This window comes from Peromyscus eremicus, chromosome 19 (genome assembly GCF_949786415.1).
Source record: "Peromyscus eremicus chromosome 19, PerEre_H2_v1, whole genome shotgun sequence".
In the NCBI taxonomy this organism is placed as follows: Eukaryota; Metazoa; Chordata; class Mammalia; order Rodentia; family Cricetidae; genus Peromyscus; species Peromyscus eremicus.
The window spans coordinates 69699777-69771865 of NC_081435.1; the positions used below are offsets into that span (position 1 = coordinate 69699777).

General features: G+C 44.5%; 1 protein-coding gene and 1 pseudogene across 1 annotated transcript; one reads left to right on the forward strand and one right to left on the reverse strand.

The window, feature by feature from the left end:
• Positions 1–25991: 25991 nt before the first annotated feature.
• Galr1 (galanin receptor 1) lies at positions 25992–39660 on the reverse strand. Its single transcript, XM_059246621.1, has 3 exons — positions 38998–39660; positions 34706–34771; positions 25992–26344 (listed from the first exon to the last, which is right to left on the reverse strand). The coding sequence occupies exons 1-3, from the start codon at positions 39658–39660 to the stop codon at positions 26027–26029; spliced, it is 1047 nt and encodes a 348-aa protein (XP_059102604.1). The 3' UTR covers positions 25992–26026.
• Positions 39661–45141: 5481 nt separating this feature from the next.
• On the forward strand, positions 45142–57683 carry LOC131895653 (protein SET-like; annotated as a pseudogene).
• The last annotated feature ends 14406 nt before the right edge of the window (positions 57684–72089 follow it).

The following is a 72089-nucleotide window of genomic DNA, read 5'->3' on the forward strand; positions in this document are numbered from 1 at the left end:
CCTTTGAAATGCTTTCCTTCAACATGCAATGAAAGACAATCCTTTCTCTCCATCTAAATGTCTCTGTCTTGATGTCTCTTGTTTGTGTTTATGCCCCTGCTCCAAGTCTGGCCACTTCATGGGGCTGCCAGCTCTGTGAGAGAGACTTATGCTCTGGGTTTGTTTGTTTGACACTCTGCCTACAATGTGAGACTTTTTCTAATGCATAGAGAACTCCCAGAGCTTCTGAATGAACACTGATGGAATAATCTCATGAGTGTGTGATACACGACCACTAATCTATGTGTATTGTCTCATGGGACCCTCCTGAATTCTTATCAGTAGAACACTGAGATGTCACATTTTACAGATGTTCAGTAACTCATTCTAGACCACAGATAGTGGTAAGCCTACTGTAGATCAGTGTGGGTCTTAGTCAATAAAAATACTCTTAGCCAGTATATGTATCATATCTTTACATCTATAAAACATACATAAGAATTAACATCCATACATCTTTCTTTTAAATATTTTCAAAATCTGGCTTTGTTCTGAGTGACTCATGGAGCTGTGTGCTAGAATTAGCTGCATCCACCCTGGCATCTGTCGATCTGTGCACAGGACACAGTGCCTGAAACACAGGAAGTGCTGTGTATCCCTCATGGGCATAACTCATGCCACTTTCTTAAATGAAGTTTCCCAAGGATGACTGTGGAATATTCCTTTACACTGTGTAAATTACTCTGTGATTGGTTTAATAAAGAAGCTGACTGGCTGATAGCTGGACATGATAAGGTTAGGTAGAAGAACCAGACTAAGGACACTGGGAAGAAGAAGGAGTCAGAAGAGTCACCAGCAAGACAGGGAGAGGAAATAGGAGGTGAAAGATGAAAGGGAGGTTATGCCACATGACAGAATGTAGATTAATATAAATGGGTTGATTTAAGTTGTAAGAGCTAGTTAGTAATAAGCCTGAGCTATCAGCTGAGCATTTAAAATTTGTATTAAGTCTCGTGTCAGTTATTTGGGAACTGTGGCAGGAAAGAAATGTCTGCCTACTACAAACTGTGACCTAGAGATTACCATAACCAGGGTATGTCAGGATGTTGGAAAGATGAGACACTGTCTGTAATGCATCCTTCATCCCCTTGGGACATCTGGAGAAACACAGCCTAGTCACACCTCCTCAAGAACATACTAGCTGGGCCGGGCGGTGGTGGCGCACGCCTTTAATCCCAGCACTCGGGAGGCAGAGCCAGGCGGATCTCTGTGAGTTCAAGGCCAGCCTGGTCTCCAAAGCGAGTTCCAGGAAAGGCGCAAAGCTACACAGAGAAACCCTGTCTCGAAAAACCACAACAACAACAACAACAAAAAAAAAAAGAACATACTAGATGTTAGAGAGATCTTGTCTATGGAATTCATTAAGCAGCCTACATTTGGTCTTACATTCTCAACCTCGTGAAGGATTCAGAGTTGAATCCTTAACCTCCAATGTCTATATTTGGAGAGACGGATTTTAGGAAGGTCATTAAGATTCAGTGAGTCAAAAAAGTGAGAATTTCATGGAGTATTATTAGTATCTTTGGGAACTAGTGGATTTTTTCTCTCTATGAATGGAGGAAAAGCTGCCTGATGGCACAAGGTGGCAGTCATCTGCAAAAAGACTTCTCACTAGAAACCAGCCCTGGCACCAACTTGACCATGACCTCTCCAGGCTTCAGAACTATGAGAAGGAAATTTCTACTTTTTAAGCGCCTGTCCTATGAAACTCTGTTATGACAGGCCAAGATGATTAAGACACTTCAGTGGGTAGAGACTGCGGGTGGCCAGCCTGGTGTGCTATAACTTCTGGAATCATGTCCCTATCTGCCATGCAACCATCCAAGTAGAAACAGAAAATTTTCATGACTAAAATAAGCCTAGCTATGTGAGTGATGGTATTCGTGTTTTAATGTATAAACTACGTTACATCTGGGCCACTGCATGATCTATGAATCACACAATCATCTGCACCCCCAAATCACTGAGTAGTAATCCTCAGATTTTCCCAGGGTCTGCCACTTGATGCTTCTAACATGTTCCTTTAGGGTACTGAACCTTGCCTCAGTATGCAAATATAATTCAAAGGTAATTTAAGTAACAGCAGTCAACTTACAGCGGGACTCTAAAACGTGCCAGGCACTGTCCTGGGAATTCTGTACACATCATTCAGGCCTTCCAGAAGCTCTAAGACACCACTGCAGTCTAACTTAGGAAAACAGCACACATCTGGGAAGTGGTGAGGAACTTGATGCAGAATACCTGATCCCAGAGCCAAGCTTCTCAGAGCTGTGTACAAGGGGCAGGAGGGTGGGGTCCACATGGCCCTCCCTGTCTTCCCTACTTCTCTATCTCTCTACAGGCTAGTTGTGCTCTGGAAACTGGTACACCCATCTTTTCTTTTTCAGCCAACCCATCATGTCCATGGCCATCTGCTTAGCAAACCCAAGTCGGCAATGCAGCACTCACCTCTTAGGTTTCCTCACTGCCGTCCCTTCCTCTTGTGCCGTGACGGTCACACTCCTCTTTGCAGTGAACAGGGTACTCGGTGCAGCCTCTTAGGAAAGGTTCTACTGAAATAATCACAGAATTCAGATTCAGTTCTTGGCCAGGCAGTCTTTCCATTGCCTTGACTGAGATTTTTATCCTTGAATCCTAACTGAGAGGAGATGCCCAGTGATGCCACCCAGACCTGGATGCTGTGGACATTACATCGAGACACCTGTACTCTTGGGCACTCTGTTCACCCCAATTTGCCAAGACTTGCCATCAGTATTCCAGATACCTCGTCCTGTCACAAAGGAGAGAAATTTCTTTGAACTGGGAACTATGAAGAGGGAATGACAGGAATGTGGGCAAAGGAAAGACTGTGAAGAGAGAACGGTAAGGGTGTGGGTAAGGCAGAGTGCTCGCTCATGGCGTGCATTCTGTTTCTCATGCTGCTAACATCAGGACTGAGGAACCAGTTTTCAGCAGGCTCATTCACACCTAACCATGACTGCACAGCTTGCTTCGTCTGGTGTATTTTTCATCTACTCCCTACACAACCCTATGATACAGGTGTTAATAACCCTCACTGGCTGCAAGAAAACCCAAGCTCATAGAAGGCACCAGATGTAGGAGGAGAAGCTCACAGATCCTAAAAGTTCTGATCCAGGGTCCAAGCTCTTTTTACCAGAGCTCAAGCTTCCTGAGCTGGTAACCTGGGCCACTAGAGTCCAAAGTCCTCAGGGTTGAGGTAAGCAAGACAACACTTAGGAAGACATGAAGCCCAGAAATTAATGATTGGTGCACATGCACACACACACACACACACACACACACACACACACACACACACACACATCCCACAGTGGCAAATAAAACAGCTTAACCAAGGTGAGCTCCCTCCCAGGAACTTGGAAAAGTAACCTCACCTGTCTGCCCTTTGGCTTTCACATCCACAGTGGGAGGCCCACAGAGAAAAGCTGAGCAAAGGTGAGATCGAATGCAGTTAATGCTGACACTCTAGCCTGCACGCCCAATGAGCCGTGTGGAGCAGCTAGAGCCATTGATTTTTACACTCCTGGAGTGTAGACAGCACCCCAGTTTGTGGTTGCCACACATTAATGAAAACATATGGATTTTTCTATTAAAAGAAAACAAAACAGACACCTGGCATTGAAACTGTCTTCAGACTACAGAGCACAAAATCTGGGAAGAGCAGACAGTAAATGGGTAATGCTCATGGGATGACGAGGGGCGTAGAACTAAAATCTGACACAATACATTGCATGAAAAAAATTATTCTCAAACAATGGGACCTTAACTTTTTAGCCATTAAAAAAAAAAAAACTATGCCTAATGACATCTCAACATCTCATCTTACTCTTTTGTGAATTTAAAAATAAGTGAGTAACTTCATTTGGATTAATCATCAACACTTCTTTATAGGACTTCTTCAATAAGTGCTCAACAGCACTGGGTTTCACCCACACATGCCTGCAGCTATCTGTACATGACATCACTCAGGTACTAAATGAACATTAAGCACCCTCAAGGCGTAATGCATTGTGGTATATTCTAAGGACACGGGTGTGAAGGTGATGTCACAGACCTTGATCTCTTGAGCATGCCATTCGGTAAGCAACGAAAACAGCCGAGAAGACATCAGTGAGTGTGGGCTCAGGGTCACCCCCAAGCACACCAAAGATGCCACTGTTCATCCATGAGTCAGAACAGGCCTCCTGGTGTGGAAACTGAGGCCTGGAAATGATGAGGGAGGTTTAACCCATCAGTAGAAGGGAAGAAGGACCATGGGTGCCTAAGAGGATGCAGAGGACGCACGGCATGAAAAGGGGAGACATGAGCGTGTGCAGAAGGCCTGGACACCTGAGTCATCCTAGAATTGAAGCCACGCCTGGTGACACAGCAGCAAATGTGCAGGCAGAGACAGCAGGAGGGACACTGAGGAACACTGAGGGACACTGAGGAGGCCACGGTGGGAAGGCGGGAGACGGAAAGCCACAATGAGGAAGAACTTAAAGACTACTCCCTGAACACTGAGCGTGGGGGAAAAAACGGCCTCCCCACCCCACCCTTGCCCCCTTTCTCTCTCCCCAGAAATAACTGAGAAGTGAGACGAGAGAAGACTTGTTACTTCCACATGCCTGGTAATCTTCAGTGCTTTAAGTGAGGTGGGAGGATCCACCCACCACGGAGAGTGGCACCGTTTCCTGGCCAGGATCCTGGACTGTAGAAAATGGAGGAACCATGCTGAGGAGCAGAAGCTTGCTTTCATCTCTCTTTGCTTCCTGTGTGTGGATGTCATGTGACCAGCTGCCCTTGACTGTCCCAGCATGATGGACTATGAGCCCTTGATCTCTAAGCCCAAAAAACCTCCTTCTGCCCTGAGTTGCTTTGGTCGGGGTCCTTGATCACAGCAACAGGAACAGAAACTGACGTACAAGGAGTGTGAACCTCTCTCATATGCTAGCGGCGAGAGCGGAGACAGTAGTTTACGTCTGAGTGGTGCTTCACACTCCACCGCACACTTGAACATCCTTGAGTTACCATGACCTTTCCCAAAACCTAAAAGAAGGGACTTACTGGTACACTTTGCACTGTGACATTTTTACCCCCTCACAGCCAGGGCAAACTTCATAGCCATTGTATTCCCGTTGCAGTTTCTAAGTTGAAGGGTGCTGACGGCTCCCCTTGTCACTGGGTCCTCAGTAACTACGCAGATATAGAGCTGACTCTGTGTTAGTTGTAATAAAGCTGCACCTGCCATATTCATACTTAGAAAAATTTAAATTTTCTTACGGCCCAAACACATGCCAGGTTTCTGGAATCATTCTTGGCAAAAACAGCTTTTTAAAAATCCAGACTAGGCAGTCCTGAGCAAAATAAACAAACATAAACTAAACAAAGCAACAAACACCCCTGGTTCTTCCTTGCTGAAGGAAATTGCACATGAGGATCTTTTCAGAGAAGGTCCTTGGCCAAACACAGGCTTTGTGTGGTAGAAAACAATTTGCAAGTGTTCATTCAAGGACAAAGGTCTCCTGTGAAGGAGTTTGGGCTGGGGTAGTCTGCTCATGTCTTACACAAGGCAAAAGTAATCAATCTCCGACACATACCTCTTTCCAAATCAATATCAAAGGGCTGCCTTCTTAGCCAGCCCTCCATGACAAGGGGAGAGAGGCGGAGAATAGAGAGCTCTCTGGGTGGCTGGCCAGTGTTTTGATAAACCATGATAGGGTGCAGACTCAACAGCCAATTCTAACAGCAACCTGGTTTTATCTTGAATCTTTCTCTATAGCTTTTAATCCAATGTGTTTTTGCATCCTTTAAGATGTTAGCCAGAACTAGGGAGATGGCCCAATGGTTAAAGCCTGGGCCTTACAAGTATGAGGACTAGAATTCAGATCCCAAAAACCCACATAAATGTGGAGGGAAATGTGGCAGTCCACCTGTGATTCCAGCCTCAGATGGGGGAAATAACGGGGAAATGGGAAATCCCCAGAGCAAGCTAGTGATCTGAACTCACCAGACTCTGCCCTCCCATGGAAGAGTGATCTAGGATAATTCCCAACCTTAACCTCGGACCTCCACTTGCATGCACACACAGGGTATATGTACACCCACACACCTATGGGCCATATGTTTGAACACACACACACACACACACACACACACACACACACACACACACACCATGAGAAGAAGGAAAAAGAGATACTGCCTGGTCCTTTCAAATCCTACAGGATTTTTCTGCCAATGTCTCCACATCCTCAGACACTTCCCCACAAACCAGCCAACCCCACAGCCCAGTCATGCTCCTCACGTCATGGTATATTGTAGCTTGCAAATCTCAGAGATTTCATTATTTATTTCATTCATTCTGCTCTTCCTGTTTCTTCAACTGGATCGTCCAAACTAACCTTGACTCAGGCTGACTGATCTTTGCTTGGAGGCTCTGACCTGCTGCTTCGCCCACCTAGCAGGGGTTCTGTTTTATATAGTGTGCTTTTCTACTTCAGAATTTCTGTTTGCTTCCTTTATAATATCTGTCGTTTCCCCAACATTCTCTACTTCTTGAGATTTTATCCATGCATTTGGTTCTTTGAAAATCACCTTTTCCAAATCTTTGAATATACTCAAAACGACAAATTTCAAGGCTTAGTCTAGGCTATGGTGATGTGAGCTTATTGTCCTAGCTGCTCAGAACACTGAGTTAGGAGTTTCACTTGAGCTGAGGAGCTTGAGACCAACATAGGCAATACAGAGAAAAAAAAATAGCTTTTCCCAGATAAATAAATATAGCTTTAGATGTGAACTCTCAGCAGCTGCAGCTGCCTGCAAAGGGTCACTCACAAACCAACATTCCAGTGTGGAGGGGGGTTCAAAAGACCCCAACCTTACCTGAGAAGCTACTGACAAGTGATGGATGTGGAGGAGGGAAAGGCTATTTTTTATAACCGTGTGGCCCCAGGAAGGTTGACCATTATCCAGGGGATAGCATCACACCCATGAGTATATGGGCACAGCGGGTTATACAAAAAGGACATGAAGTCCAGAGGAAGATAAGAAGACCAGGGATAGAACTGGGAGGAGTTAGGTAGAGGAGTGGGAGTGGGCATAGTCAAAATACATTGTGTTAGCATTCAGACCCACTTCTTGGAATCCTGGCCGATAAGCAGCTAATACCCTGGCTCGCTCAGCGTCCTGACATCATCCTACGTTCTATGTTCCTGTCCCCTTTAAGACGGGACTCTTTCCCTTTGTTCTCTCTCTCTCTCTCTCTCTCTCTCTCTCTCTCTCTCTCTCTCTCTCTCTCTCTCTCTCTCTCTCTCCCTCTCCCTCCCTCTCCCCCTCCCTCCCTCTGTCTCTCTCTTTCCCTATCTTCCCCTCTCTCTTCCCCCCACCAAATAAACTCCCCACTGAGCACTGTCTGCAGGTGGCCGGGGCGTCTCTGTCTGTCAGTCAAGATGGGGCACCTTGGCTCCGCCCACCAAGGCCTCTCTGGCTGTATTACATTGGTTCCGTGACTCAGATAGGCCCTCGGGGCAGCCCCTCCCATGCCAGGATCCTGGACCCAGTCTACCCACAACAGGCTCCAACTCACCTGATCGCTCACCACCTTATCCACCAGCAGCAACAGTGTAAGTTTCAATTCCCCCTTTGGAGCTGCCCACAGCTCCCTTAGGCCCTTCTGGCTTTTACAACATGATCCTTGACCTTTTCCTGTGTGTGAGATTCCCTCTGGCCACCTCGAACATCCTACTGCTATGTGCTGAGACTTCTCTGGCTTAGGCTAAGTCCTCCCCCGTTGAATGTGGCCACCGCCACATTTGATGGCTTGGTCCTCATTCTGTCCTCCCTCTAGCCCTGGGGACTCACAGCTATAGGCTGTAGTGACTCCTTTTATCCCGCTCTCATCCATGGGAACCGTGATTTTTCAGAACATTTATGACTTCTGTGAGAAATCAGGACCCGCCCCCACTCTGACAGGGCCTTTCACTCTTTTCCTATTTATACCTATTTCTTCTAGAAAATATAAATAAATGTCATATGTTTGATAAATGGACTATCTAATAAACAAGATATATATTCTATGATGGAGTTTCTGGTCCCCCGAGAGGGTCCTTTTCTCAGAGTTGGGCCACACCCCGACTCACAAGCCCCTTTTCTCCTGTTCCCATCTGGCCCTGGGATCTTTCCCCTGTCACTCCACTCCTCTTTGTCTTCTCAGGAGACAGTACGTCCCAGTCTTACGAAAGCTGCTAACACACTGTCTGCTAGGGAACATAAACTGATAGTCAGCCACTCCTACCTAATAGACAGGCAGTCCTCAAATGCTCAGAGATCTGCAGAATATGGCATTTAAAATGTTGATCAAAAAGCTTATTTTATCAGACAGAAACTGTAGCAGGAATCTCAAAGAGTCTTATTAATAAAATCAAACCTGAGGCCAGTTATTGGGGTGAACTCTGGAAGATCAGAGAACCAGAACAAGCCACAGCCACCTCATCTTGCCAATTCCTCAGCTGATCCTGTTTCCTCAGACTGGAAGCCTCTGAGTCCTCATCCAAATGGCTCTCAGCTGAACTGCTGCTCAAAAGCCTGAAAGCTTAACCAGCCAAATGCTTCTAGTTTCTGGTCTTCATGCCTTATATAACTTTCTGCTTTCTACCATCACTCCCTGGGATTAAAGGCTTGCCTTTTGGGATTAAAGGCGTGAGTCACCATGCTTGGCTGTATCCTTGAACAGATGGATTTCTGCCTCTGGAATGTTAGGATTAAAGGCGTGTGCTACCACTGCCTATCCTAAGTATCTAGTGGCTGTTCTGTTCTCTGACCCCAGATAAGTTTATTAGGGTACACAATATTTGGGGGAACGCAATACCACCACAAGAAACTCCCAGATCCTAGCGGTGACCCAATATCTCCAAAGAAGATTATGAGGCACCATGACATCTCCACCTGAATTATGGCAATTATGGGCACCTCTAGGCAAGGTGCCCCAATGTGACACCTGCTGCCAGGACCGGGCCCAGGCTGTGGAAAAACAGCAGGCCATTGGAGAATTGATTGCACCCCTTTTGCCTAAACAAAGTAAGATTAGTCTTCCCTATGTCCCTCTTTCATAGGAAAAACACCCACGTCATGGGCCTAGTGGTCGAAGATTGATGCTGTTCTGGTACTTCTGCCTCCAACAATGTGGAGACATGGGTATGGCTAACTGGGTGTGAACTGGTCCCTGTCATAGATTCAAAAGCTGCTTGGTCTGCACTCAGATATAATCCATCCTTCTCAGATCTCTGATTCCATTTGATGACCAGGCTTTGCTTCAGCTGCCTTCTCAACTCTCTACATAAAATTCACAGGTCACCCTCTCCTAGGGCTACTACTAGGTCTAGACACAACTTACCTTGTTACCAGATCAGATAATCTCACAGAACAGATTTCAGTGTAACTTTTTACTATTGACTGCTCTCAGTATATCCTGGAGAATTAGATAAAAGAAACAGCTTTAAGGTTTGTTTATCTGAGTATAGGAAAGTTGTCTCACTTCTGTTCACTTTCATATCCTTCTCAGATCTGATGGTGTTTAAGGAAGCTTCCCTCCTCCTTCACTCACTCAACCACTTCCATTCAGTAAATTTCTTCTGGTTATAGAATTAAAGATATGTTTCATTGGGCTGAAGCTAGGAAATGTTCATATCTTTTAACCCAAAGCCATAACCTTTGCTATGACACCAAGATGTAAATCTTTTCCAATGTTTTACAGACACTTACAGGTCCCTGCACAGATCCACCCCTCCTGCCAGATTCCTGCCAAGGCCAGTCTACAGGGGATCCTCCAGATACACCAGCCCCTGCACCACCTCTGAGGATGCCAACCAGCAGAATACTGGCAGGTTGATTTCACCCACATCTCCACTTATAAAAAGGCTCCGTATCTCTTAACTCTTATTGACACCTTTACAGGCTGGATGCAATACCACCTCCAGAGAAACAGCAGATGTGATAGCTCATGTACCCCTAAAGAACACATCATCCCTCAATTCACTGCTGGTACCACCTCTCCAGGCTCAAGCAGGCTGGCACCTACCCAGCAACTGGAACCTGGTTTCCCAAGATGTCCCAATGAAAGACATATCTGCTCTCATGCCTTGTTCATTCACTCTTGCCTCTTCTGTACAACCAGGGCACTTCCCTATTCCACTCTTTCTGGCAATTATCACTCTTCCCATGGCTAGCCCTAATGGCCCATGATAACAATCCATGTTTTTCTCCTTAGCAACCTACCTTCTCAGCTCTCTCAAGGAACAGATGCCTCAGGACTTCACAATGACATTCAACTGAAAGCTTCTTCACTCACACCTCCTGCCATGCATGACCCCGACTCCCAACTTCCCCCTCCCACTTGGCCCCTTGTCAGCAGGAAACTGAGAATTCAGTGCCCTTATTCCCTCCACTTGCTATCCATAACTCACCTGTTTATAATACATTGTATGCATTATGAAATTTTCAACCAATTAATAGGTTTATATTAAAAATAGCTTCCTTTCAGGGAGTCATATGCCTGGCCTTCTTCATGGATGGTTTTGGCTGAATATTTTTTCATATATAGCTCTTCATTATTATTGCTTCTCTTATCTCATTTTTATTGAAAAGTAGCCATTTTAATAATATGGCAACTCTAGAGATCAAATCTTTCCTCCAAAAGCTGGTTATGGAAGTTGTTAACTGTTATAACTCTTTTTTCACTGAGTTTTCTAAGTTAATTTTAGAAATAAATTTTATAGAGGCCTTGGACACCCAAGACTAACAAATCTCCCATTTTCTTTGCCAGGGATTTGGTGAATGTCAGGTCATACTTCCAGTATTCAGCCAGGCAGTTTGCAATTCTGCCTCAGCCATCACCTCCTGCTCATTCCAGGCCATGAGGTCAGTTATAAGGGAGAGCTTCTCTGGCTTTCTTTGATTTTTGAGCTCTAAGCTCATACAGAACCTTGTCTCTCTGCACAGCACTACAAATGGTCATGGCCTCTTAAATCCCAGGTATCTGAGCTTTTCAAAACGCATATAAGCGTTTGTAATAGTTAATTTTCCATTGTTAGTACAACAAAATACCCAAGTCTGGATAACTAATAAAGCAAATATATTTATTTAGTTTGTCCGATCAAAGTAGTAGCAGCTCTATATCATAATGTCACAATAGCAGGCAGGCACAGCAAGAGCCATAACATAGTAAGACAGGAAGCCAGAGAACAGGGGATGTCAAGCTCACTCTCATAACAGTTCATAACAATTCCATAATGCTTCACTCCTAGAACTAACCAGGCTCCCACCAGAACTACTGCATCCTTTCTGCAGGCAATGTCCCCATGGATCCATTCACCTCGCACCAGGCTCCACCTCTTAAAAGTTCCATCACTCTTCGAAAACAAACCAAGCAAACCATGACTGCATCTTATTTCTCAGCTTCTCCTGAGTTGCCTTTTGCAGATACAACATGAAAGTATTTCACAGATATTCTCCCAGGGAGCAGCATTTAGGACTGGAGTTCACAGGCATTCCAATAAAAACATTCATAGCTCTTGCATCTTGGTTGTTGATTCAGTGCAAGCAGCTGCTTGAAGTTTCTTGCCCACTGTCTTGCTTACTGTTCTATTGTTGTGAAGAGACACCATGACCATGGCAGCTTATAGAAGAAGTCATTTAATTGGGGGTTTTCTTACAGTTACAGAGGATTAGTCCATGACCATCATGGTGCATGGCAGCAGGCAGGCATGGCACTGGAGTAGTAGTTGAGAGTTCACATCTGATCCATAAGTTGCGGGCAGAAAGCACTAACTGGGTTCAAAGCCCATTCCCAGTGACACTGGTCCTCCAACAAGGCCACGCCTCCTAACCCTTCCTAAACAGTCCACCACCTGGGGACCAAACATTCAGATACATGTGCCTACGGGGCTCATTCTCATTCAAACCGCCACACCCACCATGGTGGGATGTACCTTGAACTGTGAGACAGAATAAATCCTCCTTTCCTCCAGCGGATTTGTCACAACAGGGAAAGAAATGGACAGGCTGTGAGACAACTCCATCCCTGCCCTGTTCCCTCTGGTCCCCAGAACATGAGCTGTCATTTCTCAAATGAGGTGACTAGGTAAGGAAGCAGAGGGACCCAAGTAATAAATTCCACAGTCTCTCTGTTTTGCCTCTTAAAATTCAGGTTTGATTTTTTTATTGTTTTTTTATTGTTTGTTTGTTTGTTTTTGTCTTATTTAACTCTCTCTCTCGATTACTGCAAATCTTTGGTGAATTTTCACAAGTAGAAAACAAAACAGAAAGCTGGATTCCAATCTTTCTTGCCAAGGAGGCAGAAGGTTTTAGAATTCAGGTCTAATGGCTCATTTTATCTTCTACTTTTCTTAACTGATGCCCTTAATCTTGATGGGTACATATCTAAAACCTTCCAGAATCCTCAGAAGCCTCCGAGACCTGGGTCCCTCCTGGAAACAGGCCTCACCTCAGCCAGTCTACATTAACACATCTGAGTCCCCGGCTCAGTTTCTGTTTTCTCAAGTTGTGTGAGCAGAGGTGATAGAACACATTTGAGGAGTTGTGTCTGACACCTTCCCATTCACGGGGCTTTGCCACAATTTTGTGTATTGGATTCGTATACTTTGAAATGAGAGGCCAAACGATGGCCTTCGCCCCTGCTCCTTACCTATGCCTTAGACGAACTGAGTAACAAGTATCCTTTTAGCTGATGTAGAAAGAAGATCCTCTAGCTTTCTAAAAGTCAAACATGCTGAGGATGCCACCAGCTAAATGCATCACAGTCAGCTTCCTTGGAACTACACAGTTGCATTCACTGGGAACAAGAATCATGTATCATATTCAAATTAGCCCTGCTAGTGTTTGGCACGGTGCATGCAAGTAATTTTAAATGTTTCTTAATTGACTAAATGGATCAAGGATTCACTTCCAGAAGCAACTGTCTTTGTACCATAAGTCACCAGGCAAGGTCAGCTTTGCCAAGTTGTATTTACTGAAAATTATCTAATAAAAGAAAAGAAGCTATAGGAAAATATATTGTCCCAAATCCTATATGTTAATGTGCGATCACTCAGATTATCTTAAAATACACAGATATCAATGTACTATATTCCAGCTATACCGTGTAACAAATGTAGGAACATTCAGAAACAAACTCCAAGAATTTCATTCATTCTCTCCTCACTTCTTAGGAGAAATGCGTCACAAATTGCCTCCGGCTAAGAAGCAATACGACGCATCTCCTGGTTAAGTTAGATTTCAAAGGTTAGCAAACCACTTACATGCATATATTAAGGCTTCTATTTTATGCTTTACTAGAATTTTCTCCTCTCAAAGTTAGTCCCATCGGTCAAACATGTTCAAATCACATTTCATATAATAGCATAAAAACCACGCTTACCTTCAAGTATGACCATTTAAGCTTACAAAATGAGAATGTTCCCAAGAAAGAGTAAGTACTCCTCAGAAGAGTTCTATTCATATAAAAATAGTCACAGATATTTTTTACTAAAGATAGCCTCTCTGACCTGAGACCACAGCATATGGTTGCAGCCCTGGTTATACAGGAATACAACCCTTTAAAAACCTGGCGACACCCTCAAGGATGCAGCTGACACAGGCATGTAAGGCAGAGAGCAGCAGGAGCCACTGCAGCAAGAGTGTGTCACCAGGGGTGTGGGACAGAGGAGACATGCCTCCCTGCCCACAGCTTGATGGGTGCCCTACATGTGGAACTTCAACCCTTCTGACCCCATGGTTAAAGGCTTCAAGATGCCATTGTTGTAACCTTCCTGAAAGGAATGAAACTATTCGGCAACACTTGTGCCCCTCCCTTTGGCTATCCAACTACTGAAAAAAAAGATGTCCAGGGAACTGGGATTTCCAGCCAGAGGAGGAACTTGTCTCCCAGGAAGTGGTTTCACACAGTTCTGACATCTTGTCAGACCACCTTTCAGAAGAAACTAGGATCCAGACAAGGATGGGCTGTGATGGGAAGGAGCACACCTTTACCAGGACTGCTTCGCCATCATGCCTCTCGCTCTCTAAGACTGAACCGAAGCCAGGATCCCAAAGATGGACTTGGGAGTCACTGGATCTCCTTGTCCCTCTTCACACTGTGAATGGCACTCCTGTACTATGGTGTAACTATCACTTATCTGTTTAGTTCACCTCCTGGGGATGGGTGGCTCAAGTGGCTGCCGGCTCCAATAATACTAGGGATAGATCTTTTTTTCCTCCAGTACTAAAGGAAGATGATTCTAGAAAAAACCTTTTGGGATTTATTTTTATTGGTGTGTGTGTGTGTGTGTGTGTGTGTGTGTGTGTGTGTGTGTACATATTAATATGTGCATGTGGGTGCAGGTGCTTCTCATCTTCTGGAGTTAGAGGTATAGGTGGTTGTAAGCCACAGGACATGGGTGCCAGGAACCAAACTCAGGTACTCTGGAAGAGCAGCAAATGATCTTAGCCACTGAGCCATCTCTCCAGTCCCCATAGAAAACACATATTTAAATGGCTTGCTGAAGAGACGACTTTTCTTCTAACTTCCAAGTCTATTGAATTTTTAGGCAAGTATTTTTCACTTAAATAACCATAAACTATCCACTAATGCTATTTATTCCAAACATGACAGTATTTAGTGTATTTTTTAATTGTTTTCATAGTAGATAACAACTTCTATGTACCACAAGCTTTTCTTATATAACTAAAGAGAAAATCTCACTAAAGACAATAAACGTGATGGTGAAATGTTTGATAGTGTGCAACCCTGTTTCAGCATCACAGATCTGGGATCAAGGACTTCCTGTGGGGCAGGAAGTGTTAAAGGCATCGTTGTGCTCAAGATAGCTTTCAGGTCAGTAACCTTCAAACAATGATTGTGGTGGAGACAGCAGACATGAGGTCTCTGCTCTGGCAGCTCATGGCCAATCATCCTGCTTCAAGGCTGCAAATGAGTCTCCAATTCGAGGGAAGAGGTCTGATGTTTCCATGCACATTTGAAATAACACCCTAAAATAAAGAATATATCTCAGTGTTTATAAATGCCTGCAGGTTGTGGTTTGATAAAGCACAAACTGTCCAAAGGTAATTGATTCACTGTAGTGGCTTTTGTTTTGTTTTATAGTTTGTGTATATTGCTAAAATCATTTAACCATTTAAGGAGTTTTCTTTGTGGGTTTCAAAGAATTTCTCCACAGGCAATGCTGTCAGTTGCAAATAGAGACACTTCAGTCCTACCCCTTTGATCTATTTTGTGACTTAGTTTTTTCTTTCCTTATTACAATGGCTAAGCCTTTTTTATTATATCCTTGCCTTTTTCCCTGGATGGAGGGGGAAACATCCAATATTTTGTCAATGACTATGATGAGGGCTATAGGGGGTTGGAGTGCTGTTGTTGTTGTTGTTGTTGTTGTTGTTGTTTGTAGGTAGAGTTTTCCTGCCTGGCCCACAGTCAGGGCAAATCTCTTTCACCTGCCAGTCCCACAGCCTCTCAGACCCGACCAAGTAAACACAGAGACTTATGTTGCTTTCAAACTGTATAGCCGTTGCAGGCTTCTTGCTAACTGTTCTTATAGCTTAAATTAATCCATTTCCTTTAATCTATACCTTGCCACATGGCTCGTGGCTTACCGGCATCTTCACAAGCTGTTTCTCATCGTGGCGGCTGGCAGTGTCTCTCTGACTCAGCCTTCCACTTCCCAGCTGTATTCTCCTCCTTGCCCCGCCTATACTTCCTGCCTAGCCAACGGCCAATCAGTGTTTTATTGATTAATCAGCAACACATTTGCCATACATCCCACAGCAGTTGTTGTTGTTTGATGTTGTCAAGTCCAAGCATTTCCTTTACTGTTAATTTGCTGAGTGTGCCAACATGATTGGCTGTTGGAATAGACCCATATATCATCTATATTTATATCATGTTTTAGTAGACTAATGGTACAGTGGATAACTAGAATGGCATTAAATGTTTATCAGTCTTGTATCTTGGAGTGAACCTTACTCAGTCATGAAGCATAAATCTTTTTGTTATAGTATATATTTAAGGGTTGAAAGGTGGTGTCTTGATACACATATACTCGGTAAAATGATAGTAGTTATCATTTTATATCCATCATTTCACAGAGTTGCCTTGTTTAAGTGATTTTTAAAAATGCTTAAAATGTGCATACTCTTGGATATTGTCAAGTAAATATTGCTGGATACAAACCATGATGTTTTATTGATTTTTCAAGAGAGATATTGGTCAACAATCCCATTTTTCACTTTTATCCATCAGTACATATAAAAAGCACAGTTAGTCCTCAATGTGACTGTGGGGTTGTTTATGTGAAAAATATCCTTATTTATTTCCAAAAATTTGGAAATAGCTAGGCTCAATGATCACAAACACCCATTTCACTTTTATGGAACATGAAATATGAAGTTCCTCATAAAAATTTTAAACAGAACTACCATATTATCCAACTATACTATTCCTGGATGAAATTTCTTCTATAGGCTCGTACGTAGGAATACTTAATCCTCAGCATCACTATTTGGGAAGGTTATAGAGCCTTCAGGAGGTGGGTCCTATGTGGAAGAAGTATGTCATTGGGGCCAGGCTTTGAGGGCTGATAGCCTGGCCCCATCCTCATTCCCATTCCTAAGTAGAGATGCAGAGTAATCAGCCACTTCCTGCTTCCACAAAGATACTTTGTCTGCCTGTCCCCGTGCCTTCCCCATCACAAGTAACTCTAGCCCTCTGCAACTGTAAACCAAAATAAACCTTTTCTTCCTTAAGTTGTGTGGTAGTTTGAATGAGAATGGCTCCCTTAGGCTCACATGGTTGAATACCTGGTCCCTAGTTGATGGACTGTTTAGGAATGTGCTGTGGGATGGTCTGTATGTCAAATTGCTCTGATTGGTCAATAAATAAAACACTGATTGGCTAGTGGCCAGGCAGGAAGTATAGGCGGGACTAACAGAGAGGAGAATTGAGAGAATTCTGGGAAGTGGAAGGCTGAGGAGGGAGACACTGCCAGCTTCTGCCATGGCAAGTAGCATGTGAAGATGCCAGTGAGCCACGAGCCACGTGGCAAGGTATAGATTTATAGAAATGGATTAAGATGTAAGAACTAGATAGCTAGAAGCCTGAGCCATTAGGCCAAACAGTTTAAATAATATAAGCATCTGTGTGTTTATTTTATAAGTGGGCTGTTGGACTGCCGGGGCTTGGTGGGACCCGGAGAGAAAATTCTCCAGCTACAGGAATGATTAGAAAATGAGGCCTTTTGGAGGTGTGTCACTAGGGTGTGGCTCACACCATTCCCAGGAGGTGTTCTCTGCCTCATGCTTACGGATCATATGTGAGCTCTCAGCTACTGCTCCAGCATCATGCCTGCCTGCCTGCCACCTAGCTCTCCACCATGATGGCCATGGACTCATCTGCTGAAGTCCCTAATAAAGTCTTTCTTCTACAAGTTGCCTTGGTAATGGTGCTTTGTCACAGAAATTGAAAAGTAACTAAGACAGGTTGTTTTTTTCAGGATATTTTATCACAGAAAAGGTAAATGTGCTTTGTGTCCTGACTGAATCATTACGATGTATTCACTCATGAAAACATCACAGTGAACTTCATAAATGTGTTCAATCATTATCAATAAAAACATCCACATAGGACCAGCACCCTGACACATAAGTCAATCAAAAAGCAGAATTCAACATACAAAAAAAAAAAAAGGCTAAGAGATAATACATCCAATGTAAAAGAAAAAATTCACTGGTAAGCAATCTATCAGTTTGTATCACTGTACATAACTAAGGTTAAAATGAAAAGTAATTTTTCATAAAGTAGAAAAATAATGATCTAAATAAAAAATGAAGGCAGGAGAAGGACATTGGAAAGAGCACTGGTTTTTTGTGTAGTAACTTTTAAATTAAAATATAATAACATTATTTCCCTAGTCTCTTTCTTCCCTACAACTCCTTCCATGTAAACCCCCTTGCACCCTCTTGAGATCATAACCTCTTTTTCTTTAATGTATATTGCTACATGTATATAACCTGCTCAACCCATTTAGTACTACTTGTACGCATATGATTTCAGGGGTGACGGCTGGTTATTTCTGTGGTTATTTCTAATTAGGAAGCTCCATGAACATCTCCATGCACGATCACACACACATAGTAATTAAACACTAAAAGTAATCAAAACAGCTTTTAAAAGAACAAGACCAAAAGTAAACATAAAGAAGATGAAATAATAAAGAAAAAGAGGAAAGTAAGAAAATATTTGCAAATGCAAGTGTCAACCTTCCATCGTCATGACTCAGTCTGTTTCTCATAGAGCATTCAGTTCCAATGAAACATGCACACTTCAACAGCTTCTCATTGTGTTCTCAAACTTTAAAAAATGACACAACTTTGATCCAGCTGCAGTGGGGAAGTACACTCCTGTCAGGACATTTCAAAGAACAAATTTTATTTTCACTTAAGAAAATCAGTTCAAATCACGAAGTGTAGATTCCATGCAGAACATGAGGGTGGGGAGACCTCAGAAGGGCTTATTTGGCTTAAGTGCAGGGATACAGACTCTGAATTTTTGGTGTTTTTGCTTCGTAAGTCTAATGGCATTCATGCTAGAGTTGTCATTATGAGATACATTTGATTGACAGCTCCTTAAGGAACAAGGACAACAGCATCAGGCACCAGACAACTCACACCAGTGTTTAATAGCAGCATTTAAGCAATATCATTAGTAAAAGTCAAATTACAGCATACATAGATTTTTTTTTCTTTACTTTCCCTGTTTAACCAAAAGTTTTAACTACAGAGAACCACGGGCAATATTATGTTTATCTCTTGGAGATAATAATATAGGCAAAGACATGCACATATTTAATTAACAGTGAGTTAAAACACTGACTTCAAAACTTCTTATGTAACAATTGTGAATATTGTTTTAAACTTTTGTGTTAGGATGCGGGGGGGGGGGGGGGCCGGGGGGTGTGAAGGGAGGGGGGAAGGAATTGACATGCCCTTGCCATGAAATCCTTCTTTTGAGAAGAACTGTCACAATCTCTACAGTCCCCAAGGCTCTGGAAACCTGTGTTTCTGCGATTACCTCAATACCAGTAGTAGAACAGTAGAAATTTGAAGCGATTTAAATTCCATGTCAACTTTGTTTTCCCCTAGAGCCATCAAGTTGGGCCTTAGAGGCCCATCAATCATTGTGAGTAGTTTCCTAAACCCTGGACACATGGAAGCCTTATATCAGACACCCAGTGCCCGGGTTCTTTACCCTCTGATCCAGAAGCCGGGTGGCGACTCTTGACCTGTGACTTCGGATCACCAACATGGACACCGCAGCCAACGCTGTAGATGCACTCATCCTGGCTCCCATCAACCCACAGGCTAAGGCTGGAGGGGCACCCACATCCTGAGTCCCTCGTCTCCTCCATTAAACCTCAGGCCCTCTGCTCCCAGGGAAGGGAGAGCAGGGCTCTCTGAACTTCCCACATCATTCCAAGTTTGAGACTCCAAGTCTCAACTCAAGTTTCCAGAACCTTCCACTACAGATGAGGATCTCTAACACGGTATCCCCAAGAATAACTTGCCAAAAGAATTTAGACCCCAAAGGAGTCCTCCCAGCCATGCTCCTCCCTGCAGCGCTCATGGCCCTGGGGCTCAGACAGACAGAACTTGAGAAATGCAGGGATGTTAAGCAACAGACACAGAATGGATGCTTGCTCTCTCTGTCAGCTTCCCAGTCTCCCCATGATGTGAGGACTTAAGAAAGTTCGTCACTAGAAAGTTAAAACACGGAAAATAGCACTTGCAAACCCCCATGTAGAGCTTCTGAATATGTCTGTGTTATAATTAGGCTTCATTTCTGGAGCTGTTGCCTTTAATCTTTTATCCACGCTAGCTCTGTGTAAAAAATGTCTGAAACCTGGACTGTTCACTCCCCTCACACACGTAAAGAACCGGTTCCTCGCTGGCTGAGAAGCTGAGAGACCCAGAACACAGACACCCAAGAAGCTTATATGCTGTTGCCTGCCCTTAAGCTTGCCCATGGAAGCTGGTTTCTTTGCTACATCCATATAACCAGCATCCTTTGGGATCAAAAAAAGAAGATAAAAAAAAAAACCCTGCTTGCCTTGAGTCACACAGACTCTCTCATGGTCAGCGCTGGGTGGCTTTCACAATGTTGTCCAGTCACCATTTGTTCACGGTGACTCCTTCTGGTCCAGTTAGATGAAGCCCCTCCCAGGTCTACCTTCTTCTTTCACCAGTAACACCTGAGGTGGCAAGTTCCGTCACAAGGTCGCCCTGGTTCCTCAAGGTCGCCAGCTATCCCCTGGGTCTGAGGCACCTACAGCTCATCTTGTCTTGCGGCATGCCAGGAAGAATATGACAGCGGCTGTGGAAACTCAGCCACCAGCTAGGGTGTTCTTATAGAGGAGGATCCGGTGAAGGGCAGGGAGTTCAGGGGTCTCCAGAGCACAGTGTGGTGGAACTTGCCCAAGAGACCCTAATGATACTGATCTGGGAGGGCAGCTCCGGAGTTGAGAAGGCTCTCATTCTGCTTGCACACCTCCGCCACTGAGTCAGGGCATTTCAGAAGTAACAACACACACCCAACATGCCAGAAGTAAGTTCTCAGAGGTGCGGCACTCTCGAGGCCCAGATCCCCACCAGAGGGGTGTCGTGTCAGTCATGTCTGGCGTGCTCTTGCGCAGTCTGACTGTGGGAAAGAACTGATTAGCCACCTTGGATCCGTTATGGAACCAGTTTGACTCCGAAGCCCGCACTTCTCACACGTAGCTGTTTAAAGAGCCATTATTGTTGGGATAGCCAAGAGGAATCCTAAGTCCAAAGCAAACAAAGTATAGGAAGCATGGCCAAGCTCTGGCTACCCTCCTCACCGACAGAATCTCCCCAAGTGTGCCACTACGGCTGAAGCTAAGGAAAGAGCAGGAGAGGGCAATCAAAGGGGCATTTGAGAGGCAGCGAGTGAGGAAGGATGAGAAAAAATCACATAGGCCAGGAACAGAGCATGCTCTGTGTTCACTCTTTTCGAGGAAGTAGTTCGCAGATGCCTGTGGTTGGCTGAACCAGAAGTCACCTATAGAACGAGCGAGAGGAAGCTGCTTGGCCGACAGTCTCATCCCCACTGTCCTCCCCTGGAGAACTCCCAGAAGTGCAGAAACCCCCAGAAGCAAGCCCTGGGACCCACCTGGGGTTTCCCGAACAGTTCAGTGAGGGTTTGTGCACTTGTAGTCCACAGATCCTGAGCAATTCCAGGAACCTGATTCCTTGAGTCCCCCTGAAGGTCCAGGACCGGCACTGACTCCAGTCACTAGCACATCTCTCCCTTCTTAGGACACAATGACAGATGACCACAGGGTCAACTGTGCCTGGAAAGGCTGGCCCATCCTGAGACTCTACTACAGGGAAGAGTTACCCACAACCTGAATTAGGAGTCTTTCCTCATCTGTCACCACACGGCTGAGCAGCTTCAATACCCAAAACAAGCTAAGGGAGAAAAATCTTTGCAGAGCCACGGGCATCGGATGCCACATAAATAAGCCAGCCTTAATAATCGGCATCTAAGCTTTTGAAATGCAGTACTGTGGTAGACAGCACCTCAAAGAGACCTACAGCACTCAAAGATCAGCCAACCAGGGGTTATCACACTGACTCCCACACTCCAAGTTGCTAGAGGACTAGCATGGTGGAGCCCAGACTCAAAGTCTTTTCAATACTTTGATGTCTAATTCGTCAGAATCTGAAGCTACATAGTATAGCCTGCAGTGTCCAGAAGTCTGTTCTCCAGCAGAAAGATCCAAGGTGATGTCATAAGCCTGAGCAATAGGATAGACTCTCACGCGGCTGCCAGTCCCAGCCAGCGCTGTGCAGGTTCAGAAAATCTAGAGGGAGTCATTTCTACAGGGCATGTAGAGGTGGAAAGCTCATTCCCTTCCCCTCTCCTCACTCATTCCTGTGGCCATACTACTGTCACTGTAGCCAGAAGAGCACTTAAAAGCCCAGGATGCTCATGGGGCCAGCATGAGGACTGACAGGACACAGCCAGCCACCAAGACCATCAAGGAGTAAATGTCCAGGCCTGCTAATGTTTGTCATCAGCACATAGACAGGATTACCTCAGACCCGCAGACCAGCCTCTGAGCCATCACACTGAGAAGAAAAGCCACCAGGTAGAATCAGAGGCACAACGTGTGCATAAGAAAACAACAGAACACCTTGACTACTGTGTGACTTGACACATGCTAGCCTCACACAGAAGCAGCCCATATCTACAACATGTGAAGCCTTCTAAACAGTTCTTTATCCTCAACTTTTCCACTTAAGAGGGAAAATATTCAAAATATTTAAATATGGTGTCAATTTAAGCCACGTACAATTACCATTTGCAAGCCAATCAGCAATGATGAGGCTCATTGGCCACCTGCTGTGTATGGTCACATAAGAAACAAGGCATTAACTAGACAGATCATCAACACGTCATCAAGAAGAAACCCAGCATGCAACTCTTTAATGGCCAAGGATCTGACTTACTTCCCTACACAGCCACTTACAGATTGAAAACATGAGAAACATTTGCAACCAGCACAGATGAGAACTGGCACATACATGCTGGACAGCTGAGTTTCCCCAGGAAATGATCCCATTCATGCATTTCTCTAGTTCCCACACTTCATGATACGTACACATGTAGGTAACAAACCCTCAAAGCCAAGAGCATGATGCAGCCACGCACCCATTGTTCTTACAACACAATGAGGTTTTATCGAAAGCATGGAGGTGCTCAAGGACTCTGCAGCCCGGTATGGAAGGAAGTAGGTACTTAGGCAGGTGGTCCTCTCCTGTCTGAAGCATCCTGACCTGGAGTTTCAGGCAGCAGAAGGGAACTATCACAGCTGGGCCTCTGTGCACCTGAGAGGTGGGGCAAGCAGTGACCCACCCCATCCCGATTTGAAGCTGAATCATAAGCAGCTCCAGGCCCTGCATGACTCATGAACCTAGCAGCCAGCTCTCTCTTCTGACCTCTCACATCCGGGGGAGGTGGGACAACTGTGAAAACCATCAAGTAAGGATTTCTGGAGAGGTAGGATTGAGAGAGGTTGAGACAAGAGGATAAAAGTACAAAAGACGGACAAAGGGGGACCGGAAACTATTCTATTCTCAATGCATAAATAGAACAATTTAGTCAAAAGCAATAATAACTTGCCTAAAATATTCAAAAAGGAGCTTCAGTCTCTTCCACTGCTGAATACGTATGTGATCAGAATAGCATAGAACAAGTCTATTACAATACCTCTTGGGAATGTTGCTGACTGAACTACTCTGTGGGAAGCTGGAATTGGTGTGTGTGTGTAATAGCAAGCCTTCTCGCTATTTAAATATTCCCAAGTCCATTTCTCCAGGAAAGGTCCTACAAAATAACTGCTACCTCAGAGCACTGAAGCCAAAAAGCTTGTAGAAAAAAACATCAATTTTCTGTGAAACAACCTAAAAAGCAGAGCTTTGCAGCCACCTGACTTCAAAGACCCACACATTTTCTCTTCCTCCTGGCTGCAGGAAATATGCTTGCTGTATCAGGGAGGTCGCCATCATCCAGTGTAGGATGGAAGGAAAGTCACCAGCATCCAGTGTAGGATGGAAGAGAGGTCACCAGCATCCTGTGTGGGATGGAAGGGAGGTCACCAGCGTCCAGTGTAGGATGGAAGGTAGGTCACCAGCATCCAGTGTAGGATGGAAGGGAGGTCACCAGCATCCAGTGTAGGATGGAAGGTAGGTCACCAGCATCCAGTGTAGGATGGAAGAGAGGTCACCAGCGTCCAGTGTAGGATGGAAGGGAGGTCACCAGCATCCAGTGTGGGATGGAAGGTACCTCCAAACTGATCTTGATAATCACTTACCAGGAAGAGCCACAATAGAAGTTTGACACATTAATGGACTCTCCCTGTACTCATCTGGGTGACTTATCTGGCCCAGGCAGGTCTTAGGGACACTTTCCCAGACACTCCATTTTGTAGGAGTCTTTGCAGGAAATAGGCTACAATCAGGATCCTAAGTTGTTTTAGAAATACACACAAGCTCCAGGCTAAGAGAAAATTATTAGAACGACAGTTCCCAGGAAGCATCTTCCAGTTGCAGGAGCAATTCGAACCAATATTTAGCAAATTTGAGCTTTGGGGTGCAAGTTATGGCTTTCTGGTGGTAGCTCTGACCTTTAGATGTGCTATCTGTGGAGGACAGAGCCACAGGTGTGTGAATACATGCCACCAACACTCATACCAACGTGCCTCTGACCATGATAGAACAAGGGAAGGTTAGCCATGATATTGTTAAACACGTGCATCGAAGATGCCTCTGACCACGAGAGAACAAGGGAATCATCACAGCACAGAAAATCTCACACACAGGTTTGACCACGCCCCTCTGTGGACAGTGTGAATGAAGAAGGTATGCCGATATCTACAGCGGCAGCTTTGGGTTCCACAAATCACATGAGGTATCTTTCTCAAGGCAAAAATACTTCTGCTCCAAACAAACAACAACAACAAAATCCATGCAAAGGGCTTACAATTCTCTTTAAAATACCCACCTACTGCAGTATGCACGCCCTTCCCTGGCAACCATTGAAAAGTCATCATTTCCCATGATTTTAACAGTTTTCCTTTTTCCGTCCAGAGAATGACTTAGGCCTTTGCAAGTGTAAACACTGTTTACAGGGAGATAAGTCATGAAAATAAATGGGTGAGCTGGAAAAGTTAACAAGCCAAAAGCTTACATTACGTTTGTTTTTTAACCTAAATTACATGCTTCATAGGAAGCCCTGATTTGGCACGCATACAATGTCCTTTTTGGCTTAAAAAAAATGTGTCTTGCTTTTGTTTCCTACCTCCTAAAATATATCAGAGTCTTAAATCTAATCATTATTTTTCTGATATATGACAATGTAATATTTTCACAGCATTTTCCTATGGCAAGTATAAATAAATATGAAATTGTCATGAAAATTACACTTGTAAAACAAGTGGTAAGGATTCTAACTCTAAATTAACATTACCCCAGGGAATAACATTCAGGGAAAATGAGCATTAAACATTTGTTGGGACAAGTTTAATGAAAAAAAAAAATGTCTGTGCAAGACAGCATTTCTCTAGGAGTACATATTCTCCCAAATGATTCTTTGTTTTCACTCACAACACAGAGTTTCCTTTGTCAGGACTCACCCTCTGGTGCCTCCTCCAGATTGGTGGTCCTCAACAGAGTCCCTGGGCATTGCTTAATTCACCCTAAACTTTTCAGTTCACAGGACTGTTTCAAAGTAGAGGCACTGCTGTTCTCCTGAGATGAACTTAATGGGTCTCATGTTCCCAGACAGACCTCTGGCTACCCATAAGAACAGACTTGAAAAGCCACCCCGCCCCCTCTGCCCGATTTAGAAGAAGTGCCTGTCCACAAAGTTTCAATTAAATAAAATCCACTATTCTGCACCACAACTGTATTTCAAAACACACAGCCTAGAATATTGGCTCTCCTCTCAAAACTAAAGGGAAAAAAGAACTTTTCCCCTAAATTAACTGCCTTTAAAATGTAGATTTCAAATATTCTTCACTGTTTTACAGAACTGGCCTTATTCCATGGAGATCTGAACATATTTGTAGAATGCTATTGGACTCTCACTCCTTGAAAAACACAAACTGTACAGAATTTTCTTTTGTTTCAGAAATACAATTATAAAATGAAGCAAAATTGGAAAAGAATCTTCAGTGGACCCAGAAGTTCCTAAAGAAAATACTTTAACAGCCGTGGAATGTAGTTAGAATGATATGAATTGTTGTCAGGAGAACAAGCTGCCATGTTTCATGATAGTTCACTGTATCTTCTTCTCTCTAACCCACAGGGGAGCTGGGGGGCAGGAGGCCCCAGTGAACCTTCACACGTGGGTGCAGTTGGTAGATGGTGGGGTGTCTATTCGGCTCCTGTTTTCTTTGGTATCACTGGGGAGTGATTCCTTGCGAATGTGGCACTTGAACACTTGCTTGTATGCCTTCCGGAAGTTTTCCGAGAGAAAGGCATATATGATGGGGTTCACCGAGGAGTTGCTGTATGCCAGGCAGTGGGCAGTGATCCTGAAGAAGAAGGAAGCTTGGGTCAGCGGGAATGCTCCGAACTCAGCCCAGAGGTGGACGACGTGATGGGGCAACCAGGATATGCCAAAAACCACAACCACCACCAGGACGGTCTGTGCGGTCTGGAAGAGAACAGTAATGGTAGGGGATTGAAGAAGAGACAGGTGCTGCATGAATACACCAATTACATCAGAAGAACACAACACTGTACAATACACCCCAATAGCAGTCCTATGTACTTCAATGGGATCAAATAAAGGGTTAAATTTGACCTCACATATCACCTCTGTTCATCATCTCAAGACCTTACAGGGTCCTGACTCCTAGGCATGTATTCAGTACATGTGGATGTGGTAAGGTATGAGATTAGAAAGGTTAGGAATAAGATTAAGGACTGTCATTTCAACTAGCAAAATTCTTCCAGCAGCCAAGAGATCCAGAGCAGGATCTGAACCAAAGTTCTGAACCAGTGTCCCCTAAATACAAGACCCTGACTCACGGAACAAAACAACAGAACAGCAAGTCTCTTCCAGCATGCACACACCAAGTTTCATCAAGAGCCTGGAGCTCGGATGAACACTGACGCAAACAAGTTGAAGATGTTAGTTTCTCCTCATTAAGTATTACTGAAGACAAGATGGATACTGGGGAGCTAACATTCTCACAGAGTCATTCCAAGTGAAGCCTGTAGACCAGCCAGGACTATTGCTAGCTTAACTTTGACCATACTCCTGTTGCTCCTAAATAAAAAACACTCAGAAATTTTGGGCAGGGTCTCCATGTTTCTTAATGATTCCTACTGAACAGACAACAGGAGAAAACTGTGTTGTTGTTTGTTTTTGCTCTTTTGGGGGGCCCGCCACTCAGCTCCCAAATAAATCACATATGGAGGCTTATTCTTAATTATAAATGCTCGGCCTTAGCTTGGCTTGTTTCTAGCCAGCTTTCCTTAAGTTATCCTATCTACCTTTGGCCTCTGAGCTTTTCCTGTTCTCTTACATCTGTAAATCTTACTCTTACTCCATGTTGGCTGTGTGGCCGGGTGTCTGGCCCCTGGAATCCTCCTCCTTCTCTGGCTACTTCTTCCTGTCCCTCTCACCCCAGATTTCTCCTTCTATATATTCTTTCTGCCTGCTAGCCCTTTCTATCCTTTCTCCTGCCTTGCTATTGGCTGATTCAGTTCTTTATTAGATCATCAGATGTTTTAGACAGGCAAAGTGTCACAGCTTCATAGAGTTAAACAAAGGCAACTTAAACAAAAGTAACACATCTTAAAATAATATTCTACAACAAAACTGTCATGGGCTTGTGATCTCAACACAAGGGAACACATACTGATGGAGCCATGTACTGTGCATGGGCAAGGCCTCCCAACTGGCCACCCATCTAGAAAGAAGGGCAAACCTCAGAAGACCTTTTGTAGAGGACACTGCTGATAGGAATGTAGTTCATGGCAGGACTTCCTCTACTGCTTCTCATAAAAGGGGATCCTATTGTTCTATGTGAAGTTTGAAATATAGTACATGGTGCCAACATCTCCAGGACTGATTCTTGGCAATGAGTTAAGACAGCAGTAGAAGGTTCATCACTGAGGAGGGTTAAAAACCAGTAGGAATGACCAGACTTCTGACATAGAAGGTAGAGAAGGGACTAGCTGGATTTCAGGCCAAGAACAGCAAATACTAGGAGGCATGAGGGACAGGAGAAGAAAGCTAAACTCACTATCAAGAGGCGTCATGGATTTTGCAAGACATACTGGCCAGACAGTATTGTCTATTGATCATCTTTGGAGATGACAAAACCGCCCCACAAGACTTGATTTCCTCATTAATGAAGGAAATCAGTGAACAAAATGATTCCCAGATTGTGCCTGGATCATGTGAGCACTAAACCAGCTCATCTATTAAAAACTCACAGGCAGGTGTTACAAAGTGAAAGCTTGCCTATTAAGTCCACTTACAGCCTGGGCTACAGAGCAAACGTAATTAGCTCACATATATTAAGGAAGTGTTTGCTATCAATCCATTTGCCCATTAGTGTGTGAGAACTGCCACTCTGGTGATTTCGTCAAACAATCTAGAAATGATTATATCCACAACACAGGAGAACATAGCTTCCTCCATCAAAGATGATCAGGCCATCTCTCTACAAAAGTATCACCCTGTCAACAATGCACATCATTGCTTCTTTTAGGAAACATGGGCTAAGTACAAAGCTAAGAGCAGATCTACACCTTGGCAGCCTAGAGGTAAGATTCATATCTTATCAAGATCTGAAATGCAAATGGCTGTGTGCCCTGAGTATGCAATAGTTTTTATGGCAGCTGTTTCCCTGAGCATTTGTGATTTATCCAAACGTGACCTCTAAATGTTTGCAATCCCTCGGCTTTTCTCAGAAACATGCATATGAGCCAGTTTCTTTTTCGTGGTCAATTGGCAGCTTTGAATGCAAGTACCTAATAATTTATGATACAAATATTAGGAACAAATACTATATTCATATTCATATGAACTATCATCTACCCAGACTGCTCCTATGACAGCTAGAATGCTTCTGAGCACCACAACAGTCCAGCTGGGAATCTCAGAGAAGCTACTCTCTCCTGTGTGTCTCTTTAAGCACCAAAGTCCACCTGAGTTGATGTTCTTACCTGTCTCATGTGTCTGTGTCCTTCATACAAGCCCTGGGTCCTGGGCCCAGGCTTTGAGTTCACTGCACTTCAGCCACAGTAGTATGAAAAGCCAGATAGTCCCCAAGAGCGGGTGTTACTTTCCTCTCCTCCTCCTCCTCCTCCTCCTCCTCCTCCTCCTCCTCCTCCTCCATTATTTTTATTTACTTATTTATTGCTCATTCAAGAAATGCTAGTGGAGCTGTAAAGAGCAGAATTGAGTGGTAGAAACTCTGCCCTGATTAGAAACTGTCCTTCTTGATGGATGATGGCTCCTCGAGTATATAACTCAAAAAGCAATATGTCTAGAATACATCAGCTCAAAGATAAAGATCTATTCAGAATAATGGATGTGTTCTAATCCCAGCTCCTGGACTGTGGTAGGTCAGTGTGCCCATCATTACCCAAGAGCACTCTGGGCCCTGTCACTACGACTGACTCAGTGGATAATAGTTATTGGATAGTTACCTTGGAATCTGCCTCTTTACAAAGCTCAGAAGCTTTTGTGAATCCCTGATGAACTGCATAAAAGCCACAATAAAACTGGGCTTATCCCGTGGACCTTAAGTGAAAGCAATTAAAGAGGTTTCACTTGATACTGACAGCTCCCACGGCACAAGCATGTCTGCTCCTAGACAAAGCAAGGAAAGCCACCTCTGCTGTATCCCTCTGAGTATCAGAATGTAACATGGACTCCCCTGCATGGGAAGCGCTAGGCTGCAACAGAGACGCTGCTCTGCATGAAAAGGGAGGTTTTAATCTTCATTTCCAACACTGTGTCCCTGTTTCTTACAAAACCATTTGTCTTTACCAGGGATGGTGTGATACTCAGCGTATACATTACTGACGTCATTCACTCATTTGGAGCACAGAACCCTAACTACCTTTAACAGAGGAGCAGTATACACACTTGAGATTTGGCCCTTTATTAGAGTGATTTCTCTTTCTTTCTTACACTGGACCATATATATATATATTAGTCTCCCTTGAGTAGCGAGTTGCTCTCTTCAAGCAGTCTGAGACGTCTGCCTTTTCTTCAAAGTCTCACTCACAATGTGTCGAGCAGAACTGGGCTGGGGAGGAAGGAATGAACTCAAGGTGAGGACATGAAAAGCCCCATGCAAGTGGTGTCAGCAACAGCCAGAAAGCTCACTAGTCAAGCCAGGAAATCAGACAATAACAACAAAAATGCTTCTGTTGAAAGAGCCCAGAAGTTCACAGGACACCAGTGGACCTTCGACAAGGTTTCCCAAGCATCTACCCTGTGTGCTGCCTAGCTCATCCTCCCTGCAGTACCTAAGGTTCTTCTCTCAGGCCAGCCAGCTTCAAGCCAGAAGCATCTCTTTGTGCCTAGCAGCGCTTAAGCAAAATCCTTAATAGGTTATTAAGCTTTTAATTATTACTGCGGGGCTGGAGAAATGGCTCAGTGGTTAAGAACACCAGCTGCTCTTCCAGAGGACCTATGATCAATTCTAATACCTATATGGCAGCCCACAACTCTCAGTACAGTCCCAGGAGAGCCAAAACCCTCTTCCGGCCTTGAAAGGCACTGCACACATATGCTACACAGGTATACACACAGGCAAAATGCCTGTACAGAATACATACACATTAAAAAAAAAGTCAATTGTTCCTGAAAAGAAATCTTACCTTCTTCCTGCATTTTCCACCATACGTAAATAGTTGTACAATGTGCCCATCACAAAGGGCTGGGCTTGCCCTTCATAACAGTGATAGAACTCACACAGAAAGCTCTGTCTGGTGATGTGACTGTGTACATCTCCCGGACTCACGGGTTGAAATCTGATCACCAAGATGATGGTATCCAGAGGTCAGGCCATTCAGAGAGGATGAGGCTATGAAGGAAAGGCCCTTCATAGTGGGGTCATTGTCCTTATAAAAGAGCCTAGAGTGCCACCCACTCCATCCAGCATTGGTGGATGCCAAGAGAAGGCTGGGGCCAAAAATCTACCAGAGCTTGACCTTGGTCTTCCAGCCTGCAGAACTATAGGAAATAGATTCCTACTGTTTATAAGCTACACACTGTGGGATATTTTGTCCTTGTCACATTAACAAATGAGTACAGCACATGGACAGAAAACTGCTAAGCCACTGAGCAGGCCTGGAAATAAATGTTATCAAAATGAGCACACTACCAAAATCTCTACTCCGCTGACCCATTCTCCATGGGAACCCATTTCCCATCCATCCATGACTGTGGTTTGATGTGCAATGTCCTCTAAGCAAGGCTCACAGGTTTGAAGCCTTGGTCCCCAACTGAGGATGGGCCTTGAGGTAGGGCCTAACTGCAAGAAGTCAGTCACTGGGGGGCAAGACCTTGAGGTGTCCCAGCTCAGCCCCACTTCCTGCCCCTCTCTGATTTCTGAATGATGACACAGTGTGACCAGTCACCTCATGCTTCTGCCACCACATCTTCTCCACCTCTTGAACTCTCAACCCAAACAATCCTTCCTCCCTTGAATTGCTTCCTTTCAGATATTTGATGACAATAACAAGGTAAGCCGTACAGCCATTGACCATCAAGATGTGTATTACATCAGCCTCCATCAGAGTCCTACACTGTCCCTCATATAGTCAGCATTGAGCATGGGTGTCCTAATGACCTGTGCTGAGATCCAGAAAGGGTCCATGATGGAATGAGGAGGGCTGTGCTGCTCTCTGCCAGGATGGCTCTTTTCTACCTCAGTCTCTTACTGCTCCTCTGTCTTCCTTCTCCCCATCACCTTGCTTCTCTCTTGCCCTCTCTGTTGCTCCCCCTCCCAGGCATCTCTTTCCTACCTCTTTCATATACACACACCCCATAGTCATGTGTATTTGTTCTATGCAAACAAAAAGGCAATTAAATCTGCCAGACGAGCTCCAACATCTGTTCAGCAGCCATGAGGGGTTAGAGTCTGAGAAGGGAGGAGAAACATCTCCCTTCTCATTGATCAAACTTTCTTCCTTACAGAGTGGGAATGAGCAAAAGAAGATTTTATATAAATAGGTATTCATTTTACATGTGCACATGCTTACAAAATGACCATTTATTCTATGTTATGAAATAAAAGTGAGGTTTTCCTCATCTTCTCTTATAAGGCCTTGCATCATCCCTTTAAACATATTGTTCTTTCTGGGACCTTTTTAGCTTCCCATCAACATCTCTTCAAAGACAAGGATGAGAATAAGCAAATGTTTCTTTAAGAAGAGTAGTTGCATCTTCTCAATCAGAATAAACTTGTTCTTGCTTTATAGTCATAGGAATTAAACCTCAGGCCTCATGCAGGTCAGGGATAGGCTCTACCATGAAATTGCATCCCGGCCCTTTTCAATTTACTTTGTATTTTTAGACAAATTGTGTCTTGCTAAGTGATTCAGATTTGCCTTGAGCTCCAGATTTGGTATCCTGCTATCTCAGCTCTCCAAGTAGCTGAGATTAGAGGATTTCACCACCCGGCTTAACTCTTTTGAATTAATGCTAAATATTTAGCATAATTGGTAGTTATCTCCCTCACTGTTAAATCCCAATAAGGCCCCTCTTCTCTAGTCTCTCTCTGTGTGTGTATACCTGTGCATGCATGCCCACACGCATACAAGCATAGGTCACAGTTGTGAGCACATGCTTGTGGAAGCCAGAGGACAACAGCAGGTATCTTTTTTTAGGAACAGTCCACCTTGTTTTTTTCTTAAGCAGGGTCTTTCACCAGCCTATAGCTTACTGACTAGGCTAGATGCTGGCCAGGGAGCCCTAAGGATCTGCCTGTCTCTGCCTTACCAGTTCTGAGATCACAAGGGCACACCACCAGGTCTAACTTTTGTTTTATTTTCTCTTTTAGATTTATTTATTTATTTATTTATTTATTTATTTATTTATTTATTTATTTATTTAATGTGTATGAGTATTCTATCTGCATATATAGCTTTATGCCAGAAGAGGTCATCAGATTCTACAAAAAATGGTTGTGAGCCACCATGTGGTTGCTGGGAATTGAACCCAGGACATCTGGAAGAGCAGCTGAGTGCTCTTAACCACTGAGCCATCTCTCCAGCCCTCTTCTTTTCTTTTAAACATGAATTCTGGAGATGAAACTTGGTTTCTCTTGCTTGCATGACAAGCATTTTATTAAATGAGCTATCGCTCCAGCTCCCTGAAAGACGTTACTCTCCAAACACTCATCCTACTGAACATCTTTGGACATCCATGTTTTTCTCTTGATGCTGGCTCCCAAAGGAAGCCAATTCCTTTCAGAAACCAGGGTTCAGCTTGTTCCTGCACAGTACCTACACTCTATGAAGAGCCTCCCAAGGAGAAATTCCACCAAGTCCTTAATTGTTCTTAAGGACTTGTTTTCTTGGAGGTGAGAAGTGGTGCTTCAAGAAAAAACTAATAGATTAAGAGAATGTAGAAGCTGCATTAAAATACAGAATTGGTAGCAGAGGAGGAGACACAGGATTCAGGGCTGATTCTCATCGTAGAATTCATACTTCATCAATTGTTATAAAGAAAGATCTGCAAGCTTAAAACTAAACCCAGCTAATGACTGCTGGGATGGAAGGAAGGGCTGGGGCAGAAGGCTGAGGCAGTCATTTATTCTTAAGCAGCTGGTAAAAAATATAGATAGATAGATAGATAGATAGATAGATAGATAGATAGATAGATAGATAGATGGATACATAGATAGATAGATAGATAGATAGATAGATAGATAGATAGATAGATAGATAGATAGATAGATAGATAGATAGATAGGATGGTATCCCAAGTACAAGTTATTTTGAGCTGCTGAGAGGAAAGGCATCTCTTTGGGAGGCAAAAGCAGGAGGATCACTGCAAGTTCAAGGACAGTCTGTTCTACATCACAGGCTCCAGGACAGCTAGAGTTGCATGACAAGACTGTCTACAAACTCTTGGGGCTGTGTTAGGGGAGTGGAACTCCTCCACATTGATGAAGATAAACAGGGAAGTCAGAGCAGGTTCTTCTTTACTTAAGTCAAAACTTTTAGAGTAAATATGATTATCTGAATGATTATTTACATAATATATATAATTGATCAGAGTAAGTATTTAGAAAGAAAAACAAGGTATTTTAAGATATTTTTGGTAATGTGTGTGCGTTAAAATGTCTGGTTATTCTCCCTCTAATCAAATTGCCTAATAATTTCATTCCACTGTCTAAACCTAGAAATCACATGAATTTCATCCGAGTAAAAGATAAATTAATCCTGGCATGTAAAACAGCTTTTCCTCAATGAATGAAAATGCAGTGAATCCCAGAGAGTTGAAAGCTTTAACTTGACTCAGAAGAAGGCATTAAATGGGAGTCCCTGCATGAGAAAAACAGTTAAAGAGGGGTAGGACCCCAGCAAGTTTTCTTTCTGGCCCCTCTGTGCCAAAGTCAGCTCAAGTCCAGAGAAAAGCTAAAGCTACTGACTCTGCTCTTGGGGCTGAAGAGAGCAACACACCAAAGCTTTCACAGATGAGAATCCAACTGATAGCTTCGAATCATGCTAAACATGCAAATCCCTAAACATCACAAGACCCTCTGTGCTCTCCCTGGACCTAAGTCTGACCTCTGGAAGTCTGTCTTTCCTGGTCTCCCCACTTTGTCCAACACAGCTGAACAGTGGTTGCTTGCCACACATCTCCCTGGCCTGACTTCTTCTCCACCCTACCCCCTTAACAGTCACAGTTCACAAAAGTGTCCATCTCGGACAACTGTTTTTCAACCTGTGAATGGATATGAAGATAATTTAAAACAAAAACAAGTTAAGCTCTCAGAACTTGACAGACACAGCATCTGTTTGTGAATCTTACCTTTTTCTTGGATGCTTCTGACTTTTTTGACATGTTCTTCAACTTCTTATGCAGATGATTAAGAACCTGCCAAAGGAAGACAGATAAAACAGGATTACCTCATGCTTACTTACACATCGTCTCTTTTCCAGTGACAACCATTGAACATTCTGGTATGATAATACTGCTGCTTATAAAACAATGAAAATAGAAGTACATCTTAGATAAAAAACAGCCCTGAGTCAAAGCCGCTGAATATGTTCAGAGGTATCCCTGGACAACAGACCACACCCAGACATGGATAGAGCCACAGAGAATGCTTGCATGCTCAGAGTTTCTTGGAGAAAGAGCCTCACCTGGGGTGGAGGTGGGACTTACTCCTGCAGTCCACTGCTCTACCTGCCCAAGAATCTACATGCCTAAAAGCACCAGGTCCTACTCTAAATGGGGCACAAGGACAGCTCAGAGACACACTGAAAACTAGAGTCCCAGGCTGTGGGAGTTCACGATGCAGCAGAGAAAACCAAGTGAACAGGAAGAGACTACAGCCTGACAGTTACTCGTGTGGCTCCCCAGATCTGCACCGGCTTCTGGGGTTGGCTATGAACCCCACCCATTACACGTCTCCTAGAGCAAAGCACAAGCCAGCAAAGCTCATCCTTTTTCATACAGTTCAAACACTGTGTGGTCTTCAGGCACTCCCTTTTAGGAATTCGGCATCACTGGTGATTGCAGGTTCTACCCTTACCATACCTGTCAGGGAGATAAACTAACTTTAATAAATCGGGAAGCCATTCTGTTCTCTTGCCACTGTCCTATTTGGGAGAAAGGATGTGAATGTTGCTGCTGCTGTTACACACAGGAACTCACAATCTGAACTTGCTCCACCGCTGGCAACCCTGCAGAGCTGGTCCCAGGTTTGTTTTCTAATCTGATGGAATAAATTGAATAAATGGCAAAGGGCTTGAAGTGGTCTGTGGGTTTCTGAAGAGGCTCTCAGGACACGGAGGCATGTTCCAGCCACTTGGATGCTTCCCTCCAACACCGCAGAATGGAAATAATTTAATTGAATTGGCCTTACTGCCGAAGCCCGCTCCACTCTGCTGGGAGCAGCGCCATCAGTCACGTCCTAATTGAGAAACCTCAGGATTCACTTACCAGCCCTCCCCACCCTGGCAGCCAGAGCAGCCAACCTAGCAGCCGTCTTCGGTGCGAATCTGTCCTCAGATTCCTGCCCTACTGAGACATTTCTCACTGCTGAAAACACTACAGTGTCTCTCGGCCACACAAGGCTTTGCTGTTGTGGGAGCAAGTGGATAGCTCCCTGATGCACAGTGAAGTAGCTCTGTTCTGCCTACAGAAAGTACGTGGAAGGCAGGAACTGAGGAGTTTTCAACAGCAGCAATGAGGAAAATTGCAGTAGGAGGAAGGCGAGGGCCGGAACCAGGAGCCTGCGGATGCAGTCAGTTCAGGACGGACCGGCCAGCTGACAATGGCTGGCGTGTTTGTAAATTCCCATATATAACAGCAACATTCACGTCATTTCTCCAGGCAGAACGGTGGCAGGAGAACAGAATGGCTTCTAAGCAGCTATTCTAGCTGGAAGCATCTTTTGCGTAGATGTTAATATCTGCAAACTTTTTAAAGCTAGCTTATCTCTCTGACAGATATGCTAAGTAGAAAACCTGCAAGACAGTCATAAATCACCAGTGATGCTGAACTCCTAAAGGAAGTTGTCTAAAGACAAGAGATCGCAATACTATGGGTCACAGAGGGAAAAGGATACAGGAGATGCCAAAAACAAAATTCACTACAGGAGCATTGGTGGCCTGCTTCTTGATGTTACTCAAGTTTACACAATCAGACCAACTAAGCTGGGTCCTAGTCCACAGAGATGATTCTAAATGTGTTTTTCTTAGCTCTGTTTCCCTTCTACAGCTCAGGCTATGAACATACAATGGCATACTGTGACAGACCTTAAGGTCCTGATATTGAGGAGGAGAATATAGCCATTGGGGTCAGTTATGCTATCATCTCTTGAGACAGTGAGCATAACAGGGATGTGTCCTCACTTTAGACCTAGGAGGGTTCTAAGCAGAATGCATGCTGAAGGAAGAGAGTGGTGGGCAAGAGCCCTACAGTGCAGAGAGAACCCATCTGCAGGAACACAAGGCTGCTCTGACTCACTACGCTCTCCAGGGTCTTTCAGATGTAAAGAACTGTCTTGCTAAACATGGATGAAAAGATCACCTCTGGAATGCAGTTCATTCATTGATTTTAAAAAGAAAAAAATCTAAAAGACATGGTAATCTCAAGTGCTGTTTTGGCCATCTGTGGTTGCTCACACTGACCATCAGCCTGGGTTCTTAGACATACACAGTCAGTTCTGAACCTACCACTGAAGTTTCAGAGTCACTAACTAATCACACCTACTTAGTACCTGCCAGAAAACAGTCCAGGTAACTTATCTCCAGCTTCCTAGGGCCTGGGATAAATTTGCAAGTATTAAAATTGACTCAGAGGGTGTTTCTAGCTAGAATACTGCTGAGAAGCCAACTTTTTCTGGATGAAAATATTCAAATGATCATCTATTCATTAATTCTTAAACTTTGTCTTCTGTGGAACTTTCGTAGACTCTGTTGACAGCCTGTTTAGTCCTAAAATTTTACTTTTTCATTTCCACAAAGACTGAAATGATTTCCCCCCCCCAGGGTCTTTGGTGTGAAATGAAGAAAGTGTATGTCTCCTTTTCAAAGCGGCAATTAGAATTTAAGAGACCAATATTTTTAAATATGGCTCTAGTTCCCAGCCCCTTGTCCTCCAGGAACCAATTAATTGTCACCTCCGGAAAGGAAACCCTTCCTCAATCCTTTGCCAGTCTGACCATCTGGTCAGTGGCTGCATCCCTTTGAAAGTCCTCTTTCTTATTGATAAACTAGAGATGGCAGTTCCCACCCAGAGGCTCACAGAACAAGCTCATGGGTGTGTGCCCGCCCGTATCCCACAACTCCCTGTGCAGAGCAGCCTTTGCTTTGCATTTGAAAAGACCGAATGAATGAATGAACCAGCTACCTCCAAATAGCTAGGCTGTCCTTGTAGCTTTGAAACCAGTGCACTCATTCAGGAAATATGGACATTCAAAAGACACACTGGTCATCTAGACGCAGGGAAGATGGCTCCTTTCAAATGGATTTTTCTGGGGGAGATATGCCTTATGGGTGGAATGTAAGAAACTATTGCTTTTCTAGACAGGTGGTTATGTATGGTCCTACTGTCACAGCCCAAAAGATCGGGAGTCGGGGAAGGATAAGTTGCATGGAAACTTTAGAATTTGCCCTGCAGGGAATTTTTTTTCCCTCTGCTGGTTCTGATAGTACCCTGAAAGGAAATATGACACTGAGGTAACCCCAAGAGTCACATCAAGTAGCCACTAAAAATAGGCTCTGGACTACTAGAAATTAAGTAGTGCCTAAGAGGTTTAAGGCTTTTGATTAACATAAATGCCCATCGCTCTGTAATTCTTTAGGAGTTGTGAGCCGTAGGTCCTTCAGAATACACAAAGACAAGATGAGTATGCAGCTCCCCAGCTGGGTGCTCTTGCTATCCCTCTCCAGAGTGAGCTCACCACATGAATCCCTAACACTGTTCACACAACCTTGCTGGAAGAAACACCTGTCCTTTCACCTATGGTTCCCTGGGGACTTCAGTCAAGTCTCTTTGGAGAAGTAGAGCATCCCACTTGGATTTTAGAACACTAAACTAAAGTCCAAAGCCCTGGCCTGAGCAGAGGCTTACAGAGGCCTGGACTCTGAAAACCTGCTGAGGTGCAGAAGCCAACGTGCTACCTGGGAAGAGCACTGCTCCAGGGGCCACACCAGCAGGTCTTAGCAAAGAGCCAAGAGGGGCAACTAGACCTCTGCTGGCTCTTAGAGGAAGCACAGGCTCTCTGCAGCCCGCTTTGTCCCCGTTGTATTAGTTTCTTGGAGTCCACAGATCTTGTTTAAAAGCTGCTGAAACTGAGGAGGCTCAAACCTTTTGGGCAGCAGATCTGGGACACACTGCTGCCTGCGAGGCGATCGGAGGCAGAGCTGCAACGCCCTTGAAGGGAAGTCCCTCTACCCAACTTCTAGACAGGAACTGCAAACTCTCCCCAGCACCTCTCAAACTCTTGAGTTAACTTTCTTGAGCAACAAATCATGTCGGAGCAAGCTGAGACAAAGTGGAGTAGGGAGGGAAAGAGAACAGAGGAGCAGGATGAGAGGCTGGGGGACAGGAAGAGCTGCATCAGAGCCTGGCGGGCGCTCCCCACTCACCTTAGCATAGCAAAAGCAGATGAGCAGTAAGGGCAGCAGGTAGCCAAAGATGAAAGTGCACACCACGTAAGCCTTCTTGTGGAGTTGGTTGGGCCAGTGCTCCCAGCAGAAGGTCTGGTTGCTATCCCGATGGAAGAGGCGCTGGTGGTAGGCCACTGGCGAGGCCATGGCAATGGACAGCGCCCAGATGAAGCCCACGCCCAGCAGTGCATTGCGGGACACCCTGAGGGAGGAGGAGCGCCGCGAATGCACAATGGCCACGTAGCGGTCCACAGACATCGCGGCCAAGGTGAAGATGCTCACGAGCATGGACACAGTGAAGAAGTAGTGTATAAACTTGCAGATGAAGGCGCCCAGCACCCAGGTGGGCAGTGCGTACACGGTGGCCTGGAAGGGGATGCAAAAGAGCAGGTAGGCCAGGTCTGCGATGCTCAGGTTGAGGATGAACAGGTTGGTGGTGCTGCGCGGCTTACCCGGCTTGCTGCGCGCCAGCACAGTGATCACCAGGCTGTTGCCCAGCACGCCCATCGCGAAAATCAGGCCAAACACCACCAGCGTGATGAAGTTCTCCACGCCGATACCTAACAGCAGCCTGGACTCCGCGGTGGGAAGCTCTGGATCGCTCCCGTTCCCCTCGCTGAGGTTCAATGTAGCCAGCTCCATCACTTAAGGAGCGTGCTGGGAAGGCGTGCCAGGCAGAGAAAGCTGGCTCGAGGGGCAGTCGAGGATCACCAAGTGGTCCAGCACAGAGCAGCGAGAGTGGATGTCTCCAGCTAGAATCTCCCGCACCTGACAAGAGAGCAGGGGGCAGTGCCCCAGGCTGTGCCTGGTAAAAATGTCCTTGGTGCCCGGCCTGGCTAAAGAGGGGGCGGTGTTGCAAGTACGGAGCTGAGCCTTCCCATGCGTGGGCGGCAGGCTCCAGAACACAGGAGGTACCGGTCTGGTCCACTCGGATTGCTAGCAGTCGGCGAGCTGGGCGGGTGGGACTCGTCCAGGGGACCTGCAGGTGGAGACTCTTCTCCGCCTTACTGGTTCTAATCCCTTGCCGGCGTGTCCCCCTCGCTCCAGCAGCGCCTTGAGGTCTCACCTGTTGCTCTGAGTCTCTTCCAGCAGCCGAGCTCCCAGAGCTCTGTGGTACACACCTTGGAGAGCAGAGAGAGTCGCAGAGTTTCCCACACCTCCCTGCTGCGCTGGCGCTGAAACTGCCTTCTCCCAGGTCCTCTGCAGGGCGAACGTCTCTCGGGGTTCCCACTGGCGGGCAGAGTTTCTGCTGCACGGGAGGGACAGTGAGGACTCAACTGCGTCCCCTCTGTGCCTCTCGGGTCCAGTCCGAAAAATCACGGCTTGCTCTCCGAGCCTGGGCGCCCTCAACCTCCTTGCTGGAACTGGAGCGCTGTTCTCAGTGCAGTCCTCCTGGTCCCGCAGGGCGACTGTTGGCACCAAGAGGCAAGCTGAGTGCGCTCCTGTGTGCAACTGGCTGAGGCGACAGGCTGCGTGCGCAGCCTCTCTGCCAATTGGTACCTTTGCTCTTTCCCGCTCCTAGCAAGAGCAGAAATAAACCCCACGAAAATCAAAGGCTGGTCCTGCTACGGGAGGTTCTGTGACATCCCCTGGCTCCCCGCTCCGCTCCCTCATCCAGTCACAAGCTAGGGAGGGAAGAGGCAGGGATGAAAGGAGCACTGCCTGCGTGAGTTTTCATTAAGAGCCTGTCCTGCGCTCACCTCGGGGATCAATCATTTCCACCAGCCATTACTCATCTGAGTGACACAAACGGAAGCCTTGACAATGCTGGGTTTATAAAGAGTCATGTGAGTGTGTGGAACGTCCACCACTGCTGAAACCAGGGCACACCAACTAGAAACAGCTGATTATCTGGCAGTACACATCTAAAGAAAACCCTGCCTTTGCATGTACTTGGTGTAGGTAGGGAGTAATTATATCACTTTCAAATATGCCAGCGTCCTCCAGTGTGTGAGTGACCACGACCACTGGACACAAGGCCCGAGGAAGAGTAAGCACAGAAGGGTAAGTCAAGGTGTTCCTGGAGAAGCTCTGTGCCCAGGAGATTGGCAAGTAGCACAGTCCAGGGCTTCAGGAAAGTGTGGACAATGGTGAGGCAGGAGCTGCTTTACCTTGGGGAGTCTGCGGACAAGTGTGACCTCATTTCTCACCCTCACCAGCTCTCTTCTCCCATGCTGCTTGGGATGCTCTTCTGTCATGCATTGCATACCTGCTAGTTCTTTGCTCCTCTGCTTAATGCAAGGCGCTCCCTCCCTTACAAGAAGATTTTGTCTCCATTTTGTGGAGGACTGGAATTGTCAGTCGTTACTAGCATTCATCTAAGCTTCCCAAAAACATCCTTGCCTGCACTCGGAGGATGGAGAGATGTTATCAGTTGTCTGACCTTTCTCCCCAGCAATGCTCTGCAACCTGCAACTTCACGGTGCTCTGTTCTGAGCTCTGCTTTAAAGGTCATATGTAATAGGACTTGAGGGAGTGGTTTAGCCTTGGGGTTTCTATTTTGTTTTGTTCTGGTGTGTGTGTGTGTGTGTGTGTGTGTGTGTGTGTGTGTGTGTGTAGTGTGGTGTGTTTCTGGGAGTTGGTTGAAGTCAGGGCCTAGGACATGTTGGGCAAACACTCTACCAGTGATCAATATTCCCAGGAAGAACTTATAGGGATTATAGGGATTTTGCTCTTGTTTTTGTTTTCGTGTACTGTAGACTTTTCATTAATTAATTACTAGTGTGGGGGGGGGGGAGTGGGTGCTGGCACTCACGGTGGCCAGAGAAAAACTTTCAAGAGTTGCTTCCTTCCTTGCTTCCTTCCTTCCTTCCACCATGGGCTCTGGGGACAGCACCCAGGTCATCTGCTTTGCTTGGGGCGTGCTTTTACCCACTGAGCCATCTCCTCAGCCCTCTATGGATTGTTTTCGACATGAGGGGTATATAATAAGATCACATCATACCCACAAGTGCACCTCCCAGCTTCAAATGCTTAAAAACATATCAATATGCTTGAAGTCATTTCATATACTGTGTAATCACAAGCTCCACCACAGCCACCTTACTGTGTGGTCCATGGCTTATTTCCAAATGTATGTGTGATATATGCATATGTCCTTAAAGGGTATCCTGTGGTGGGGACTTGGTGTTTCATTTTTGCTTTAGTGTGAGATACTGTTTGCGTTGTGATCTACATTTTGTCTCGGTTTGCCTTTGGCAGGTTTCATCTGCCCTTGTTTAGATGAGCCATGGCTTAGGGGATTGCATCTGTCTCCTGTCCTTTTGCACTTCTGCCCCATGCTGTGATATCTTCAGAGCAGGATATAAATGAGAGACTCAAATCCAATGTGCCCATCTGTTTCCTAACTGGTGAGCTTGGTCCATCTCTGCTGCTGTCATGGATCCAAGTGAGTTGGTTTGTTGACATTCCCTGGACACTTGGCATCTCTGTTCTGTTTCCTACAAGCTGCTCCCTCTGCTGTTCTTTCACTGGAATGTTCTAGAGCCCCCTCCAGAGACCTTTCTCCTGACTTTTGCAAGATTCTGCTCCAAGGTCAGCTTCTCACAGGGTTTTCTCCTGACCATCCTAACGTCGTTTCACTCCCAAGTTACTGTGTTTCCTGCCTTGCTTCCTTCCCCCTCCACAGTCTTTGTCCCATGTCATATTATAGTGTTAGAATTTTTAGATGCCTTATCCACAATAGAGATGGGTTTGACAAGCATGAAGCTGGATGCGTTAGTCTTGAAATAATGCAACAGCTCAGAGCTGGATACATGAGTGTAGAGCTACTGCCTGTCCATTAGTTAACAGAAATTACAAGTTAATTTGTTGCTATGACTCACTCCCACAGTTCAGCCTCAGAGCGGTGTGACCATCATCACTCCTCCAGCTCACCTGGCTCTGTAGCCCAGTTGCTTTTTGAACTCTCCTCTGCTGGAGATCACCACTGCACAGCCAAAGCTCATTTTCTTCTCCCAGAGCTTGTAGCTGGCTGCCCTTACCTCCCCAACCCATCGGCCCATGGGAAGCCCTTCTCCCTCCCTCGGTCAGAGAACACACTTCAATTCTTTTAGAGGAAGGCAGTGATGGGAAGCACTTGGCCCTTATTATCCAGGAGCACTCCACCAAACAGTTCTTTCCTCTTTTGTTCCCAAGAAGTTGGCTCCCTGCCCTTCGTCATGCTTTGTGGGTAATTTTCCTTTTCTCTCCATTCTGTTACCCTCTTTTCATCATGGGTGTTTTAGGATTTGCTTCAGTGCTTGTGAAGGTATTTATTTTTCACACACACCCCCAAGTTTCTAGAACTAAGGAGTAACATTCTTTCATCAGTTCTAGAAAATTCTTGGCCATTATCTCTTTGGATGTTGAGTTTCCCAATTCTTGCTCTTCTGTCCCGGATTTCTGAAAGACCCGTGCCTCTCTCCTCTGTCTCTTAGTCACTTGATCTCACCTCTCATCTCTCCTCTGCACCACTTTTCTGCTGGCTCTCAGGCCGTGAACAATCCATGTCACTGCTTCTCTTGAATTCCAATAGATGTTTTCGACAAATATACCAGGACTAGTCTTTTTTATAACATTTTTTCTCATTATCTATGTTTCTAATTGCCTTTCTTATTTATCTGGGTACTTTTGATGCAATAATTTTATATTCTTAGTATCACAATATCTGAACACTTTGAGGCCCGATATGTCCTTGTCGTTTCTCCATAGGTTGTATTTGTGGATCCTGTTTGCAGTTTGCTTGATTTTTAATCTGTCATTGGGTTTTTATCCTGCTAGATTGTATCTGTGGGGACTTTAAGAACTCTGAGCTCTGAGTACATTCCCATAAAACTGTGCTTAACTCAGGACATAGTCAGGGTGAGTTAACATGGGTGCCTCTGGACACACAAGGAGAAGTCTACTCCAGAGGAGCACAAGGGCCCAGACCCCAGAGGAGAGCCCGTCCCTTGCTCCTGTCTTGGAAGGCCAACACAGCTCCCTAGGTTTCCTGTGACAGTTTGCTTCTCTTGCTGTCTTGCTATATATTCGTATAACCCTGCCCCCACTTTTTGAGGTTCTCTACCCTCATTCTCTGAGGGTCTATGAGCTCCTTCAGGGGCAGGAATTAGTCACGCCTACACCCAGCAGGCTTTGCAGCACTCAAAGAGCAACTCCCAAACTTAACGTGGAAGGATCATTTTTTCAGTCTCGTGAAGGGTCTGCCACCACGGACAATTCTCCTGCACACAGTGGCATTTTACCTCAGTAACAGGTCAAGTCAAGTACAGCCACAAAGGCTTGCTTCTTGTTCATGCAACATTTAGCCTTGGGCTGGCTAGAATTCTGTTCATTCTGTAGTACCCATTCTACATGAATGTGCTGTCCTCCATAGAATGCCAGCCATAGTATCTCACACCATTCATTAGCTCACGTGACCTCAGGGCAACCTTGTCATATGCCTCTAATGCCTTAATTAATTAATTAGTCTTTGTGAGGCTCCCTTCTTTCAGAGTGAAGTGCAGGAAACTCAGAAGAAGGGAGGAAAACACTGCATAGCTTTTCTGAAGTAGCATGTCTTACCTCAAATGTGTGATGAACACACACAAGAAAGTACACAAATCATAATTCTACAAGTCAGCAATTGTCCGAGTGTCCTGTAAAGGTCACTGAGAGCTGTACTTACACATCACCCAAGAAATGCCAGGTGCTTCACAATGGGGACTTGAAATTCAAGTCACACGTAGTGACACAAACATCTACAAGACAGAAAGCAAGACACCTCCCAACAATGTGGCCTCCTCCATAGTACGCTTCACACTCTCTCATCAGGCAAAAGAAAATATTTTTTTAAAGCTTGAGGACAATTTTACTAAAATTTGAGAGAAAAAAAAAAAAAGCAGGACAGTCAGGCTGTAAAACATGGCAGCCGCCTGAAAGACAGAAAGAAAATCGTGCCTTTTAAGCTGGGGTCCAAGAAAGTCTGCTGGACTCAGCAATGGAGCTTGGTAAGCAGCTGCAGGGCAGGAAAGGGTGGAGGGTAAAGCTTCAGAGAGAGTAAGTGAGAAGACCCAGAGCATCGGGAAAGCATGTCCCGGCCTTAACTAGTATCTAAAGGAATGGGTGAAAAGGACAAGGTCTTCTGAGTTAGGAAAGGCAGGCATGCCAGCACCACAGTCCTCTTCACAGGTGGGCAAGCGCCTGCCCACCGTCATCATAACAAGCACCATCCGCAACACCAGCAAGCCAGGCCCTGACTCTCTCTCCACTGAGATGAATACAGGGGACCGGCAGGTGTTGTGTAGTCTTTCCAGCACAGTGTGGATTCACCCACATGGTACGATGCCCCCTGCAGCACAGCACTGACTTCCAGCTAATTAAGATGAAGAAACAGCTATCTTCCACTTACATAAGCGATATTTTTTTCTTCGATGGTCTTTTGAAACAACTTTTTTTTCTTTGACTTTTGTATTTTCTTCCTTTAAAGCCAATGTGAGTTCCAGGGTTTAAAGAGAACGGCAGCTCTCATCTGTCCAATTATCTCCATGAACTTACTCCCTGTTTCCTCTGTTCCGTTTCCAACTTTGCACTACAGTAATTGGCGGGTGGGGTGCAGCCTTTGACCCCAGGAAAAGCACCAGAGCAGAACAAATCCCTCTTCTTGTGACTCTTGACAGCCTGGCACATTTCTGTTTGGGGAGCCCTGAGCTGCCAGTCCTGCCTGGCGTGGCTCAGCCCCTCCTCCAGACTCAGGCATGGCCACTGAGTCATCAGGAGGTACAAGAGATGAAGGACGTGTGCCCTGTCTGCTTGGAGCTATGGCAGCTGTGGTGACTTTAGCAGCTAGGCTTGGGCTAATACTGTGAACAGGAGAGCAGTGCAGGGAGAAGCCACACCTTCACGCTAGGGCTCATGTTTATCTCTACTGTGCCACCATGCTGAGCCTTAGTCTCCTCAACAGGAAACCACGAGGGACCATCTTGGGGTTCAGTTTCCTTGAAATTGTTCCCCGCCTCTCATTACACCAAGTTATGGTGGTTTGGAAAACAGAAATAATGAAGCACCCATATTCTGTGGCAGCAGTCTCTACTATCAAGTTGTTTTCTATGAGTAAAATTATGTACAGGGACTGGCCTGATGGATCGGTAGGAGATGGCTGATGCTGGCAAGCCTGACAACATGAGTTCAATCCCCAGGACCCATGTGGTGAAAGGAGAGAACCGACTTTCACAGTCGTCCTTTGATTTTGATACCCACACTGTGGCATGCACGTGCAAGACACACACACACACACACACACACACACACCATACACACACAATGCACACACACACACCATACACACACACAAACACACACACACCATACACATACAATGCACACACACACACACACACACACACACCATACACACACACAAACACACACACACACCATACACATACAATGCACACACACAAACACACACATACACACACAAACACACACACACATACACACAAACACATACACGTACACATATACACACACACACATACACATACATACACACACACACAAACAAACACAAAATTTAATTTTAAAGGTAATAAAAAGTTATTTATACAAAGTAACACAGAATGTGAAACCCTAAAATTAACACCTCTGTTATTTCTGAAGTTTTAAAACAATACAGAATCTCTTTTCTGGTCTTGTTGATGTGGTGTTCTGTAAGCTTTTTGCACCTTCTTGGGCATCTCTTTCCCTAGGTTTGGGGAATTTTCTTCTACAATTTTACTGATTATTTTCTCTATGCTTTCACCATGGTATTCTCCTTCTCTGCCTGTAATTTGGCAATTTGGTCTTTCATGGGGTCCCAATGCGCTCATGAGCTCTGTTCATTTGTTTTTAAATTTCCCATTGACCTTTACTGAGTGATCCAATTCCTTTACTTTGTCTTCCAACCCTGAAAACTCTGTTTTTAACATGATTCTTTCTGTTGATGATGTTTTCTACTGAGGTTCTTAATTGGCTTTTTTCAGTTTGGGTTTCCTCCTGCTGTGAGCATCTGAGCTCTGGCCTCTGGCTTCTGGACACTCCCCTGCCCCACACACTCCCATAACCCAGAAATGACAACCTGTGCTCCTGTCTCCGCCCAAGAAACCCAGATCAACTCCTGCCCCAAGGCTGGTGGACAAGTCAGCCATTCCTGGCCTGCTGAAGACAGAAAAAGAACAGCAAGAAAGTAGTTGAATATAATGTTCAAAATGAAATAGACAGGCCTAATAAACAAGCCGGCAAGGAAAATTTGAAAGTAGAACAGAAATACAAACTCCTCCATCAACCATTTCTTCAGAAGAGGTCAGAATTGATTGCCAACATCCCAAACTTTGGGTAACAACATTTGTCAACCATCCACACGTGTCTGTACTGCTTGGGGAGGATGGTGAAGGGGTTCTACGTTATTTGGCCAGAGCTGAAATGACAGAATTTGAAGACACAAAATCAAATTACAGAATAGATATTTATTTTGATAAAAAATCCTTACTTTGAAAATAAAGTTCTCTGCAAAGAACTTCACCGGAATGAGAGTGGTGACCCATCCTCAGAGTCCCTGAAATCAAATGGAAATCTGCAAAGGATATGACAAAACAGTCAGGCCAGAAGGAAGAAGCAGCATGAGGGGCCAGCGAGAGTCTTCAGCTGGCGTACAGACCTACGAAGGTGCAGATGATCTAGGAGTCATCAAAGGTGATTCTGACCAAATCCCTTGTGGTACTATTTGGTTCCTGGTACAGGAGGAGGAGGAGAGGAGGGGGGAAGAAGGGAGGAAGAAGAGAGGGGAAGAGGAGGAAGAGGACTGGAAGATACTGGTGAAAAGGGGTTGAGGACTCAGCCAGAGAACCAGGTGCTGTAGATCCTCACCTCTCCCTCCTCTCCTCCAAACTCAGCCCTCCAGTCTCACCCCAGCGCTGTCACAGACCACCTGCTCTGGCCTCCATTTCTCTCTGCCTCCATCTCCAGCAGATCACTTAGAGTTACTCTTCCAGCCTTCCTCCCAACCCATCCTGTTACTCCAGCCCCCAACTCCAGCAGGCTTTCTCTGGACTCCTCCAGCCAACCCTGACAGAGAGTCTAAGTAGGGAAGCAAAGCTGGCAGGGGTTCAGATCTCCACTCTCCCTCCTCTCCTCCACACCCAGTCCCCAGGTCTCATCCCAGCGCTCTCGCAGACCACCTGCTGTGGACTCTCCTCACTCTCTGCCACCATTCCCAGGGATATAGGCAGATCCTAGTGGAACACCTTGCTTCCCTGCCTCCTGCGAATCCCCTCACTCCCAATCCCATCTCCATTGATAAGTGTCATCTCTCAATACCTAGGAACACATTTTACCCGGAACCCACTGGCCACACCTATCAGGATCCCAAAAGAATTTCCTACATACAGTCACTATACTCTCCTAAGAACCAAAAAAAGCAACAAAAACCAAGGAACACCCAACAAAAACAAGACAAGATATCAGCACTGAGAATTACAATCATCCCAAACTCAGATACATAAATGTCAGCTTAAAAACACAATGACAGCCAGGATAATATGTCTCCACTAGAGTCCAGCAACCCTACTAGAGCAGGTCCTGGGGACTGTAACATAACTGAAGCACAAGAAAAAGACCTTCAAACAGACTTTATGAAGACAGTAGAGGTCTTTAAAAAGGAAATGAGTAAATCTCTTAAAGAACTCCAAGTAAACGCAAACAAATAGTAGAAAGAAATGAATAAAACAATTCAAGACCTGAAAGTGGGGATAGAATCAATAAAGAAAAGCCAAATTGAGGGAAATCTGGAAATGAAAAAATGATGAACTCAAAAATGAACCTCAGATGCTGTAGGATGGTCTTTCTGTATGCTGTGAATATGTGTTGCTACCATTGGTTAATAAAGAAGATGCTGTGGCCTATAGCAAGGCAGAACACAGCCAGGCAGGGATCTAAGCAGAGAGACAAGGAGAAGAAGGCAGAGTCAGGGGAGATGCTGAGCATTGCCAGGGGAGCAAGATGGAACACAGGTAAAGCCATGGTCGCGTGGCAAAACATAGAGTAATAGAAATGGGTTAATTTAAGATGAAAGAGATAGCTAGCAAGAAGCCTGAGCTATAGACCAAACAGTTTGTAATTAATATTAGGCTTCTGAATGATTATTTAAAAATGGCTGCAGGACTGTGGGACCCAGGTGAAACAGAGAAAAGTGTCTGGCTACACTCAGAGGCAAGCTTCACCAACAGATAGAAGAGTGAACTTAGGCATTGAAGACATGATCAAAGAAATGATTATCTTGGTCAAAGAAAACAATAAATCTAAAAAACAAAACAAAAACTCTTGTCACAAACCATCCAAAAAATCCAGGACACTATGAAAAGACCAAATCTAGAATAATAGGAATAAAGGAGAAGAAATCCAGATCAAAGGCACAGAAGATACTTTCAACAAAATCATGGAAAAAAATGTCTCTAACCTGAAGGAGATGCCTATCCATGTATAAGAAGCGTACAGAACACCAAATAGATTGGACCAGAAAAGAAAGTCCCCTCACCACATAATAATTAAAACACTAAACACACAGATTAAAAGAATAATATTAAAAGTTGCAAGGGAAAAAGACCAAGTAACATATTAAAGCAAACCTATCAGAATAACACCTGACTTCTCAGTGGAGACTCTAAAAGGCAGAAAGGGCCTGGACCAGACTACTATACCTAGCAAAATTTTCAGTCACAATAAATGGAGAAAATAAGACACTCCATGATAAAAAATATTTAAACAATATCTATCTACAAACAGCCCTATAGCAAGCACTAGAAGGAAAACTCCAACCTAAAGAGTTTAGGCACACCCAAGAGAACACAAGGAGTAAATAATCCCAGACCAGCATATCAAGAGAGGGGAAACACACACACACACACACACACACACACACACACACACACACACACACACACTAACAGGAATCAACAAACACCATTCATAGATATCTCTCGATATCAATGGTCTAAATTCCCCAATAGAAAGACATAGAGTAACAGAATGGATGCAAAAACAAGATTCCTCCTTCTGCTGCTTTCCAAAAGACACACTTCAACATCAAGGATAGATATCACCTCAGGGTAAAAAGATGGGAAAAGATATTCCAAGAAATTGAACGTGAGAAACAAGCTGGACAGCCATTTTAGTATCTGACAAAATAGACTTCAAATCAAAACTAATCAGAAGAGATAGGAAAGGACATTACAAACTCATCAAAAGTCCACCAAGAAGACACTGGAATTCCTAACATCCAGGCACCAAACACAAGGGAATCCAAGTTCATCAAAGAAATTCTACTTCTACTTTAAGTCATACATTGACTCTCACACATTGATTATGGGAGATTTCCACCTGAAAGGTCTAGAACCAAAAGAATAAATAACACCTAGAAGGAGTAGATGTCAAGAAATAGTCAAATTCAGGGCTGATATCAATAAAATAGAAAAAATATAAAAAAGAATCAATAAAACTAGCAGCTGATTCTTTCAGAAAATCAGTAAAACTGACAAACTCTCAGAGATTTCAATACCCCAACAGACAGGTCATTCAGACAAAAGCTAAACAGAGAAATGCTGGAGCTACCTGACATCATAAAACAAATGGACCTGACAGGGTATTCACAGAACATTTCATCCAAACACAAAAGAATATATCTTCTTCTCAGTACTTCGTGTGACTTTCTCCAAAACTGACCACATACTCAGTCACAAAGCAAGTCTCAATAGATACAAGAAAACTGGCATGACACTCTACATCCTATCTGACTACACAGACTAAAGCTGGATATCAACAACAACAGGAAGTTTACAAACTTGGAGAAGCTGAACAACTCGCTACTAAATGAAAAATGGGTCAATACAGAAATTACAAAAGAAATGAAAGACTTTCTAGAATTTAATGAAAATGAATGCTCAACATACTCAAATGTATCAGACACAATGAAAGCAGATCTAAGCGGCAAGTTCATACCACTAAGCACCTACATTAAAACATCAGAGAGATCTCATACTAGGGACTTAACAGTCCACCTGAAAGGTCTAGAACCAAAAGAATAAATAACACCTAGAAGGAGTAGATGTCAAGAAATAGTCAAATTCAGGGCTGATATCAATAAAATAGAAAAAATATAAAAAAGAATCAATAAAACTAGCAGCTGATTCTTTCAGAAAATCAGTAAAACTGACAAACTCTCAGTCAAATTAACTAAAAGGTGGAGAGAGAATACCCCAATTAACAAAATTAGAAAAGTTGGACATAACAACAGACACCACTGAAATCCAGAGACTTGTAAGGATATACTTTAAAAACCACCAAATTAGAAAATCTAAAGAAATGGGTAATTTTCTTGATACAAACCACATACCAAAGTTAAATCATGATCAAATAGTAATTTAAGCAGACATACTTAGTTAAATAGAAGTAGCCATTAAAGTCTCACAAAAAAAAAATGCCCAGGGCCAGATGAATTTAGCACAGAATTCTACCAGACTATCAAAGAAGAGTTAATTCCAATACTCCTCAAATTATTTCACAAAAATAGAAATGGGAACACTGCCCACTTTTCTTTATGAGGCCACAGTTACCCTGATACTGAAACCACATAAATACCCAACAAATAAAGAGAATTACAGACTAATTTCCCTTATAAACATAGATGCAAAACTTCTCAATAAAATACTTGCAAACCAAATCTAAGAACACATTAGAAAGATCATCCACCATGATCAACTAGCTTCATCCCAGAGACGTAGGGATGGCTTAATATACAAAAAACAGTAAATGTAATCCACTATATAAACAAACTGGAAGAAAAAAGAAACACAAGATCATCTCATTAGATGCAGAAAAGGCCTTTGACAAAATCAACACCCATTCATGATAAAAGTCCTGGAGAGATTAGGGATACAAGGAACATACCTTCACACAATAAAGGCAATTTACAGAAAGCCTATAGCCAACATCAGTTTACATGGAGTGAAACTCAAAACAACTCCACTAGAATGAGGGACAAGGCAAGGCTGTCTACTCTCTCCATACCTATTCAATATAGGACTTGAAGTCTTAGCTAAAGCAAAAAAACAACTGAAGGAGATGAAGGGGATACAAATTGGAAAGAAAAACATTAAATTATCTTTATTTGAAAACGGTATGATAGTATACATAAGTGACCTAAAAAATTCCACCAGGAAACTCCAACAGCTGATAAACACTTCCAGCAAAGTAGCTAGATACCAAATTAACTGACAAGAATCAGTAACCCTCCAATACAGAAATGACAAATGGACTGAGAAAGAAACCAGGGAAACTATGTCTTTCACAATAGCCTCAAAATCGCTGTCATGGACCTATACCCTGATTTTAATCTCAATTTGGCATTTTTAACAGGACTTTAGCTACCTGGATATAGTGACAGCACCCACCATGGCACAGACCTCTTGCTCTAACGCCAGCTACACATGGGGAAGTTGGTGGCATGTCTTCATTGGCAGCAAAATGGCCAAGAAATTGGCCCATCAGCAAGAAGTTGGTGCTGGTGGTCGGGAATGTTCTGTCTCCTAAGTGTCAGGTATGTAGAGCAAACTCTCAGATGTGGCTGGCTCTGTGAGTCTGGGTGGATGGAGAGTTCAGTCTGTTCAATGCCCTGTGCAAAGAATACTATTTTGGGAAGCTACCAGATGCGTAAGTTCTTTAGTGCTGTAAAATACAGCTAACATTAAATACCACCTTTTCAGGGATGACAATCTGGACAAATTCAAAGCTTTTTGAGGTATAGAACTTTATAAATGGAACTATTTGATCAATAGGCAAAATGTAGCCAAAAATCTGTCTAGATGGATAGTATGGAATTTCTTTACAGGACATTGTTTAGTAAATATATCATTGTATATATCCAGAATTTTACTTCAATAAGGAACACAAAAATTTGCTTTAAAAATCCGAACTGTATGTTTGTATCTAAGATTGACTTCTTTATTTCACTCATCTGTTTGTCTTTATCTTCTTTGAGTTGTTTGACCACAGTTATGATTATTCTTCTGAATTCTGACTGGAAGGTTTTCCGGTCATTTGTATTAAGAGCCACTATTATGGGGTTTGTATTTTGGGGAGGAGACATATCAATGTGTGTGTGTGTGTGTGTGTGTGTATTTCTTCATGGAATTTGCATATCTGTGGTTAGGTTAGTGTTTGAGTTTTTCCTCCTTTTTTGTTAAAGTCCCTTTCTTCTCTCAGCAGAGGTGTTTAAAATGTTCAGGGGGAGCTTGATGACACATACTTGAGTCACAGAACATAGAGAAATCAAGCTGGTATCCACCTGGAAGCTTCATCCCCACTGGCTAGATTTCATAGTGTTGGGAGGTGCTGAGCATGCTCCCAGAGGAGAAAAGCAATCACCAGTCTTTCGCAGCTTTGGACTCTGTGAGCTCCAATAATGACTGGCTTAGTAAGACATGCCTGCTGATGCCATAGTAGCACGAATGTCATGGGAGTAACCAACGATTTTCTGATTGTCTTTAAGTCCCACTCCACAAACTGAAAGCCATACTTGGCTCTGTTACCAGGTCGATGACCTGCGGCTAGACAAGTCATAGGTCATAGGAGAGAACTTGTTACTATTTCTGCTGAGTGGTCCTACCATTAAGTCAAGTCCTATGACTTACACCCAGAGACTAGTACATCTCACTGCCCTCATCAGAAAATCTCTTCTTGTAGTAGATGGTGATTCACACAGACACACAACTGGTCAAGGTGCAGACGGTAAGAGACTAGAGGATGCTCAGCCCTAACTGAAACAACCACATCATGCCTCCTCCTCTCAAGGCTCAGGAATCTTTACGAAAGAGGGAGGAGCAGGATTGTAAGAGTCAGGGGCAGCAAATGACTGCAGGGAAGCAGTGTTCTCTGGATACAACGATGCAGGTGCATGGATGATCTCACAGCAGCTATGACAGCATGCACAAGACCTAAGTAAACTGAAGACAGACAAAATCCCAGCATGGAGACGGGAGGTGGGCACAAAGTCTCACTCTTAGCGAAGGAGCTATTGGCAATTGATAGCTACTGGGACAGGAAGAGTCAGTTTTCTTTAAGGGTGTGGTCCTTGGTAGAGTGACCATGCTCTAGGGAGTGCCACATGTTCAAGAGTGTATATGAGCATCAAAGATTGTATTTTATGGGTTTAAAGGAAAAAGGGGGGACATAAAGTTGGATTGGCAGAGAAGAACAGATCTTGGAGTTTGGGGAAGTGTGACTATGATGAAAATACATTTTATGAAATTCTCTAAGAACTAATAAAAAAGAGACAAATAAATAAAAGTTTAATAAAACACTATAGAATCCCCAGAAAACATGCTGCTTCTTAGAGGCAGTGCAGGTGACATGCCCTGGAAGCCACAAGCTTAGGTTCTCCTGCCAAATGGTCAAGAATAATTGTTTTCACAGTTGTTACAAAAAGAGGGTCCAAGGACTTCCTATTCCCTTTTATCAGACAACCATGTAACATTTCATCTAGGTGAGTCTTTTCATCTGTTTGTTCTCAGACCACCCAGGTGGGATCAACCAGTCATGACTTTACTTGTAAATAAATCACAAGGAGTGTGTAGAGTCATAGAACGCATGGCAGCAAGGGGTTTGGGCTGAGAACTTCATGGACGGCTGTCTGTCTGTCCAGTTAAGGAAATTCATTCCTGTCGTTTCGCTGTGTGGACTTGACTTACGACAGTTACATATTGAGAGTATATCCAGTTGCTGCCCCCACAAAAAGTCTCTGGGAAGTGTTTGGAAGCTGTGATACTTCCTGAAGTGAAAGGGAGGTACAAGGATTGGAGAACCCCTTTTCATAACAACAGGTACTGAGACTTGAGTGTGAAACACACGCCAGTTTATGATCTCGCAAGGCCACAGGCACTGACCCAGACAAAATGACAAGCACAATGGAACACAGAGAAGCTGATGGCCCTGAACACTGGTGCCTCCTCCTCTTCCTCACTGGCTGAGTACTGGGGGAAGGATGTAAAACCAACCCTGTGGGGTCATGTGTCACTTATATTTGTCTTATTTCTCAACAAAGACCATGTGCAGATTGATCTTTACGTTTTACACCATTTACTTTAAAGCTTTTTCAGATGCCTGGAGTTTGTCAGGTCCTCCTCTGGGTGTTAGGTGAGCTTGGCCATTAGTAATTTTCTACTCCACACTTCTAGCTTGAGTGAGGGAGCTAGGCTAGCAGAAGCCAACAGGGGTGGAGTGTTTTCGGTTTATCTGTAGTTGGACCTAAGCTCACTCAAAGCACTTCTGTCTTGAAAACAGAACAATTTTTTTATCTTACAGAAGTGAAGCACAGAGAGCAGGTGGATGTTGAGACTCAGAATGACCCCAGACTTTCTCAGAGCCCCTGATGAAAAGTGGAAGGCAACATTTATTCATGTGGCCCTGGCTGTCCTGGAACTCGCTCTGTAGACCAGGCTGGCTTGAACTCAGAGATCTGCCTGCCTCTGTCTTCCAAGTACTGAGATTAAAGGCATGAACCCTCAGGCCCCTGCTAATGTTGTACTTCCTTATAAACTTGCTTGGCATAGTCATCAGCTTTTGCAAGACCTCCTGGCCCCAGACAATGCTTTTGTCTTCTTTATTCCTCAATTCCCAGTCCTCCCTGATGGGGAATGTCTTTCTGTATGCTGTGAATATGTGTTGTTCCCATTGGTTAATAAATAAGCTGCTTTGGCCTATGGCAAGGCAGCTTAGAGGCAGGCAAGAAATCCAAGGAGAGAGACAGGAAAGAGAAAGGCAGAGTCTAGAGAAATGCCAGCTGCTGCCTTGGAAGGAACAGCAAGATGCCAGCAGACCGGCAATGCCAGGGCCACATGGCAACTTATTAATAGAAATGGGTTAAGTTGTAAGAGCTAGCTAGCAAGAAGCCTGAGCCATTAGGCCATACAGTTTGCCAGTAATAAAAGTCTCTGTGTGTTTACTTGGATCTGAACAGCTTCAGGACTGGGTGGGACACAGGAAAACTTCCGACTACACTTCCCTCTTAACAACTCACAGGACCTTTATTCCTGTGAGTTCAGGTCAGGTAAGAAGTTGTATGCTGTAGGAGTCAGGAGGTGCAATCTAAGAGCAGACAGTCAAAGCTGAGGGTTCCTGAGGCAAAGCCTGGGAACCTCCTGCCAATCCACCCATCCCCCTGACACACCCACACAATATACTGCAGGGTTCTTCAGAGCTGCATTCTCCCCCATCTCCACAAAGGCCCTCTACCCATGGCATCTTTGCCTCAAGCCTCAGACAGGGAGAAAGAGCTAAAGGAAGAGCTTTCCTGGAGGCTGCCTGACTCTGCTTGCTCAGCCACTGAGTCTCATCTTCCCTTCACAGCTGGTTCTTTCTTGCTTAAGCAGAAGTAACACTAGGTGGCCATGCTTGTCTGGAGTCATTTTGAAGACTCAATGCACATATTCTATAAAATGCCAAGAATGGTGCTAGTGCAGAACAAGTACAGAAGAGGTGCTATTTTGAAGTTTTGTGTTCATTTTAATTTTTTGCTGTTAAAGGTACTTGCATTAATCATTCTAGAATTTCCTTTATTTTAATAGAGTCGCTTATGTTATCTTAGGATCCTCACATCCCTCCTGATAGTACTCTGTCAGATTTCTCCATATTCATGACTTATCAGGTATCTGCCAATGCAACGGTTTGTTGATATAAACATCACCAAAGTACAGGTAATTCAAAACATCTCAGGATTTTAAGTTTTATACCATTTCACCTTAATGTCACTCCAAATGTATTTCTTTACATTTATGTTAAAATAGATTTCTTTTCCTTAGACACATGCCATCTTGATACAAGAAGTAGTCTGGGCACACAAAGAGAAAGCAATCTATGTCAAAATACATGTTAGCCCAGGTTAGCCCAGGATGTTGGCGTGATGCTTTCAAGCTAAACAGACGTGACTTGTTAGTAATTCTGAATCATCTCTCTCATCAAAGCCTTGCCCCAGTGACCCTAAGCGGTTTTGAGCCACATTGTCTCATCTTCTCTCTTCTCAATTTGTTTTCATCTCTCTCCTCTCCCTTTGTCTCTTTTTCCTGGGTCTTAACAAGCTGTAGATAGCATGGGCCACAGGAGCACCATTACTACAGAAGAGAGCCTGCTGTGGTAGCTGAGATGAATAAGCCTGATTAATTCTGACATTTGATGCTGCTTTTAGTAAAGGGCTAGTACTCTTGGTGGTAAAGAAGACATGTTTCTCTCCCAAATTGTTGCAAATATCAAAACAAGAAGGAAAATTGGCAGTCCAAAAAGTACCCAAACCTCAAAGGAAGGAAAATGGACAAAGGTGATCACAAATACTTCATTAAATCACCTCAAAACATGGAAGCAGCTAGGGGAGGAAACAAGGAAATGGAGTTGGCTGTCTTCACAAATCCCAGCACTTCCTCATGGAAAGTGGGCAGAACGAACTAGAAGTCGGGGTGACGTTCCCCATTGCCTAAGAGCTGAATAGCACGCTGCAAACAACACCTGTGCCCTGCACATCACTTGCACCTATTAAACTCCATCTCTCATGGGCACTCACAGGTAACAACGAATACCTGAAAAATAAAGTGGACCAGAAAGAGGTGGCCCACTGCGGATGGTCATGAGATCTGCTCAAAGGCAGACCTTGATGCCTGTGGAGTCAGAGGTCAGGTATCAGAGCATCCACAGACACTGAGGACCTCCAGTGGGTAAAAAGAAAACAACTATGTATCCAATGTAAGAAACCAACACCCCTACACAGTGTCAGTTTACAATAATCAGTCCAGTGTAAAGAGGTCATCAAAAGTCAGGCGATGCATTGGTGACGTGCAAGAGCAACAGAGATAAAAGCTGTCACATGGCCAGAGCCACATCGTTCTATATCTGACTAAAAGTAGCCCTCAAAAGAGAAGACCAGTGAAATTTCCAAAGAAACAGGAAGGGCACACAAGTGCCTGCCAAGAAGAGCGTACATGCTCAGACTGAAGGAAGCCACTCCATTCCTAGAATAAAGTTTCTAAGGCCTTCCATCAAGAAAACACCAGGACTGCCCCAAGGTGGGCCACCAGGGTTAGTTAGCACTTGTTGATAGGGGTTTATCAGTCAGAGGGAAGGCTGCAATCAAGACTCCAAACCTGGGAACTGGCAATTTGTTTCCTTTCCTCCAAAGCTAGCTGTGAGGGTTATTCCTCCTATAAAAGATACTGTGTAGCCCACAGTGCACCAAGGATATTGGTACATTCCACGAGACACTGGAGACTCATAGTTCTCCTTCAAGGAAAAGACAAGCAGGAACTCACAGGAATGCATTAATTTGACAGAATTTCAAGACTGTGGTGGGAAACATTCTTAAGGGAAGAAACACATCTGGTGCTTATAACGCTGCCCTGACCCTAGCAGTGAGGAGCCTATTCACTTCCCACATCCCCTCCGGCAGTCATCAGATGGGTGTGATTCCTGCGCCTCTTGGCTGTCTCCATCTCCTAAACCTGGATCAAGTCCACTATACTTGTTTTATCCATTCCCTCTTCACTTCACAGCAACAGCTGCCTCTAAATTATAGCGTTGATCCGGCTGCCACAGCCCAACGGAAGCAGAGTTGAAGTGAACAGTTCTCCCCGCTGGACAGACATAACCAGGAAATAAACCCAGCATTGCATAAAATAATGGTTCACTCAACAATTTTGACAAGCACATAGTGGCAACTATAATAACTTGGGCTGATCATAATAATCCAATAACAGTTTAAGGAAAAGAAATTGCTGAATCTAATTTGTTATGTCAATAAAGATGATATAATGGGTAATATTAAAATATATATTAAGAATAAATTCCCACTTATGATTGTAACAAAATAATCTGGCCAGAAGTTCCCACTTCTGATTTCTGATGTAACTCCCAATTATTTTCCTTAATGTGTTTTTTAAAACTTATATCTAAGACCAAGAAACAACACCATAGAGTGAGAGCAGACCCCACTGAAGATGCTCCCATAGATATTGGGAAGGAAACAAAGACACTTCCCACAACCGTTATCACAGCACACTGCTCACAAAGAAAAATAGCCTAACGCATTGTCCCTTAACAGACCAGCCAAGCAGAAAAGAGCTGCATTTGTCAAGAAAATAAGGATGTAGAAGCCCATAAACCAGTGGGAGAGGAAAAAATGAATTAGTATTTCTGCAAGTCAAAATTCCAAACATCCCCAAGGCCTCATGATTAGTCCTATCTGATGTCATCACAGTCCCAGCAGTTAATCCTAAGAGGAATGTCAACGGTGTGCACAAAGACGGACCATTAAGGATATCTAGCGAAAGTCTGTTTGTTGTGGTGAAATCTGCAAATTAGTGTACTTAGGTTGAGAGTTTTCAACCATAGCTTTGTAAGATAGAAGGTGTCTTTGCTTTTTCAGAATCTGAAATTCTTAATATTGTGCTGGAAAAAAATGGGAAGCAAAAAGTTTATTGGTTACTTATTGCTGGAAATGTTACTTGAAATTAAAAATAAATAAATAACAAATAAATGAATAAACAAGCAAACTGAAGGGAGGAGAGGCTCACGTGACTCGTCGTTCCGAATAACCCTGTCCATCCGGGAGGGGAAGGCGTCACAGTGGGAGCCAGCTGGTCCTCGGCACTGACCAGAAAATGACAACAGGGAACTCAGGAATCAGGTGGATTTTTTTCCCTTTTTACTCAGTCTGTGCAACCAGTCCATGAAGCCACTCACTTTCAGAGCAGGACGTCCCTTCTCTCTGGAAAATCCTTCATAGACATGTGCACAGCTGCACCACATTAGTACCCCAGGTGTTTTGCAATCCAATAAATTAATGATCCAAATTAATCACCATAGATTGTGTGAATGGCTAATTAACAAATAAAAGGCCATGGGAATTTTAAGGTGAAAAATTAAACATGCTTTTGAAAAGAGTGAGTGAATACAATTGACTAATTTCTAGCCATTGTCTTTAAAATGTTAATGCTGTTGGAAATCACACTTGGCCAGTGTGTGCTCCCTTGGGATGAGAAAGCAAAAGCCTTGGGTAAGAAGAGAAAGGGGGTGGACCACACACAGCGGTGCCCTGCTGGGCACTGGCAGTGTCTGTCAATCACTTGAGGAGCTCACCACTTCCTCTCCAGCATAAATTTCTTTAGGTTCTTCCCCCAATACTTCTGCTGAGCAAGGGCTGGCAAGCATCTGGACAGAAAAGAGTCAGGAAAGCAGTATCTCTGTGTTAACGGAATACGTGGGGTTGAGCAGAAGTATAAAGTGAAAACAATGGACAGGAGAACAAACTTATTTTGGATGATGATTTAAACATGTAGAGGAAACGTTTAAAAAATGTAACAAATGAAAGAGTTCAGGGGACAATATAAGATTGATGTTGGAAATGAATCAGTCCACCGTGAAGCCACACAGAGAAGAGGGCACAGTGAGAACAGTGAATAGAGGGCAGTGATATCGTACCCCCAAGCTCAAGCATCACATTTGGAAGAGACTGGGAGGGATGGACAAAGGGCTGCCAACTTCATCTGAAGGGACACATTGGGAAAATAAAAAGGGTGTTGGAAACTTCTGGCACAGACCACCTGAGTAGCCCAGGGGTGGGTGCAGTTACAAGTGGAAGGCCTGCTTTGGGGTGGGTTCTGTAGAAATAAATACATTCCAGTGGAGCCACGTGAAAGATGCTGCCTCCATGTTTTATGAGAATAAGAAATTAGCTGTGATTTCTAGTCTAGGAGCTTCTACCCCTTCTGTGTGGTGGAGAGCCCTGAAAAACAGCAAGGGGCTTGTCACTAGGTCTGAGCCAGCTGGGAGAAGTAGCAAGGGACACATTCAAGAGTGGAAGAGAATCAAGCTAGGGAATACCATGTGACCTGCTCACATTCTGTATGTGAACACAGATATTTACACATATGTGGCATGTTTTCCAGAGTAGAGAAAAATGTAGAGCCCAGTTGAAACCATAGAGGGGAGTCAGGAGGAGGAGGGCTCTTTCATACTCATATGTTGTTTGGGTTTTGAGTAGACAGACTATATATAATATTTAAATAAAAACTAAGAAAAGCTTTTACCACTCAGTAATTTAAAGAATACAGAACTCACCAGAGCACTTGGCAACTCTGAGGGGCTGTTAAGCAGGTGAGCCCCCCTACAGTCTCATGGAGAGTAGAAGGCAGCTTCAGTGTCCCAACACTGTGAGTGAGCACACACTCACATGCGCACGCGCACGGGTGCGAGCACACACACACAACATACACACACGCGCATGCGCACACACGTGCACGCACACACCCTCACATGCACACACACACGTGCACACGCACACACATGCATACACACATGCACGTGCACACACACACATGCGCACACACACACACACACACACACACACACACGCACACACACTCACAAGCAGCCATTGCCTTCCTCAGGTCACAGTTCTATACCGCCTCCATCAATTCTTCCCACAGAGCTCTCTGGAGGTCTTCTCTGGCTTCTGCATGAGAGTGAGTCGGCTAGTGCACACTGTCGTCTCCTGAGGCAGAACAGTTTGAGAACAAACACAACAGTAGAGCATCTCTGACTCTTGCATGTCACCTTAGTGTCGAATTTTTAAAAACCCTCTCAGTTTGCTTTCGAGACACCAGGGAAAAATGAGAAAATATTAAATAAACTGGACAGCAGTCAGTTACTTCAGTAAAATATTTCTCATCGAGTTATGAACATTTTGAAAAGGAGACTTTCGTGATGTCTAAAGCCAACTGCCCAAACAATAGTCGCATGGACCTGTCATGACCCAGGGAGGCCACTCCATACCCTCAGGTCCTCTTTATCACAACCAACCCCACAGTATTGTGTCACCTTCCACCCAGCACATGCCAGAAGTTCCTAGCTGTGCATCTTAGTGTTTTGTGATTTGCATTTCTGGAGTCACTATTGGCCACTGTTAGGTCCCAGGGCACAGTAGCAACTCCTGCATCTGTGTGTGATGATACTGCCGTTGGCCACCACGTGACCCTGTGTCTTCCTTGCGTCCTTGGAAGCTCTCTGTCCTCTTCAACCTGTGAGGATTGCTGGCACTGTTTCCTGGAAGCTGGTGGCCTCACTCTTCGGGGATCCAGGAATAAGAAAAGGGGTAGCGGAGCATCTTCCACATGAAGTTTTGGCCAACCTCACATCCACGACCCCTCAGACTGTCCCTCTCTTAGCCATGGCTCCCAAAGTAGTGTCCCTAGCCAGTATCAGCCACATATGCCCCCTGGTTTTCAAGCCTTGGTACTCCAAAGAGCTATGATTCAGCTAAGTTTGGGGATGAGTCGAGAGGAGCATGTCTGCAATGTTCAGGGAGAGCTGTCCCTTTCACCCTCACCAGCTAGCTCTGCCTCTCCTGAACATAGGATGGGGTGGCCACTGGACAAGGAGAATACATTTTGGAGCCAGGATGCTGCACCCCAAGTCCCATGGGCATCAGGCATCATCACTTCTTTCTGAACAAACCTTGCAGTATCTACATCCATGCATGTGCTTTGATCCTCTCAGTACAGCTGAGGACAGGATTCCCTGGGGTGGCCAGTCACCTGCTCCTTTGGCTGCCCTTCCACTTGGAACCCATGGCTGTGTATCTAGAAGAAATACTGGTTTGGGGGTGTCAGTCTGGGAGTTAGAGTCAGTGGGAGGAAGCTACTCCTTAGAGCTAGCCCTCAACAGGGGTTATTTAGGAAAGTATACTTAGGCACCCTTCCAATTGAACGCCTTGAGTGAGGAAAGTGCACCTCTCCCTTGCCCAACTCCACTGCATGCTCTGGCACCCTTGTATGAGCATAAGGATTGTGTCACTGGCTTTCGTGCTAAACTGGCCCAAGAGCCATCTGGCTGCAGCCACAGCTCCTGTTCCCCACACATTCAGAGATGAGGCCACTGCCTGAGCTACACCAGGACTTTCTGCCCTCCGTTGGAACTGTTTTCCCACATTTTCAATTGTGCATTCGTAGCTTTTAATTCTTCCTCTTTATTCTTCCTAGTCTCACTTGCAGATACCTCAGACCTACAGATAATGGGCCATATGCATCCCAGAACAGCTATGAATGTAGCCCAACATTTGTAGATATGTTATTTTGAAATATCAAAAGATTGGACACCCCTACTAGCAGAAACAGAAAAACCAGGAGCCACCACCTGACCGTGGGGCCATCTAGTCATACTCATAACCATCCAATCTGCTAGCTTGTCACGCACCACATGCAGCTCTTCCCAGGCCATTGCCAATCACCAGCTTCCATCAGAGCAATGCATGGCCAGTTCCTGTCTGTGATGGGCTTGCAGTACCCCAGCAGCCCCACTCTTATGAAGACAGACGAGGAGGAAGCACACTCAGTGTTGGGTCAGCTCTCCCTTCATCACTGCAGCCCGAAGAACTTAGTTGGGAACAACATCTAGCAGGTCAATACTTGCCAGCCAGGGGGCATCCACAAGAACAGCACATATCTGGACCTCAAGGATGAGTTAGCAGGTCTGTGACATGCCCAGTGCTAGCCCCAGGCTGTGAGGATCCAGTAAGCAGACTCAGCCCTCATGATTCTGCTGCTTGCAACGATAGGATGCTGCTGGTTCCAGGACCACACCCAAATGGTCTAATTAGTTTCTGAATCTCTGGAGGGTTTATTCCTTGTTCATCCCTTTCTGTTTGATGGTCCGGCCAAGCTTACATAGGGAACTGAGTTTGTTAAGTCTAACAGATACCACCACAAAATCCTTAAGAAAGAGGCAAGCCCTCGGATAATAAAGTTAGTTCCAAGATAAACTAGGACCTAAGTGAACATCTAACATATTCCAACACACACTGAGGTGTTAAGTATAGGAGTTCCCTGTAGGACTCTGAGGTCCACCAGCTCTAATGTTTAAGACAAAATTCATGTTGTTATTCTGGGACCAAAGTCAAGAGTTCTAGTGTAATTATTATTTTTTTTTATTTTCAAGTGCCTTCCCCTTGACCTTCAGAGCATCAAACACACCAGTCCTCAACTCCACTCCAGCCCCTTCACATCACTGAGCTGGTTGCTGGGGTTAGGCTGAGACAGGAAGAGTGCCCGCCCACCTGCCCTGCCTGCAGCATGCCTTCCAATTCGAGCAGTCGATGCTTCACAGGTGCTGAGCAAAACTACCCTCGAAGGAGACCTTCAGCCTGCTCTAGGGTGAGCCTGCAAGTAATCTGAAGCTGTTTCTCCCTCTGGCCGATTAAGGCACGTCTCTTCAGTCTTTGCCGACAATCTAAAACCAAGAAACTCTGCCACCGGCCACATCTGCAAAGAATCACAGTAACACAGGATGCCCAGCCCCAGGCAGATCTCAGCAGCCACCATTTCACAGAGTGAGGATCCAAGCTCTCAGCTCCCTAGACTGAAATTACAAATGGTCTACAGTTGATGGATAACGTTTTTAATTGGGGGGTGGAAAAACTATGTTGTGAAAATCATTTTAAGCAACTTCATTATTTCTAAACATACCCTCAAGTTCTTTTCTTGTTTCTGATTTATCTTCCTTGCTATGCCAGGAACACAGGCAACAGGATCATCCTAAAAACATCAAACCTTCTTTCACATTGAACCCTCTAACCATCTTGTCCTAGATGAAGACAAAAGTCCCTAAAGAGAGCATAAATCCGTGGTGATGTGTTATATACCCCAATAAAGCTTGCCTGAGCATAAGAGAAGCAGAGCAAGCCACAGCCAACCTCACTTTGCCAACTCCTCAGCTGATCATGAAAGCCTCTGAGTCCCACCCAAAAGGCCTCAGCCAAAAAGAGCCTTTAGTTCCTGTCTCCTCACACCTTATATACCTTTCTCGGCCCTGCCTGGGATTAAAAGCATGTGTGCCTTCCAAGCAAAGGCATGAGATCTCAAGTGCTGAGATTAAAGGTGTGTGCCAATACTGCCTGTTTCTGTTTCTCTCCTAAACTGAATCAATGTCATGTAGTCCAGGATGGCCTTGAACTCACAGAGATCCAAACGGATCTCTGCCTCCTGAGTGCTAGGATTAAGGTGTATGCCACCACTGCCTGGCCTCTATGTCTAATCTAGTGATTGGCTCTGTCCTCTGATCCTCAGACAAGCTTTATTAGGGTACACAATATATCACCACATAAATCCCCTAAATATCTTCTCTGGACTGTCAGCTGTAGGGGAGTGGGGTTTTTTTATCTTACAACTCCAGATTACAGCCCATCATAGCAGGGAAGTTGAGGCTATCTGAGCTTGATGCAATTAAATCATCATATCCACAATCAAGAGCAGAAAGCATGTGAGGGTGTGTGTGCCTACTAATCAACTCAGTTCCTCCAGTCTTATACAATCCATGACCCAGACCCAGGGAATGGTGCTGCCCACAATGGCCTGATTCACCCTACATCTACCAACGTAATCAAAACAATCCCCTCACAGATGTGTCCACAGGCCAACCTCATCTAAACAATCCCTCACTGAGAAGCCTTCCCGGGTGAGTCTACACTGTGTCTAATTGACAGTTAAAACTCATCATGGCTGTCAAGATGGCTCAGTGGCCAAGAGCACTGGTTGTTCGTATGGAAGACCAGTTTTGCTTCTTGAACCCATGTCAGATGACTCATCACCACCTGTTAACTCCAGCTCCAGGAGGATCCAACACCTCCAGCCTTTATGGGCACCTGCACTCACGTGCACATGACCACACTGACTGACTCTCACACTGCACTCACGTGCACATGACCACACTGACTGACTCTCACACTGCACTCACGTGCACATGACCACACTGACTGACTCTCACACTGCACTCACGTGCACATGACCACACTGACTGACTCTCACACTGCACTCACGTGCACATGACCACACTGACTGACTCTCACACTGCACTCATGTGCACATGACCATACTTACTCTCACACTGCACTCACGTGCACATGACCACACTGACTGACTCTCACACTGCACTCACGTGCACATGACCACACTGACTGACTCTCACACTGCACTCATGTGCACATGACCATACTTACTCTCACACTGCACTCACGTGCACATGACCACACTGACTGACTCTCACACTGCACTCACATGCACATACCCACACTGACTTGTAAACATGTACATACTTTTTAGATAATAAAGTCTTTAAACTACTGCTTTGGCCTGTATGCCTTTCTCATGGTTGCTCCTCATGGTTGTCCCAAGATTGTTTTATTTTATTTTGTTTACTTATCTATTTATTTATTGTTTTATTAAAATAAAACAAATGCTGAGGACTGGGACAAGAAAGGCATCTTAGTCAGGGTTTCTGTTGCTGTGATGAAACACCATGACCAAAAAGCAAGTTCAGGAGGAAGGGTTTATTTGACTTACACTTCAGCATCTACTTCCGCCTTGCTATTCATCACTGAAGGAAGTCAGGACAGGAACTCAAGCAGGGCAGGATCCTGGAGACAGGAGCTGATGCAGAAGTCATGGAGGGGAGCTGCTTACTGGCTTGCTTCCCCTCACTTGCTCAGCCTGCTTTCTTATAGAACCCAGAACAACCAGACCAGGGATGGCACCACTGACAATGAGCTGGGCCCTCCACCATTGATCACTAATTGAGAAAATGCCCTATAGCTGGATCTCATGGAGGCATTTCCTCAGCTGAGGCTCCTTCCTCTGATGACTCTAGCTTGTGTCAAGTTCACACACAACATCAACCACTACAAAAGGCAGCAGGCTTGGATAAAGGATGGGTGACAACACACCCCAAGGGAAAGAAACACAGACCACAGGACTGAGTTCAAAGTGGATTGGGGGTCGGGGAGGGAACTCCTGACATGTTTCTATACAGCTCTTCAAATTTTATCACATTGGATGTATTTGTGAGCATTTATTTGTTTTGAAAGGCATCTCCTTATGTAACCCTGCTGGCCTAAAACTCACAGAGATCAGCCTGCTTCTATGTATCTGTATTTTGTGTGCATGCATTGAGGAGTTGGGGGAGGGGGGTCCTCAGGCCATGGCACAAGTGTGGCCAGAGGACAACTTGAGAGAACTGGGTCTTTCCTCCCACCATGCACATCCAGGGATTAAACTCAGGCCATCATGCTCAGCAGCAAGCATATTTACTACTGAATCATCTCACCAGCCCCAGCTGATCTTCTTAAAGCTTGAGGAGGCGGGCTTTCCTGTGGGAGAGTTTCACCATGGTACTCAAACTAGCCTCACACTCATGATCCTCCTGCCTCAGCCCCCTGATGGCTAGAACTGCAGATTTGAATCTTTGCAACAGACTGCTATTTGAGTTCTGATACTTCAAAGATGCAGCCAACCTGGTTACTGTTTAAATTTTTAAATAAACGTATTAATTACCCAGCTACACCTTGGAAATGTGTGATGATTTCTAGTATGTACCTCAGCAGAACCGTTCAGATCTCTTAAGTCTTTTCCTGCCATGTGATGACATCATAGTTAGAACACAGGAAAGACAATGTGATTACAACACTTCCCGAAAGGGAATCGTTTGAGCCCTGACACTAATCTTTTTCCTTGCTGTTTCAGAGGTGACCAGTCAATGAATCAAGACAGGGTTGATCAGAAACGACAAGGACAGAAAGGTTGGTCAGGCCCTTCCGCTTGATGGCTGTGTCAGCCCCTACTTCCTACAGGACCAACCTTCTTGTATGTCCCAGGAAGGAAGGAAGAAAAGATTGCTGCCTCCAGAAACATTTAATTTGTCTAGCTACGGTAATTAGATCTTTATTCATGGGCGTATGTAGCTAATCACAATGGCATGCACTTAAATTGGGTTAAGAAGATATCTTTGAAATGTCATTTGTGAATTTTGTTTGTAATTTGTAATATTCTCCTGGCCTGACAGTAATGAGATTTGGGGTCATCCACTTATTAACTCCTCTCCTCTCCTCCAATACTCATTTGGAGCTGTGGTCCATGACACATGGCTCTGCACCTTGGCTTCACGTGAAGGCTCCAGGGAAACTGGAAAGGTGAACCATGACAGAGCAAGTACCATGCCTGGCTAGCCTGCATGAGGGGAGGCCCATGAGCAACAACATTCTGCTTGCTCTTAGCACTTTCTTCTTACATTGTGATACAAGGTATGGCTAAGGAAATATTGCACATCATTCAAGATTACCCAGATGTGTACACTTTAAGATAGAAAATAAAGGAGCAATAAATGCAATTATTAAATGTATACTTCAGGCTGGTGGCACAGCTCAGAGGTAGAGCACTTTTAGGTGATGTTGGTAGCCATGTTCTCTGGTCTTTGGAAGGATGTCCTAGGACTCAGGTTCTTACACTGTGGGTCACAAGCCCATACGGAGTCATAACTGAACATAGGGGTCAAGAAAAATAGAGTAGTAGTAAAAGGTTTCTGTTTGCACAATATCCAAAGCTAATTAAAAGTCTGAGGAGAAATGAGCCCATGGTGTTTCTATGAGGGCTCATCCATGATGCATCCTGGGACTTTTCTGTGGCCTCTGAACATGCAGCATGAGCTCTTTGCCCTGAGCACATGCTCACAACAAGCAATGCCAAAGAACCCTGTCTGGAATCCTCCCACTCCAACGCAAGACTGTTGTTGATCATGAATCTCCATGGTTCTTAGCATCACATAGACCTTTCTGCTCTTACAAAAACTTAGTGTTACAAATACAGAGAAAGACTTTTAATATTTTCCTGCCATCACATCTCAGCACATAGCCAATCAGTATTTTTGAATTGTATTCGGTTAGAATGTTTGATTGTTTTTAAAATTGCTATTTGAGGCTCAGGATAGCTCCATTGGAAAAACTGGCCTGAGGACCTGGGTTCAACCTCCAGGATACATATAAAAAGTCAAGCATAATGGCATGTGGTATAACCCAGTGCCAGGGAAGCAGAGGTAGGCAGATCCCTGTGGTGGTCCTTTATCCAGCTAACCTAATCTACTTGGTAACTTCCCAGCAAGTGAGAGACCCTGTCCCAAAACAAACAAACAAACAAACAAAACCAGGCCAAGGCTGAGAATGACGGAAGGAACTGGCGGTGACTGCTGGGTACTGCCAGCTGAAGCATATAGACTTGTGGCTTCTTTCAGTCCACAGCGAGTAAGGACTGTTTTGAAATTACAACATGTTAGTTAAAATGAATAGGCTAATAAATGACAGGCTCCATAGAGTTAGTATCAATTTCCTCGCCAATCTACACTATAAATAAGAGCTGCAGAGACCTCGGTGAGAGGAAGCACTTCAGCAATCAAGAGCATAAGCACTTGGCTGTGGCCTTGTAAAAAGTACCATGACCCAGGCTGTTGTCATGGTTTCACAGAAAGCAACTGTCAGGGGAAGAGACGAAGAGATGGTGTTCGAGCATCTGATTATGATGCTCAGAGACAAAGAACTTCGCAGATGGCTTAAATGGAAGATGAGAAAATGTCAGCTAAATCTTCAGGCTTCTTAGGGAGGGCTTACAGTGAGCATCCACAGCTGAACAGGCGTGTTCCAGAAAGAATGCCCTTCCTATTAGAAGCATGTATGAGCCTTGGGGAGCATTCTGGTTGCATGCTTTCCTATGTAGACAGAACATGGGCATTAGTACATGTATCTCTCCCCAGACCACAGCCATCCACAAGTCCCACATTCCCAAATGTCCAGAACTATCCTGTCTCTTCCATCACCACCCTCATCCCCTCATCCCACAGTCTCCAACGTCTGGGACTTCCTGGGGGCGGGGCTGCAAGAGGTGGTGGGTGGCTACAAGGATCCTGTTTTCCAAACACGGCAGGGCAGTTGCGCGTGTGAACTCATGGCCGCTGTGACAGCATGCACAAGACCTGTGCAAGCTCATGCCAGACAGACAAAACTCTGGCGTGGAAAGGGGAGGTGGGCAAGAAGTCTCACCATGAGCTGAGAAGCTACTGGCAATGAATAGCTGCTGGGAGATGAAGGAGTCAGTTTCCTTTGAGGGTGTGATCCTGACAAGCAGACAACACTCCAGTGAAAGGCCACACATGTAAGGACTTATGGGCAGTGCAAATGGAACTTGGGTCTTTAAAAAAAAACAGATGCCAGGCAGTGGTGGCACACGCCTTTAATCCCAGCATTTGAGTTCAAAGCCAGCCTAGTCTACACAGCAAGATCCAGGACAGGCACCAAAACTACACAGAGAAACCCTGTCTCAAAAAAAAAAAAAAACCAAGACACAAAGTTGGATGGTTAGGAAGGTGGGTAGAACTCAGAGGAGAGGAGGGAATAAATAGGATCAAAATATATTGTATGGAATCCCAGCACTCGGGAGGCAGAGCCAGGCGGATCTCTGTGAGTTCGAGGCTAGCCTGGGCTACCAAGTGAGTTCCAGGAAAGGCGCAAAGCTAGACAGAGAAACCCTGTCTCGAAAAACAAAAATATATATATATAGTATGGAATAATCGAAGAACTAACAATTTAAATAAATTTAAAAAGATTAGGAGATAGAAATTAGCTTCAACAGTATCGAAGAGCCAATGGGTACAGTACAAACAGCTGCCTGTGTGTCAGCATAATTCACAACCATAGCATTTGCTCTCTCACCTCCGTAAACTGACAGTTGGGTGAGACAGCCCACCTTGATTTATTAAGCCACAACTCTTTAGGGCACATTCTGTCTCAAGGTTCTGGATCATACAGGAAGTTCCCATGAAGCACTGTGCTTGGGAAGGAAGCTGGATATCAACAACAAGAGAAAAAAGAGAAAGCTCATAAGCTCATGGAAACTGAACAACTCTCTACTGAATGAAAAATAGGTTAAGCTGGGCGGTAGTGGCACACACCTTTAATCCCAGCACTCGGGAGGCAGAGCCAGGCAGATCTCTGTGAGTTTGAGGCCAGCCTGGTCTACAGAGTGAGTTCCAGGAAAGGCACCAAAGCTACACAAAGAAACCCTGTCTCGAAAAACCAAAAAAAAAAAAAAAAAAAAAAAAGAAGAAAGAAAGAAAGAAAGAAAAGAAAAATGGGTTAAGACAGAAATAAAGAAAGCTATTAATGACTTTCTAGAATGTTGCAGGATGTTTGATCACACTGTGAAGCCAGAGATTGCATTATTTAAATAAAATCAACCACAGGGCAAGAGGTGGAGCAAGTGACCAGGTGACTGGAAGTAACCATAGAGAGTGAGGGGAAGTCAGGAGGTCAGAGAGACAGAGGCACAGGAAGTAGAAGGGAGGAATTCTTTTTATTTCAGACAGCATAGGCAAGAGCCCTCTTTCTGAGATGATGGTGGAGGAGGAAGGTCAGTCAGCTGCTTTTGCTGCCCCTCTGAGCTAGCTGGTTTTCACCCTCATGAAACTGAAAAGCTTCTGTAAGGCAAGGGACACTGCCAATAGGACAAAGTCACAGCCTTCAGAATGTAAAAAGATTTTTACCAATGTCACATCCAATAGAGGACTGATATCCAAACTACATGAAGAACTCAATAAACTAGATATAAAAAAAAAAAAAACAATTTAAAAATGGGATGCAGATCTAAACGGAGAATTCTCAATAGAGGAAACTCAAATGGCTAAGGAACACTTTAAGAAATGTTCAACATCTTTAGCCATCAGGGAAATGCAAATCAAGGCTACTTTGAGATTCCATCTTATACCTGTCAGAGTGGCTAAGATCAATAACCCAAATGACAGCTCATGCTGGCAAGGATATGGAGCAAGGGGAACACTCCTCCACTGTTGGTGGGAGTGAAAATTTGTACAGCCATTATGGAAATCAATATGGCAATTCCTCAGAAAGTTGGGTATTGATCTACGTCAAGATCCAACTATACCAAAGGAGGCTCCATCTTACCAAAAAGACACTTACCCAAACATGTTCATTGCAGCTTTATGAATAATAGCCAGAAACAGGAAACAACTTAAATGTCCCTCAACTGAAGAATGGATAAATAAAATGTGGTACATTTACACAATGGAGTATTACTCCGCTGTTTAAAAAAGTGACATCATGAAATTTGCAGGCAAATAGATGGAACTAGAAAATAGTCATCCTGAGTGAGGTAACTCAG

What these genes read in the sequence shown, in the direction of transcription:
- Galr1 (XM_059246621.1), bottom strand. Translation starts at nt 39,660, where the DNA reads ATGGAGCTGGCTACATTGAACCTCAGCGAGGGGAACGGGAGCGATCCA. An exon ending in TCTGCTTTTGCTATGCTAAG is followed by an intron (nt 34,772 to 38,997) that starts GTGAGTGGGGAG and finishes TTCCTTTGGCAG; the next exon opens with GTTCTTAATCATCTGCATAA. An exon ending in CAGAAGCATCCAAGAAAAAG is followed by an intron (nt 26,345 to 34,705) that starts GTAAGATTCACA and finishes GTTCTCTTCCAG; the next exon opens with ACCGCACAGACCGTCCTGGT.